This window comes from Varanus komodoensis, unplaced genomic scaffold (genome assembly GCF_004798865.1).
Source record: "Varanus komodoensis strain SLA01 unplaced genomic scaffold, ASM479886v1 scaffold25, whole genome shotgun sequence".
Taxonomy (NCBI): Eukaryota; Metazoa; Chordata; class Lepidosauria; order Squamata; family Varanidae; genus Varanus; species Varanus komodoensis.
Window position 1 is genome coordinate 7822092 of NW_025335661.1, and position 72089 is coordinate 7894180.

Below are 72089 nucleotides of genomic sequence, written 5' to 3' on the forward strand. Positions count from 1 at the left end.
AGTTTTCCAACTGTATCTGTCTGCTCTTCATCCACTATTAAGTGCCCTAAATTACAGACACACAGAGAAAGGATTCAAAAATAAGATGTACTTAGAGGATTTTCAATACACTTCACAATAAAATCCCTGTGATTCTGGAAGATGTAAATTATATCTTCACAGAACATCCTATAATTTATGTAATACATACAGCTATTTCAGAATGTGCTAGTCATTTTGATGAATACATTTTTAATCCTACTAGAAATGTGACATCTCTGTCTATTACACACACACACACACATACACACACACAACCTTTCCTCAGTCTCACAAATGCCATCCAATAGCAAATGTCATCTGAGCACCTATATATCTATTTTCAAAGCCAGCTTTGGATAATTGGTGAGAATATATCTTCAGTCACAGATAGATGAATGAAGCATCAAATTAAAGTACAGAACATGTAGATTTGAAGAAAAATGGTATCAATTTGCCCCCAAATCAGATAACTTGGACAAAAAAAATGACTGCAGATAGCTCACATAGCTACCTGGTTTCAGCTGATGGATATGATACCCAGCTTTACCTCTCGTTTTCCACTAATCCAGGTGAGGCAGTGGCTGTACTGAACCGGTGCTTGGCCGAGGTAAGGGAATGGATGAGGGCAAATAAACTGAAACTCAACCCAGACAAGACGGAGGTCCTGTTGGTTGGCGGATCGGGTTTCGGAGAGGGTGGATTTGACCTGGTCCTGAATGGTGCAACACTCCCTCTTAGGGATAAGGTCCACAGCCTAGGAGTACTCCTCGACCCAGAGCTTTCTTTGGAAGCTCAGGTGACAGCGGTGGCGAGGAACACCTTCCTTCAGCTTCGGCTGATTAATCAGCTGCGCCCCTACCTGGAGTACGACTGCCTGGCGACGGTGACACACACGCTGGTGACTTCCCGCCTAGACTTCTGTAACGCACTTTATGTGGGGCTTCCCCTGAAGACAGTCCGAACACTTCAATTGGTGCAAAATAGAGCTGCCAGGTTGCTGACGGGGACGGGGCGTTATGCTCACATGACTCCAGTCCTCCGTCAGCTTCACTGGCTTCCCATTGAAGCCCGGGCCCAATTCAAGGTGTTGGTTATGACCTATAAAGCCCTAAACGGCTTGGGTCCTGGCTACCTGAACGAGCGCTTACGTCCGTATATGCCCGACCGCCCTTTGAGATCTGCGGGAGAGTCCCTTCTCCGGGAACCCTCCATGAAAGAAATTAGGAGAGTAAGTACTCGGAGGAGGGCTTCTCTGCGGTGGCACCCAACCTATGGAATTCACTCCCCAAAGAGGTCCGCCTGGCACCGTCGTTACTGGTTTTTCGGCGCCAGGTAAAGACCTTTTTATTTAAACATCATTTGAATTGTTAAAACATATGATCTGGCCAGGGCAACTTCTTCTTCCTTCTCTTTCTCCTCCTATATTTTTATTTACTTAAGTTATACTGATAATTTTAATCTTATATTTGTAAACCAATGTATTTTTTGTATTTTGTAATTAATGGTAATTTATTATGTGCCATTGTATTTCATTGTATTTTATCGTGTTGTAAGCCGCCCTGAGGTTTCGGCAAGGGGCGGCATAGAAATGTTAATAATAATAATAATAATAATAATAATAATAATAATAATAATATGAGACTTCTCTGGCACGACCACCACTGTATTAATTCATACCTGCCTTTCTTCCATGTAGAAGGAATCCAAGATGGCTTACAATGTTCTTTTCCTCACTGGTTTTTCCTCACAACAACAACCCTATGAGGTAGCTTAGGCCAACAGTCGGTGACTGCCCAAAGCTTCATGGCTGAGTGAAAGCTAGAACTCAGATCTCCGGAGTCCCAGGACAACACTCTAACAGTTAGGTCACATCAAGTACCTACTGCTGTATTTGCAACAGATTTATGATCATTTTATCTGCTCAGACACTAAAAAGATATGACAGTGTAACCAGCTTAATAAGTCAATAAGGCTACAATCCTATGTTTCCTGGGAGAATGCCCCTCTTTGGAAACTCCCCTCTCAGGTCAAGGAACTCCATCCCTCCTGCAAATTCCAGTTCTGTTGATCTATATCAACAAACCAGTTGAAGTAGTTTCTATCTCTATATAGCCTTGGAGTCTTAATCAGTATGAAGTCTTAATTCAATATGAAGTCATCCTCCAAATACTTTATGGTAGGAATAACTTGTTGTTATTGTCTCTGGCTATGGTGAACCTATGAATGAATGACCTCCAAAATATCCTTTCCTTGACAGCCCTGTTGGCTCTTATAACTCAGGAACGTAGCTTCCTTTATTGAGTCAATCCATCCCATATTTGGTCTTTCTTGTCTTCCTTCAACTCTCTGAACTTCCTTCAATGTTCCCCTAACATGATTGTCTTCTCCAGGGAGTCTTGGCTTTTCCTGATGGGTCTAAGTATGACAGCTTCAATTATGTCATCTTTGCTTCCAAGAAATATTCTTTCTTGATTTGGCCTAGAACCAACTTGTTTGTCTTTCTGTTGATTAACTTCTTCCAGCACCACATTTCAAATCCATCAATTTCCCTCCTGTCAGTTTTCTTCACTCTTCAGTTTTCACATCCATACATAGTAATCAGGAATACAATGCTGTGAATGTTCTTGGCCTTGATCTTCTGTGGAAAGTTCTTACTCTTGATTCTCTTTTCTAGTTCCTTCATTGTTGCCCTTCTGAATCTCAGTCTTCTTCCAGTTTCTTGCTGCAACCTTCCTTTGAATCGATGACTTATCCAAAGTATGCAAAATCTTTCATAATGTATATATTATTGCTGAGAACACAACTTCCTGTCCCAACTACTCTGAGGATTACAACTATGTGCAGAAGGAACAGAGAATCTGGGTGGGGGACCAGTGTGGGGAGTAGATGACATCAGCATTTCTGTTAATGCTGCTTCCCTACAAGCCCTGCTCCACCACACCTGGCTCCTTCCCCATGAATAAGCCATGTTTAGTTTGGCCATTAGCATTATACCACTTTCCTGATGGAGGCTTGACACATAGAGCAATTAAGCAGGCCAGCAGAAATGCAAAACGTACCAGTTTCATCTCCTGGCTGTGAGGTGAGAGAGTGAGTCTCTGGTCTGCAATCACAGCTCAGGTGGGAAGAAGGAAGGCTTCTTCAGTCCTCTGATAGAAGACTTGATCTTACGACAAGAGGGTGCAGCAGGGATGGGAAAGTCTGTTTGACAACACTTCTGCAAGAAACCTTCATATGTAAAGATAACAGCCTAGACATAGGTCTCCTCAGCTTTCCCCCAAATAAAAAATTGTTTAGTCTGTCAGTATCAGAAAATATTGACCTGATAAATCTGAACTGCTTTGAAAGCAGTCACAATAAATGTTACATTTCAGAACTGGATTTTGTTTCTGTGCAGGTAAGCAGACATGTGCTAGTTTAAAATCACAGTGCTACTGGATTTGGGCGAACAAGCATACATTTGACAGCAGTTTCTTGCCAAAATGCTTATTGTGGATCAGGAAGTCATGTAAGCTGACTCAACATATTTGAAATTTTACAAGCCCACTGACAGGAAAGAGGGGTATGCAAGGAATACACAGACTGATGGCCTTCACACTCTGAAAAAGTGTGAAGTTTAAAATAGTGCAGTAGTTGTGAACATATGCAGTGTGTTTTGGCCTTGTGCATGTGTGTGCATGTGTACGCATCCATGCATGCATATATGATTGGGCATGCAAGAGGGATGGAGGGAGAACGTGTGAGTGAGCAATAGGAAGCCTTCTCCCTTGGCTCATCCTCAATTCATTGACCAAAAAGCAATGCACAGCCAAAAATCAGGACGCACACTCTCTCATTCTTGTTCTTGCTCTCATTGGCCCAGGGGGTCATGTTGCAGATCTGAGTATATTGAGAGCAACAGGTGTGGGACAGAGCCCTGAATTAAATCGAGTTAACACTTTCCACTACCTCCTGGTTTCCAAGTTTCTTAGCTGAACTTTGCAAATTAAACATTGAAGAACTGACACAGGATCTTAATGGAAGTTGACAGATTATGTGGTTTCTTCCCCTTGGTGTACGGCTTTGTTTTCCATATAGGAAAATGAGAATGGCCTCATCTATATATATTTTTTCAGAGTTCTGTCCTTTTCTTTCCTTTCAAAGAACATGGTGTTGATCTCTTGTGATAAATGCTGGTAGTACTTAATACACCACATCACTTTTGCTACTCAAAAAGCTGGTATATTAGAATGAGAAGATGTGTCAGGAATTGCATTGCACTGTACAGAATCCATGCAAATGCTGTTCCCTTGGAAAAATGTTAAATAAGTGGGACCTGCAACAAAATTTTGCAGTGCAGGAAGTGGGGGTAAGGGAAGAGTACATGAAATGGTACTCCTCATGGAAGTGGAACAGAAGTACATGAAACAGTAGCTTCGTCCACCAAACTGAAACAGCCTTCCCCAACCTAGTTTCCTCCAGCTGTGCTGGGCTATAATGTCCAGCATTCTCAAGCCAGCATATATAGGATAATTATCCTTCTTACCGAACAATGTTATCTCTTGCCCTACCACTGAAAGAAGATTGATTAGATTGCCCATTAGCTTATGCTGCTGTTGTATAAAATATTCTTGCATTTTAAATGTTTATATGCTAACATATAGAAATTGATTTCAGAATGGTTATCATTGAAAGCTAAATCATCTGCCTATATCTAACTCTAGGACTGAGGCAGAGCATTTTTTTGTCCTGATGGCAAGCCATGTGATTTTCAGCTTTTCCACATGAGCAGTCTGGCGTTTGGTCTGCTGTGAGTCTGCCTCAGAACCCTGCTTTATTTACAAGTTTTCCATTCTCCTCATTAGTGCTGGGGATCTTTCTGATAAAAAACAGAGAATTTGTAGTATTTGGATAGCATTTATTCTCATATATGCAGTAGGATTCACAGCAAAATTCCACGCATGCTACTGAGAAGTCCCATTAAATTCATTGGCACATACTCCAATTAAGCTCTTATTTATTAAAATGTGTCTAGAACAGTTTTTAGAGTAAGAGTCTTTACAAAGGAGCTCAATTTTATGGTGGGTAAATGGCAGCTAGCTAAGCAGGTGTTCTTGCTTTTTTTCTTTTTCTTTTCTGTATATCAAGCGGTGGTAAAGGCACTGTAGCAGGTCATGTCTTTCTTTCCTCCTATTTTCCTTCTCCTTTGTTAGCTGCCTTGCATTTTCTGGATGGAATGAATGTTTTAAATTACTAAATAAACTCAAGGCAACACTCTGAATCTTACAAGCAATGCTTTCATAGCTGAAGATTACCTTTCAATTCTGAGCTTCAGAGTCACCCTATAACCCCAAAGCAAGTTCCAGTTCTTCAGTCGCCAGGTCAGGAAACTCCCAGCGGGAACTGCACAGGCAGCATAACTTTTTATAAGAAGCTGATAACAGCACTTTGCAGCACTGGCTTCTCCTGACTTGTGTTTCTGAGCAGTGGAATAAACTGCAAGTCTGAAGACATTTGAGATACAACTGAGAGGTACTTTTGTATAACACTATTTTTTGGGTGATATTGCACATAAGTGGTGCCAATGCCAACCTCAGAAATCCATATACTACCTGGATATGGAGCTGGTGCCGTGCTGCAAGGGAAAAAACCAAACAGAACAAAGGAATATGAGTGTAGGAGCATAGGAAAGCAGCAAGTTCTTGTTCTCTATATTTGAAAGCCAGTTTGCAGCATGACTGGAGTCCTGTCCACGCACAACGCATGGACATATGGATAGAGAGAATGGGGTATAAGCTTCCAAGGCCAGGGCTAAGCATGAAGTCCATCCCCTCCTTATCCATGCAATTCTGGTGTGCATAGGCAATGACTGAATAGTGCTTTAGTGGGATTGGGCTCGTTTTTAACAATTACAGGCCCATGGTGCATCATGGCTCCTCCTCATAACCTGATCTTTTTTCAGTGCACTTGAACTGGAGCAACCTTTTGACTTTTGCAGACCACACTGCAAGTCCTAGATGGTATGTGGGCAAGATCCAACCTTTGCTTTTTGCAACCGCTCACTGGTGGTCAGAACGAGTATTGGAGTGAACTTCTCCGGCATCACATGCTCCTTTTTTTGTAGGGTTTAGCATACCTTGAGACCTCATCTCTCACTTCCTGTCATGTCAGAGCACTGCCAGGAGCTGTAGATATGGCCTTACTGAGGCAGCCAATCGGTCTTGCTTTGCCCTGCCTGATCAAGCAGCCCAAGTTACAAGCCAGGGTTAAATGTCAGCAATGCAAACGATAATTAATCTTATCTGTCATTGCAGCTGTTTCACATAATTTTCACTTAATAGCAGCAAATATCATATATCATGCTAAGTTAAAAGAGCAGCAAAGCAGAGCAGGATTTTGATAGATAGTTAGATGATAAAAAGCCTAACTTTATATATTTACAATGGGAACCAGTGCATCCTTAATTTGAAAATGAGCCTTTTTAAGCTTTTGCTTCCTCTACTGAAGATTTAATGTCATTTACTGAAGTTCCATATACCAGAGGGACACAGATGGAATTGCAAACATTAAATGTATGTGACAGGGAGGGAATGACACAGTGCAGAACTTAATGAGAAAGGGAGAAAGACCCCAAATAGTCTGGTCTCTCTCCAGTTTGCATATGCAGAGAGATGGGAGATCAGCTCATTATATGACCATCTATGCCCATGCTGTCTGTGCAATAAATGTTGGAGTTCTTGGGTGGGATCCAATGCATGAGTAAATGTCTGCTTGTGCAAGAGGAGCTTTTCCTCCTTTCCTTCATACAACCCTCTGGAGTGGATTTTGATGGCATGAAGTAGGCTGCAGTGGAAAGAGGAATCACCCGCTTCCACTCACAGGTACAGATCTGTCCATGGAAGTACTTCAGTGGGTTCTGCCTCTTCATTTCTTTTTCCAACATGGAACTGACTCCTATGCAAAAGATACGTAACATTTGGAGAATTTCCTTCTGCCCCACACACCTGTTGCTCTGATGGTGTCTCTTGATTCTGTGAAAAAGTAAATATCCCTTCCAAATAAAATGCTAATAGAAAAAAGAACCTCTCAAAAAATAGGAACATTCAAACCAATCTATTTTTGAAAGGAGAACTGATCCTGTTACATTAAGCTTGTGTACACATATGCAAGAGTTCGGCATAAATGCAGCATAAATGGTGAAAGGGCCTGCATGCTTACAAGCCATACTTGTGTCAGTGCTGCAGGTGTAGCCAGGGCACTGGACTGCACATATAAAGTCCAGAAGGTGGATTCTCATACTCCCCTTCAGTGGAGAATACTCTGTATTCCATGCTGAATGCTCACAGGGGACATGATGAGCAATCACAATCCCTTTCTGTGTGCATTCAGTGTGACATGTGTCCATGCTATTTTAATTTATAGTATTTGGACTAAAAGGATGGTATTTGGACAATTCTCTGTCCAAACAGAAGTTTCACTTAAAATTAAAACCCTCAGTGGAAAGAGAAAAAAGATACTGTAATGCAACTGAAAAATCTCCTACTGTGAATTTTTGTTACAAGCTGGAAATGTAAAAATTAACCCTGTTCAGTTATATAAAGTTCAAATAAAGTTCATATTAACATAGATTTAAGCAAATAATGGAAACCTTAGCTTTAATATTTATCAAAAACTGAAGCCATTTCATGCCAAATAGTCCAGTCGGAATAAAAATGGATATATATAATGCGACTTGTTTAGAACCGCTCAGCCACTTTAAGTTACTTCAGACATGGCATAATATATGTATGTATTGTCTATAGCACCCAACTACTGACTGAGCCATAGACTCATCTATGCTAGCTTCCAACTTCCTCTTCTTTTCTCTAGCCTTCCCTACATTGTGAGACTGCCTTTCTCTTAAGTGACAGACACGGTATCCCAAACATATTTTTTATATTCAACATTGTAGTGCCTATTTTATGGCAGCTGTGTGATCAGCAGCACAATCTGATCTGCATTCATGTGAAGCAGCTCACTGCAGAGTTTAGGCCAATTCTTCTGTGCCCACAGAAAAGCTGCAGAAGGAACGGCTGTGATGAAAGTTGCCACATAAGAACAGCACGAGCTGCTAAGAAACTATTAGGACAGTATTGCTACATGGATTCATGACTTCATGTATGTCACGCTTCTTATTATGGACAGCTGCTCATACCAAGGCATCATTTATTAAACTCAGATGAGATGGGACACTTTTATACAATGTTTGCACAGCCATACTCATGTAGCACAGCTAAGACTCACAAGCTGTATGGTGCCAGTGCACAGGCTAGCCTGATTCCCCACCCTCAGCATGGAGAACTGGATCATACATGGGTATACAATTTACATAGTGCATGTGGAAGTTTCAAAGAAATCAGAGCACATCATACCTTCTTAGATTTCTTCCACACATTCCTAGCAAGCATTACTCATATACATCTGGTATGTGCTGTAAACTTAGAATTTTAGTTCTCCCAAAGCAGAAACAAGAGGAAGCTCTCATGTGGCTCCCCTCTGCTTCACAGTACCAGTTTTAATATCCTAGTCACAGGTTCCAGGGGTGGGAAAAGGTGAATTTGCCAGTTTTTTAATCACCTTCAATTTTTGCAAAGCTCATTGTTTTGTTCCCCAAATTTGAACTTTGCAAATCACCATAAATTCCAGTTTACAATGTTTTAATAAAAATAAGTAAACTTTTAAAGGGAATTTTTGCCTATCTGTTGCAGGGAGGTAAAGCTATTCCTGCATGGATGAGACCATGGTGCACCAGTCTGCCTTATCAGCATTAAAGATAAGCCTTTCAGAAAAACAGGGAGGCAGCCCTAACTCAGCCACACAAACAAGGTTGGATACACAGGGATATAAACCCTAACTTCTAAGAGCAAGCACTCCATGGTCTGGGCCTGGATGAAAGGATTTGTCTGTATTGATTTCTCCCACACTCACATTTTTTAACACTCACTCAGGTTCTTTTCATCTCAAACTTGAAGAAAAATGAAATTCAGATTTTTGAAAGGAATGACATTCTCACGTTTCCTTATTTACTTATTTAGAATATTTATATGCTGTCCTGTAGCGAAGGCCTCAGGAGGGCTTACATAGGATACCAAACTGATGCAGAATAAGAGATGATGTCATTGAGGTTGCTTCTTCCACTTGTAAGACAAGATCTGAGAATTACGTAGTTCCTACACCATAGCACAGGTTTATTTACAAAACCATTGAAATTCCCTGTTCTACAACCACTGAACACTGTAGAGCACTAAAAATCATTCCAGAAGAACTCTGCTGTCTTTGTAATTTTTTTAAAAATAGCCCAATTGCCATGAACTTTAAAAAAAGCATTTTGTTAAGAGTGGATGTTCAAACATAAACCCTACCATGTCCTTATAGCTTGCAAAAGAATATGAGTTGGACTATGAAGCTAAGATTTCCAAACTTTACTTGAAATATTGCCATATATCCTCAGGACTTCATGTTTATAGTCTATAGATGCCTTTAAAGACTGAGGGCCTTATTTAACAGATATGCCTTTTCCCCAGTAATATTAATGTCTAAGGAAGAGATTCATTCAATATCCATAATTTTGAATTAGTAAGAGCAGTTTGATAGTTTGTTCTGTTATCATTACCAAGGGTAATAGAGAAATTAAAATCTGTCCATCAACATATTATTAAACTGTACAATTTAGATCTGGTTAGAAATTACCCCCTGCAGTTTTAGTAACCCAAGACTTATAGCCCTTGAACATGATATTCCAAAATCAACAAAATCAAATCACTTTCTCATGTGCCATAAACAATAAAACTGTTTGTGGGAGCTCAGAAATCTCTTAATCTTTTTGCTTCCATGACTTCGTATGGATCATAAACAGGGGTCTCAAACTCGCAGCCCACAGGCCAATTGCCAGGATGGGCAGGGCACGGGGGAGGGGCCCTGGGGCCTTCAAAGCTCCGGCTGCGCCCAGGCCGGCTGCGGGATGAGCGGCCCACCACCATCACGGTGGTGGAATACTTGATGCGGCCCAGCCTCACCCAGGCTCTACTTCCAGCAGCCCCCAGGTAAGTTGAGTTTGAGATCCTTGATCATAAATATAGGAAACAGAGTACTACATCTTTTTTCTCGTCCCCTCCTCTATAAACTGAATTTAGGAATCAAGCTGGCATTTAGATTTCAAATAAAGAATTCTGCCAGAAATGTAAAATGATATGTTAGTGCTCACAGGAGACATCACATTACATCATACTGGGACTACTTGAAAATTGGTGCAGGGTTTGAGCTTCAGTGTGACCATTTTTATTTTATTTTATTTTATTTTTTTTGTGAGCCGCCCCGAGGCTTTGTTGTGATGGCGGCGGCATAGAAATGTTTTAAATAAATAAATGAATAAATGTAAAATTACATATCACTTTAATTTTCTAATGTCTTAAAACTGAATGTAGACATTTCACATAACTGAACATATGCTGCAAATGTAATTCTACTATTTCAGTGTAGAAGGAAGTTATTATGTTACAAAAAAGGAAAGCAATGGGCTGCCAAATGGATATGTTAAAAATCAAAAGCCTTTGATTGCTTGGTCAGTGACACAACTATGGATATACTGTAGAAATCCTACTGATGTCATCCTGGAACATCTTCAAACATTCCTAGTTAGGAAGAAACTATTTCCCTTCATAATGCTACAGTGTCAAGTTCCAGCTATTTTGCTCTTTATAATATCCCTATTCAGAATTCTATAGCATGCATACAGCAAATTTCTAAATCCTACCTCCAAAATCCCTATACAAATCAGTTCCACTTATTTATTTGTTTATTTAAAATACCAATGTGCTGTTTTTTAGTCTGAAAGCTTCCCAAGGTGCTATACAGCAAAGCTTACAACCATGAAATAAAATAAATTCATAAAAATGATGAAAATGAAACTGCAAATCTAAAAGTCCATAGCACCATATACACAATGGCAGAAATAGTTGTGAAGTATAGACATATCTGTACGTTTCTGTTTCTCTCAGTTTCTCATTTTCCCAGTATTAAATTCAGTTCATCCCAAATGGCATATTTTTCTTTAAAAAGCAGATGAGAATTCATATACATTTTTGTGTACATTTCTTCTAATGAATGCTATTTTGTACACAAACTTGTCCAATATACACATTCTTGCAAGCAATTTTCCAAATTCCTGAATATTTCCTAAATTTGTTCATATTAAAATTGTTGGCATTATTTTTACCAATGTATGTATTTTTTTATATATTTTTATCTGCAATACCATTTTTGCATGCATTTTCTGACTGGAGAATGCTACTGAAAATTTTGGAGGAGTATGAATTTCTATAGATACCCATTTTCACTGCATGTGTTCCCTGCATGTGTTTCAAAAGTGCAACATTAGTTAAGCTCACTTTAAAAGGCAAACCAAATTGATTTTCCCCCCATTCCTACCTAATTCAATAATAGGTCCAGGTAAACATCTGAAGTGGGATTCTAAGCACATTCAGCTGAACCCACTTAGGGTTTCTCTACATGAGGCATTTATAAAAGTTTGCAGGGGCTTTTAGCTCTTTCTCCTGTTTTATAATCTGAATGGGGGAAATGTCTCACTTTTATTTATTTTATTTATTTAGAAAATTTATTTATTTATTTTTCCCATCACTTTGAACTCACCACCAAGTTCTGGTAAGTGTTGGTCATAGCAGCATGTTCCACTGTCCCATGGGAGGGGGAGGTGCTAGGGGCGTGGCTGCAATGTCAGCAGTGATGAGACAGTGGGAGTGGCCCTTGACACCGCCCCTTTTTGCACTTCCTGCCCTGTGCCACTGCTGATCCATGTGCTCACACCAGGCTGTGACAGCGCTTTATTTTTCCTCTCCTCCCTGTTTCTTTCTGCATGGCAATGGGCAGGGGGTGTCCTTGGCTGCAACCAAACATTTCAGTCCACTGGACATTTGTGGTAAGAACCAGGAGAGAGACTGGTGGAAGGAAACAAAGGCATTCAAGTGGCTTCAGTTTGAGAATTCGGAGACATGCATTCCTGTCTCCTCCACTTGCAAAGGGCCACTCTTCTCTTGGAAAAATAAATTTGTGGTATCCTTTCAAGCCTTCCTGATTGCCTTCTTTGCCTTCTTGCTCATGAAACAACTAGCTGAATTGCATGCTTACTTGGAAATAGACCAGATTATCTTCAATAGCCTTACAAGTAAACAGCATGGACTTGAGCAGAATTAATGGGGGTGGCTCTGCTGGAAGGAGGGCCATACTCGCTTTTGTGCAGAGGGAATGTTAGCAACAGCCAGTGATACATTCAAACAACCCCCTCCTCAGTCAGGTGAGGTGAATCTGGATAGGAATTTGCAGCTGATGAATGACACACTAGTGAAATAGCGCCACAGTGATCTTACATAACACACACACACACATGGGAAAGAACAGGGGAAGCAGTGAGGGAAGCTCTTCAGCTTTCCCAGATATCTGATGGGCAGCTTGCCTCCATGGAGGAATGCCGAGAAGCCGTGTAAACCATGTACAACATGTGTGCATGTTGGAAATTGCCACCATCCTCAGCTCAGCCATGGCTGCTGGGCTCCAGGAGGCAAGGGGCACCACAATTGTGCACTGTGACTTTCCTGCCAGTGTAATGCTTTGCTTCCACAAGAATGTTTTTGGCAAGTGCCCCCCATAGGTGAAAGTCCTTAGAGAACTTCATGGTGTCATGCTGAGAGGAAAAAAGCAGGGGTAGAGCAGTCTCTGCATGGTATAGATGAACAGCACAGCAGGGCAGAGTTAGAATAAAATGACTGTGTAGAGAAGCCCCTAGAAACATGCCTGTGATTGCAGACCATAATAAGAAAGGGTCCTGGTTGTGTTCAGCTCACTGCACTTAGAATCTCCTGGTCATTTTGGTCTGAGGCTTCCTCCTGTGGGACGATAAGGATGTTGGAAATCGGGTTAAGACATGCAGCCCTAGTTTCCATTCTGAACACCTGAAGGGGGCTAATGTTAAATTGCAATCTGTGCTCAAATGGGAATGTGATTTATGCTGCATATTTTATTAAAGAAACCACTACCCACACTTTGTTCTATTTTGTATGAATGTTGTTGCTATCATGAAATGTCAAAGAGTCATTATATTATTAATATTGGGAATAAATTTGAGAACTGTCACTTTCGTGTGTTCTTTGTGCAAAACCAGCTGTTGAACTTGGCTTCCTTTGTGGAGTGGTTTTGTTTTTGTTTGAAATAAAAAAAATAGCTATCAAAAGTGCAGCCAAAAAAAAGGAACGCATTCAGTCCTAAAAATGTGCATGCCTTCCTTAAATTTGTCATGGACCATTTGTTGGAGTGAAAGCAATACATATAATGTTAAGGGACTATATCCTACATCTCTAGCTATAAAAGCGCCAGCACCAGTGTCCAACATCAGAAATCCTTTTAACCACAGGACATCTCAGAGGTGTGTTTGTTTTGAGAACTTCAGTTAGTTACTTGAAACATTCCAAAGTATTCTTCAGCCTGTCAAAGGCAAGAGTTATGCTGCACAGATATTCTTTTGCAAGCATGATACTGTACATCAAAATAGTACAAAGGAAATACTATAGCACTTACCCAGCTCACTTATTTCCAGGGCTAATATTTTCAGCAGATGTTCAGAGAACTGTTCATTCTTTTTCCACATTTTCTTTTTCTTTATGAAGGGTGATATTGATGAATGTTATGATTTTACTTGCAAGAGAGTTCAGCCATTTGGACTTTGAAATAGATACTGGATGCATAGGTTTGCATGAAAAACCAAAAACACTCAGTTTAGCAGCAGATATGTTAACAGGCACCCATCTGTGTCATTGCTATCTGGATCAAGAACTTCAACTGACTTAAAATGGATTTGAACAATACTTTTGTCACATTTCTGGATAGGAGCTTCTATGAGTAGGGCAATGTGAGCTAGGTGTCCCCAGATCTTGGTGAATTTATAATCTCAGTCATGGGAAATCTGCTTTTCTATTAGAAGTCTGCATGCAGTGGTCACAGAATGGGGCAACACAGGAAGAATGATTGCATGTCGTAGAAGTAAAATGATAGAGTTCTGTGACAGTTATAGAGGGACAACATTGTGACAGCTGTTTTGATACCTTAGAAGGATAAGAATGAAGTGGTCCAGAGCAACCCTGCCCCCAAATTGAGGGAATTTGAGGTAATTTTGCATCAGATGAATTAAAAAACACCAAAAATGTAATTTGAACACATTTTTTCTTAGAGAAGTTTGAGAAAGGGTTTTGGTTTTTTTTCATTGTCCTTTTTGTAGAAGCTACACTGGGGTATTCAGGATCAAGGCATTTGTGTTGAAGCAAAGCATCCACAAAATCTCCTGGTTGTTGTTCTTTTATTTGCTTTGCTTTTTGAACTCTTATTGCTTATTTTTCTAGATAAGTATATACAGTGCACAGAAAAATCACCCACACCCAGAAAAAAATTGCCGAAGAAATTATTCTAGTACCACACTAGTCACACTTTTTACAATATATGCGGAACTGAATAACGTAACACATACCAAAATAAGTTGACTGATGGCCTCAACTTATGATATATCATTGATTCAAATGTGCCGACAGCTCATAACTGTATCATTGTACAGCAGATTTTGATCAATCCAAAACCTCTGTGGCTTCCCTGCCTGTTTTATACAATTTCAAGAAGCAAAGGAAGATCAAATGAAGATGTGTTTTGAACACACACGAAGGGTAAAGATGGTACCTCATGATAAAGGGTGATTCAGAAAAGCAGGCAGAGGCTGTTTCCATGAACAGAACCCTTCTGACCTCAGAAAGCAGAGCCTGGATCCAACCTAGTATCTCAAAATATCTCTCAGCCATTTTTTTAATTTTTCTTCAGCTTATCCCATGTTTCTCAGCACATACAGCTGGATCCAGAGTAAGTTAGTCATGCTGCAGTCCCAATGAAATCAGTAGGCCAAATTATTCATGACTAACTTGAAGTTCTATTGATACCAATCAGACTAAGGTGTGACTCACCATCTCTGCATCTAGCTCTTCATACAAAACCTCATAATGTTCAGACAATTAATCTTTTTACACATAATATGACTCATAAACAGAATGGTAATTTTATAAGTCCCAGACTTACATCATGGGAAAATAACTGCAAAGGGCCACCCCTTGTTTCCTTTCTTTCCTTCCATGTTAGACTGATAGGAGATCATTGTGGACCTAGAACAGTCTGTCTTCTAGGCATACATTTGAGGTGACCCTTAGAGGAAAAAAAGGTACTAGAGCCTGTACTAGAGCCACCCAAGGATGTTGGAGTCAACAGTAAACCTGGGGGTTTGCATCACCCAGCCTAGGATGGCATGTTCATAGGAATTCCATGAATGGGAGCTCTGTTTTTAATAGCTGGCAAGGCCATGAGAAGTCAGTGGATATATGTTCCTGTAATGGAGAAATCATCTTTATGGCTTACCTATTCACAAAGAAAATGGGTAGGCTGAGGAATGTTATTTACCTGCTGGAGGCCTTTGGGGCTGAGTTTATAAAGGGTGTGCAGCCTGGCCTTACGAATGTTTACTCAAGCCAGTTCTACTCTAGTTACATTTGATACCAGGCTGCAATATTCTACCTACCTACCTGGGAGTAAGCCCCACTGATTTCAATGGAACATATTTCTGAGTAATCATTATAGGAGTGCAACATAAGAAAGACAAAGAAGTATTTGTGAAGCATGCGCACACATACAAAAGCAGTTTATGAGAAGCACAATAAGACTGAAAAAGAATCCAGTCTTTGGCTTTTCACAGAAAGCAAATGAAGAGTTAACACATATCAACATTTAGTAAATGAATTCTGAAGTAATCATTCTCCCACTTTTCTTTCCTGTCGCTCACTTCCTCCAGTAGGATATCTTCAGAACATGATATTTCTCAAGGGTTTTACTTTGTTTACTGATTTGTGATCTGAGGGTTTTTTTTATACACATGCATGGCAATGATAACATGTCTGGAATGTAAAGAGCATGATAACAACATGTCAGATAAACAAAGAAACCAAATACCATCATTAAAAGGTCAAAAAGGCCAATGGAAAGCAAAGTAATTTAATTACTGGCTGCCTGTGTAGTTAAAAAACTGTTCTGACATATTGGTAGTCCATTGTAGGCATAAATTCCAAAGGAGTTGCTAGTCATACAAACACCCACACACACATGGGTACAGAGCAGGTTAGTTTATTTACTAGCTGATTTAATGGAGCTATATATTGCTGTCCATATTTTTAAAAATCTGTAAGAAATTTACAAGAAAATGTAAAAAAAGCTATGTATTAAAATATAATTAGAATATGTAACATCACCCAGTACATAAGTACAGACAAACAGACTCAGCAGAACACTTACTCAGGGAAAACTTTGATAAAGAAATGGGTCTTTAGCTGGCGCCTAAAACATGCTACATTTGGTGCCTCCTGCATATCAGGTGAAGAGGTCATTCCAAGGCGGGTATCGCCGCAGAAAAAGCCTGCTTGCTGGTTCTGTGAGATGGCAGTCTCTTGGTCCTGGCACATCCAGCAAGACTTCTGCTGATGAGCAAAAGGATCACACAGGTCCTGGAGTAGGAGATTTGCCTGGTAACCTGGCCCCAAGCTGTTCAGGCTGTCTACACCAACAGCAAGACCTCATACTCGGCTCAGTTTCAAATAGGTTGCCAGTGCAGTTGCTTCAACACAGCTGTAATTTGTACATAGCCAACAGAGGTGTAATTTGTACACAGTGTCCTGCATGCTGAGTTCTGCACCAGACCAAGCCACTCATAAAACTCATTAGAGAATCTAATCTGAGATTGCCAGTCAATGGACTACATTATGCAAGAAAGGGTGTAATTGACATGCCAAACTGCATTAGCCATAGGTATTCATCACCAGCAAAGCTACATGGGGTTCTAATGACACTGCTGAATCCAGGAACAACCTGAAACAATATATCTGTTCTTTTTGATGGAGTGCAATGCTGTCTAGAATAGGCAAGCTCTCCAGTTTCCGTACTGTGAGCCACTGAACATCGTGTGTGCATGTTCTGACTAACTTCAGGGCCATGCATGAGTGGCTAACAGTTTTGGCTGGAATGACAGTTCAGAATCTGAGGGTGAGATGATCATTGAAATGGACCCATTTCCAGCTGTAGTCCAAGTTGCTGGGTACCTGCCTGTGTCTGCTGTGGGAGAGCTTAGTTCAAGGGCAACTGATGGGGCCAGTCAACCCTCCCGTGGTAATGAGGAAAAGCAACAACATCCTGAAGGGGGAAATTAAGAGATGGGAAATCTATCAGAAGGGGAACTCCAGCCTCCTGATGAGGTGGACCTGGTAGTCCATCGCAACAATCATAGGGTGGCCCAGTTGGGTCTCTTAGAGAAGTGTGCAGGCATACCCAATTCCGCAGCGCTCCTCCCCCCCTAGGATAGACACAGAAGGATTCATAAGGAATGCTTTGGGTGAAGAATGGAAATAGATCTTGAGAGACTGAAAAGTTCTACTGTTTTCTGAACTAATGTACCATTTCTGATGTCAGATGCTCATTTCTTACCTTGCATAAAGATCAAATAAATATTGCTTATTCCATCTTTCCAGGATTTCTGAGGTCTTGTGGGATAAAAAGAATTTCCATAAGAACTTGTTCTTCCTAGCTGTTTTCATTCTGTGACTGGCCTACTCTTGTCCCAGTATAATGTCAGAAATTACCTTTCAGCACAGTACACTGTGTTGAGCAAACATTTTTGAAAGTTACTCCTCTAAAGTCATCTCATTCATTTTTCTGCCCTGCTGTTGCTGCATACATGTTGACAGATGGAATGGTGTGTTTTGGGTCACAGGGTTTTCCACCAAGCAGAACAAGTCAATCTACATTCTCATCAAGAAAGACCTTGTGATTGTATTTTGAGTTTACTTTATTGTATTTGTTAGTATAATCATTTTAAAACAATGCTAATGTGGTCCCACTGGAAGCAAACACTCCAGTTTGTTTGTTTCATCCAAAGTGACGAACCTGTAGTGGCTTGTTTTCATTAATACAAGGTATCTCTAGCTGAACAGATTAAAGAATTCAGGTTCAGTTCACTGATTTCAACAAGTTATATATGGACCCGGTTTGTATTACAAAACAACCCACCATGAAGAGTTTTTATAACCCGCGGCTAGTTGTTGGGTTGTTCAGGGTAGCTTGTTTTCAGAGTTGCATGTGTTGCCTGAACTCATCAGGGTGATTTCATCAAGAATTGTTGGCAATCGCTACAGAGTTGGCTGCCAAGAGTGGAAAAAACCCGCTACCATATCTCCCTCATCCCTTCTCAGTGCCTTCTGCCCCATGGTCCTAAAACTGAGGAGATAAAAGGGGGATATATCATCCTGCTACGTACACCAGAAAAATTTTGGACTGCCATCCAGTTTCACACATCCCAAAATAGAACAGTGCCTGTAGGACCCCTGGTCCCAAGTGGGGCTGGCACTAATGTTTGACAAAGGGAGGAGGTTGCTTTGAGCAGCATAGTCTGGGAAGAAGCAGCACGGAACTGGAGGATACAGCCTGTACACAGCCTGTGCTGCATCCCCAAACCTTCTGCCTTTGGGCGCAGTGGAGGATGCTATTCCAACACTAAGATTAAGGAAAGATTCAACCACTAGTCAGTTTTTGTGTAGTAGATAGGAGAATTGCTAACTTACTCTCTGCCTAAGGCAACAAAATGTATAGGGTGGGTCATGTTCTAAGGAGCACATTTCTAATTGCTCTGTTTTTCTGCATGCTCTTCAGAGAGGGGAAAACACACACAACTCTTGGAAGAGCATGCGCATGAGGCCACAGGACTATGTGAATTAGCCCCAGACACTACCACAAAAGTATGCCACCTTCCCTTTCCCCAGATGGATGTCCAATGAATGTTTGTAAGAATGAGTTTGTGTGGAAAGCTCACATTCAAGGAGGTACCCAGCCTGATCAGGGTGCTTCCTAGAGTATAAAATTGCCTGGAAAATAGGAAGCAGAAGGAAAGAACCAGAGAGAGCTTCTGGCACATGCTCCCTGGCCTTGCGATGGCCAGATCTGCACCGGCAGTGTGTCATAGCAGCTTGCTCAAGCTGGTAGCACATATGCTTTGCAACAAAGGGCCCCATGTTGTACCCTAAGCATCTTCAGGGGAAAAACGCTCCACTGAAAATCTGGAAAGCCGCTATTAGTCATTGCAGACCTGGGTAGGCAGCCTTTATGGGCCATAGGCACATTTGGAAGCTCGAGAAGTTGCCCTTCACATGGTGCAAAATGGCTGCGTGATGTGGCAAAGGACAAGTTACCTCCCCAAAAGACTTCATTATAAGGCAGAGAAGGGACATCATCTCCAATACATTGAAAAACTCTTCTGAATCTACTGCTTACAGCACCAACAGAGGCCTTCTTCTCAGCAACCCCAGTCCCAGTTCAGTGAATATGTTAAATAAATTAGTGGAGCACACCTTAGTTGTACCCACCTGTCAGGTGCTGTTGTACTGCCTTCGTTGCATCTATCAGTCTGTTTGCTTAGGGCATTTGTTTGAATTGTGTAGTCCACACAATGCACTGAAAAGGCAGGTTGTGAATCTGTGAGTTCAGCCCTAGCATTTTAATTGTTATGCTGCTTCTTCCCCCATAGCCAAGACCCAGGGGTTCTTTAGTACTGAGGGTTGATGGTGACCATATGATACAATCCCATCCCAAAATTTTGTGGATTAATGAGGATAGCACACTTGTTTCATACGACAGGCCAGAGCCATGCCTTCTCCTTCTACTCCATTTCACACTACTTAAGTCCATCTGTGGTATTCATTTGCCTACAATAGCCTGCCCTGGATGTTTTGTTTCAATCCCAAATGGTGCTTGTGCTTCCATTCAATGAAATGTTTTTAAAAGAAAGGAGATGCATAATTGCCCTGCTTGGCTGAATGAGCCAGCAATCTTCACAATGACTGTCTGCACTAGACAGTGCTTTAATATTCCTATTTGTATGTTCATAAATATGTGCTGAAAGGGTAGCATCCCTTGCAATTCACACTAACACTTGAGAAAGGTGCCCCTGGGAAGTTGAAAAAAACAGGGACAAATGTGGAGGCCAAAAAGTAAGTAAGGAGTGACTACAATAAACAAGGACAAGTGGAGTGTTTAGATGAGAAGGGAAGAAGGTGCCATCATTATATAAATGGAACCCAGTGCTGCACAGAAGGGAATTGTAGTGAAGCAAGTTCCAGAAGGATGAAAGCTGAAATGGCATTATATTTATACCAGAACCTGAGGCAGAATGAAAAGCATGCACAGGAAAGCATGAGACAAAGGGATCTGCAGCCCTACAGTTCTGTGGTTTTGTGTATACAAAGAGACTGTTGCTGATTTGGACAGCTGGAAACCCTGAAAGTGGAAGCCTAGAAGTAACTTGGCAAAAGCCCAAAATACCATTGCGGTGATGTCAGCATAGCCCAGAGATGCTGGGAGTGCTTTAAAAGCAAAACCTGATGATAGCAAGAACATGAAAGCCCCAAGATGAGAGGAGGTGCTGCTGATTCTAGTTGCCACCTCTCTGTTCTTGTAATTTGTCGACAGTGTTCTTTTTAATGTACTTCTCAGCCAAATGGAGTGATGAACTATGTGAACCCAGCCCATTTGAGTGTGTGCTTTGATATACCGGTGTGTGTGGGTGTGCGTGGAGAGGACAGAGTTCTGCTAGAACACGAGCAGACACAATGCTCTGACAGGCACCCACTCCCTAGTTCACCCACTCACCATCACATCACTCTCCTCCACCCACATCCATCCTTGTTCTGCTTCCTACGCCACTCAGTTGTTTTGTTTTGTTTTTTCATAAAGCTGATCCAAACTTCTGCAAGAGGCCTAGTTGCCACATTTTACTTTTCTAGCCAAACTAAATTTGAATTGTGGCAGACTTTCTTTTGTGGGCCAAGAATGAATTTGAAAAACAATTTGCTTTCTGTTCGGGACACACCCGTCCTTACTTTAACAGATGATTATGTGCAGATATCTAGACTGATAGCTTTATAGATATGCACACCCCTTGGAAACTCCTTGGCAAAACAGGTTCACCTTTGTTTGCTTGTACCTGTTTTGAGGGTTAACAAATCATCCATAAGATAGCTGCTTCTGTGGAAATGCAACAAGGATAGTATTGGGAGACTTGGGTTTAATACCTGCTCAGCCATGAAACTCTCTGGGAGACCATGAGCTAGTTAGTATTTCAGAGTACAATACAGGACAAACATGAATACTACTTTGAATGATCTGAAAAAAGAGTGATATTATTTGTTTCACTTAAGAAATGCTGTATAGATATTGCTAATCAATCAGTCACTCAGTCAACTAATCAATGGGGGCCGGGTCAAATCTGCTATCACGATTACTCTTCCATGTCAACATAAATGCAAATTCCTGCCCTTATGTAGGTGCACACACAGTGCAAGTTGGCTGGTCATGGGGCACTTGTTTGTAAGGGACTCAACCGAAAAGCAGCCCCCCAACTGCCCACATGCGAGGAGCAGCTGCTCAGGTGACAGCTGCCCCTGGCACGAGAGACGGCAGCCCCCAACGACTCACAGTGCCGTTCACATGGTCACAGGATGCTCAGTCCAGAGGGGCTCACCAAGAGAGTAGCCCCCCGACTGCTCTGCATGCAGCATGCTTAGCTGCACCAGCTTCAGCCACCTTTTAGGCAGCTGCTGACATGAAAGAATGTGGCTGGTTGTGCAACTGGAGCTCTGAGAGCATTGGCAGACTTCCTTTCCACTCAGCTCTTTTTGGAAAACTGAGCCAAGCTCAGGAGGAAGCCCATAAATGCTTGGAGGGATGGAGGGATGACCCTTCCCAGAACCATGCAAATCATGATACCAGGATTGAATGATCAGAAAAACCATGGTGAAGAATACACACCTTGGAACAGACCATTGTTGCAGATATTCTATTCACCACTGTCTCTGGATGCTTTGCTTTTTATTCCCTCTTTGCTTCAGCTTGCCCTCTCTGAAGTTGATAATGTTTATCCCTTACTGTCAGTGGGACTGCCTTAGGTTGCTGCAGCTGACCAGAAACATCCTGAAATGGGAGTTTAATTTACAAAACAGTACTTTGGTTCCTGAGAATGTTAAATTTGGAAAGGGTATGTGCCAAAGCCATGTAGCACGGAAATGTAACCTTGAAAGTAAGTCCAGCCCCTTATGGAGACATGGGCGTGACAGGGAGAAAGATTGCTTAAAAATTAAAAGCAAAATTGTCAGTCATCAAGATCTGGCTCAGGGAGAAAATGACTGGAGTCATGCCATGGCAAAACACACACGCGCACGCACACACACACCACCACCAACAACAACAACAAAGTACCTGAGGAAGAACATGCTACTGATGCCCTTCTCATCACTTACAGGTTTGCATTTCACTGCCCTCATTGTGTAATTCTCAAACACCATTGCAAGAACATACATGGATTTCAGAAAGGAAGTTTTCATCTACAAAAATTAAGAAACAATTTTATTTTAGAATTGGGAATGTTTATTTCAGTTATTCGGAATGTTTTCTGATAATGTTCATACTTGCCTTTCCAAGTTGAGTTTGCCGATCAGTACAAAATACCACTCACTCTGCAGCTAAGAAAATCTGAAGAGGGGGCGGGTAGAGAAATATTCAACTTTGCCACTTTGCACCTCATCTTGTTTGCATAAAAATGCTACACAGTAGCTCCTTTCTGTATACATCTTCAAGTTACTCAGCATGGCTGTTTTTAAACTGAACATTCTTTAAGATATGAAGCTGTTTCTTTTTGGCAGAATTGGATTTGTCAGTGTACTGCACCAATTCATCCTCTCAGCATCTGCCAGCTACTGAGAAATTTAAATAGACCAGCTTTTGGCACTCTGGTACTTATATTCATGCTTCAGAAGCAGAAGAATATTATTTTGGAATGCATTTTTGGCAGAGCATCAAAACTGATCTGAACCAGGACTTTTTTCTAAGTGTATTATTTAGGTCCCTGGTATAAGAAAACCCCCTTCTCTATGTGGCCCTCCATGTGAGACGCTTGGCTAAGGCTCAAGGACTGGCACGGAGAAGCAGAGTACCAGCCCATTTAAGATAAAGTTCAGTGCAATGTTGGAGTTGTATCTGATTTGAAATGGAGTCACCCTGATCAGGTGAGAGCAGTTCATGTTTTGAGTTCTTCTCTTCTGCAAACATGCCCCATCCTTAGTTACCACATAGGCAGTTCACCTATCCCCATGAGGATGCCAGGTTCCCACAACAAACAAGGTAAGGCGGGTGTCTAATAAGGAAAGGGTTTGCAATGGTGGCACAGCCTCCCCAGAGGCGCTTGCCTTAGTTCTGTTCTTGTAAGAACATCAGAAAAGCCAAGCTGGATCAGAACAAAGGTCCATCAAATCAAACACGCCATAGTGGGTGCCATCAGGTAAGATTTTTTTTAATTGTCCCAGCCGCTATGATTTCCTGGAAAGGCTACCGAGTTGGGCACTCCAGACACAAGTTGAAGAGTGGGGAACTGGAGATAGACTACTCAACAAAAAGGGAAACTGTTCAAAGAGCCAGGGCTAAAGACAAGATGTATACTGCTTACGTCCTCAGAACCCTCCTTACAGTTGTTGGGCTTCGTATCCAGGACACACTCACCAGAATCCTCAGCATCACTTCTGAGGTTGTCGCTAATGAGTGGCATTGTGACTGTGGATGGTGGATCTATGAAAATTGCTGTTACTGTTGCTCTGTTTTATTGACTCTCAGCATTTGGGCAAGACTTTGGTGCAGAGAAACCTAGTATCCTGCCTATGTTATAGAGCCAGAAGCAAACACCATCACCAGGATAAACACACCTTGCCCGCTGGTGTCCTCCAGATGTTTTGGAGTACAATTCCTACCATCCCTCCCAGCCAAGATGTGGTTCAATCATCTGCATGGTACCATGCTGCGAAGGCTGGGCAAGACCACAAGCAGTGCAGTGTTAGTCCTTAAAAGTTCATTGAAAATAAAAGCAGTGACTTTGCACTATTTCTGGAAGCTAACCAAGTTTTTGGTTAGTTTGGCATCTGAAGACAGAGGGTTCCAAAATGAAGCTTCTACCACCAGAAACACCTTGCCCTTGACTTGAGTACTTGATGCATGGAAAGCACAATTGAATGCTTCCTCAGCTGACTGCAGAAATCTTCCTCCAGTTCACCACAATCTCTATGAACGGGTTTGACAGGGATGTTCAACAGATAACCTCATTTCCACATAAAACATTTCCACATAAAACTAAAGACCTTCTCCCCTTTGTTCCATTGCAGCCCTTTTTATGTGGAGAAGGGGTTCCTTTCCAGCAAGGCCTGTCAAACTAGTTCATAGCTCAGCATCCCGATCTCAGGAATGGCGAGCATGGTGGGAGGAAGGTAATGCTGCTGTACTGGTGGAATGCACTGCACAAGCATGCCTTCAACCACCCTTCCTCCAATATGGCATAGCAGCCCTAGGTCTGCTGAGGGGGAAACCATGCAATAGTCTTTTAAAAAGTTGTTTGAAGGACTTTTCAATAGCCCTGCAGCCCCCTCCAAAGGGCTAATTACAAATATGAATAAAAAGATATCACATGCCCCTCACACAGTACAGTCAAAAAGACTTGGGGCACATGAAAGTGGAGGGACAGAAGAAAGAAATAAGCACACCCAGGCACCAGTTCTTAATTATGTTCTTGCTGTGACCAGCTGGAATGGAAAGGAGGAGACGAGTTGCTGGTCTCTCAGCAGAGCCAGTGAGGCAGTCCTGTTTCTTTTATTACCTTGCTAAGCCTCCTGAAATGGCCCTGCAAAACCCAGTAGATTTCGGCCTTCCAGAAGTCACACCTCTGACTGCAAGAGAGGTCCAAGTCCTGCTAGGATACTTCATATGTTTCTGTCTCCTCTTTTCTCCACTCCAGTGGAATATCCCCAATCCAATTTCCACGTTTGTTCTTGTGACCTCAGAGCTGCAGCCAGTACAGTTCTTTCAATCGCAGCTGTGACAGTGAAGGGAGCTGACCACAAGCTCAGGGATCCAGCTGCATGGAGGGAGCACTTTTCTGACCATGGAACTAAATTTCCAAACAATCATATGTCAGTTTAGAAAGTGCTTAGCAGGTTTGTGCTCAAAGTAGTTTACATACTAAATATTTAAATCTCCTATTAGCATTCTTGTTGTTGGTGTTAGTTGCAAAGTCATGTCCGACCCATCACAACCCATTGGACAACATTCCTCCAGGCCTTCCTGTCCTCCACCATCCCCCAGAGTCCACTTAAGCTCACACCAACTGCTTCAGTGACTCCATCTAGCCACCTCATTCTCTGCCGTTCCCTTCTTCATTTGCCATCTATTGTTCCCAGCATTAGGCTCTTCTCCAGGGAGTCCTTCCTTTTCATTAGGTGGCCAAAGTATTTGAGTTTCATCTTCAGGATCTGGCCTTCTAAACAGCAGTCAGGGTTGATCTCCTCTAGGACTAACCGGTTTGATTGCCTTATGGTCCAGGGCAGGTTCCAAGGCCAAACTTGCTATTGTTATTCCAGTTATCTTTTGGCTTCCTACTTTAGCATTCTAATCCCCCATGATGATAAGGACATCATTTTTTGGTGTTAATTCTAGAAGGTGTTGTAGGCCTTCATAGAACTGGGCAGCTTCAGCCTCTTCAGCACCAGTGGTTGGGGCATAGACTTGGACTACTGTGATGTTGAATGGTTTGCCTTGGATTCGAACTGAGACCATTCTGTCATTTTGGAGATTGTATCCCAGTACTGCTTTTCCTACTCTTTTATTGACTATGAAGGGTACTCCATTTCTTCTGAAGGATTCTTGCCCGCAGTAGTATGCCTGATGGTCATCTGAATTAAATTCACCCATTCCTGTCCATTTTAGTTCACTGATTCCTAAGATGTCGATGTTCAGTCTTGTCATCTCTTGTTTGACCATGTCCAGCTTGCCTTGATTCATGGATCTTACATTCCAGGTTCCTATGGAGTATAGATCTTTGCAGCATTGGACTCTCCTTTCACCACCAGATACAACTGCAACTGAGTGTCCTTTCAGCTTTGACCCAGTCGCTTCATTCTTTCTGGCACTACTAGTACTAGCCCTCCACTCTTCCTCAGTAGCATATTGGACACCTTCCGACCTGAGGGGCTTATTTTTCGGCGTCCTATCTTTTTGCCTTTTGGTACTGTCCATGGGGTTTTCATGGCAAAGATACTGGAGTGGGTTGCCATTTCCTTCTCCAGTGGATCACATTTTGTCAGAGCTCTCTGCTATGACCTGCCCGTCTTGGGTGGCCCTGCATGGCATAGCTCATAGTTTCATTGAGCTACACAAGCCCCTTTGCCATGACAAGACAGTGATCCAGGAAGGGGGCCATTTGCATATTCAATGACTAAACATTAATGGTACAGCAACAATAAATAACGAATAAACAGTGAAAACAATTAAACAATTTAAAACAGCAGTGGGAAGCAACAGAGGGGAGGGCCAGGGCCAGATCTCTTCCCATTTGCACCACAATGCAGGACACTGAATGCCTCAAGTTACAGGAAGAGGGAATCCAGTTTGAGCATCCAGAAAAACTTTCAGTTTGAGCAGTACATCAATGGAACCAATTACTTAGGGAGATCGTAAGCTCTCCCATACTGGAGGTGTTCAAGATGCAGGTGGACAGCCGTGTGTGAGGGATGCTTTAACCTGAGTCCTGCATGGAGCACGCAGTTGGACCTGATGGCCTTATTGCCTCCTCCCAGTTCTACTATTCTATGATTCTGTGAGCAGCAGCAGGATCTCAGCTGCAGGCCTCAGAAGCCTTGGATGAACAGGTACATTTTCAGGAGGTGTTTAAAACCCATTACATTTTTTGCTTTCTGAGGGAGGTCATTCTAGAAGCTAAGTGCCACTACTGAGAAAGTCCACTTTCTAGGTTTTTAAAGAAGTTTTTAAACAATGTTTGAGTATATATAGGGAATGGTGGTTGGCCCTGATTTAAAGCTTTGTATGAAAACAACAGGGCTTTGAACATCCTTGGTAGCTAATAGGACGTGCGTTTTTTGTTTTTCCATATTTGCATCTAAACTTTGCCAAAGGCCATGGTCCCTTCCAGTGAAGTCCGTACTGTCAAATAAGCCCAAAACATCATAATGTTTATATACTACATTCAAACCAGCATCACCATTATATTGATAAATATGAGGGATTTCCCTAAACATTCTAAGTTATATAAACATAGAGAGCTACTTCCACGAAATCCACTTCTCAGATACAGTGTTCCCATAATCTATTTTAAAATGTTTCATGCTGACTTGGTCTTAATGTAATGCTTCCTGGAATGAATGAAACAGGAATTCTGCTGTGGCTACTAACACAACTACAGTTCAGAGCAAAGTTTCATCACTAAAGAGAATGTTGTATGAAAGGGTTTTTTTTTACTGTTTAATCATGTGAATGAACTGCTATTTGTATCAGCTGAAGGGAACAGAAGAGGCAATTGAAAATGAGCTCACTTCAGGAAGTCCACTGCCAGAGGCATGCAAATTTCCAAGAAAACAAAAGGCATATTAGTGTATACACATGTACAAACATGTATCAGGTAGCGTCCAATGGACTGCTCATACATCTGCCAATTTTCTGGCATCTGCACAGGTTCTGTTGCATAAGCAGGATTCACTGTTTGCAACAGAGATTTAACTCTTCCCAGAGGAAGTCCTAAAATGAGCAGAAGTACTCATTTCTGGATTAGAACAGGTTGGTGGAACTCCTTCATGCTCTACCAACCAGCCTCATTCCAGACATTATTATTTTCACTCATTTCTGGTTGCCTCAGAAGCACTGAGGTTGCCACTGCCTTTTGGGTGGTAATTGGCAGGCCAAAGGAGAACTGGCAGCAGGCCTCAATGCCCCAGTGAATGATGCCCCAGATTTCTGAAAAAGAATCTTCGAAGCTGCTTTAGAGTAGTTCTTCTTTAATTCAAATTCCCTTTCCTGGTGTGCAGTTTTTTCCACCTGGGAAATTTCAAAGTGCATCTTGGGAGTTCCAGTTTGGAAGCCATAGGACATCATGGCATCATGAATCATTATATACTGCATCCCCTTCCTGATGTGTCAGCTATCTAAAAGGAGAGAATGGGTGTGTAGAAGCCTACATGACTGCAGCTTCGAATGTGATTGCTTGTGCCGCATCTAATCATCATGTCTTACCTTAAGCAAGAGAGAGTTGATCCAAAGAACAACTGAGTGCACAGAAATGGCATTTCTTAGGTATGGATTAGGAGTGCTGTGAAGCTCACAATCAATCCCAAAGTTATCGGTAATTCACAGCTTGTTACAAAGGTAAGTATTATGAATGGACAATGCAAACAATACAATAATGAATGAAATGATACATAATAAAACCAAGATAAAGTCTGGAGTTAGGAATAAAAACACCACAGCACTTAAAATCAAAGTAAAGCCAATTAATAAAAGTACTAAACCAACCAGAACAGGGAGGCTACCAATAAAAATATTCCAAGCTGCAGATACTGAATTGGTTTATATCCTAAAAAAAAATGCCAAAAATATTGAAAACAAAATATTCAATATATATTCCAGTCCCTGAGAAAGGAGATGCAAAAGTGTAAAGCTACTATAGGACCATTGCACTAATTTCCCATAGAAGCAAAGTGATGCAACAGAGTTTTACCCCATAGGAATGCCTGGTGTTCAATCTGGATTCTGAAAGGGCACTAAAGATCCTATCACAAATATGCACCAGCTACTGGCATTCACCAAAGAATTTCAGAAGATCACTGTATGCTTTATAGACTATCAGCTGTGTGACTCCTAAGAAGCTATGGATGGTTCTAAAAGAAAAGGTTGATCCTCAGTACTTGATTGTCCTGATGCATAACTTGTGTCATGGGCAAGAAGCTAGTTTTGGGGCAGAACATGAAGCAACAGAATGGATTCTCATAGGCAAAGGCACCAGGAAAAGGTGTATTTTATCTCCCTATCTGCTCAATCCTTTAGGTAACCATAACCATTAAATCATTTTAAACAAATCATAAATTAGGAAATGGTCTTGAATCCTCATACATGAAGTGAACGAGCACTTCCTTTGACTCCTACATTTAAACACACACACACTTTCAGTCCCTGTACACAACACAGAAGAGCATAGCTAGAGATCAACCATGGCTTGGGTTAGTGCTGCATTTTATTTTGTCTTCAGATTGCTTGCCAACCAGGAGATCTTGGAGATGAATTGTGCAATACTATGCAGTGCTACAGAGAAATAAGTCCCACTCTGTTCAGTAGCATTTTGCTCCTGGCAAACATGCACATGTCTGCTATAATCCTATACCCATTTACCTGAAAGGAAGCTTCACTGGTTTCAGTGGGGCTTACTTCTGAATAGATCTGCACAGCAATGTGCCATAAGTTCACAAGGGACTGCAATATCTCTGCATTGTTCTCTTTGCGGACAGCCTCATCTGCATACAGCTGCCTAATAAGCATTAGACCCTCAGGTTCCTTGTACTTAATATTTCAGAGGCTTGTTTCATGGGTTTTTTTTAACATAGTCTATTAGAATTCAGTCAATCATTCACTTCAAATGAATCAAAGTGAATGAGTTTTGCTTTGTTTTTTCTATTTGCTTGATGAGGCAGAGGAGAAGTGTGATAGTTCAAGATCCACAATACTTAAAAGTTTAATGTGAGTGATTGCCTTGGTTGCTATGAAGACAAGTTCTTTGGTTTGCTAGCATTTGATATGGCGGTGGGGGCTGGGGATGGCTGACTCATTCTCCAGAAGTGTTTCAACATACTTAAAACTTTAATTATATCTCTTTCAAGAATGCTGTTAGTTAAATCTTAATTGATTTTTTTCACTTAGAATGCCACAACAAGACTTTCATTATGCAGATTGCTTCTTTGTGTTGCTCTTATCCTTCTAATAATACCCCCTCTTCCACCTGCAGGACAAACATTACCAAGTACTTTCCCATAGTTTTACAGTCAACAGAGAAGTAAACTTGCTCTTCAGTGAATGATAGCAAAATATAATATTCTGAAGGTGCTTTTATCAAATCATGCTTGACATGATGGTGGTGGTGATTTCCTGGAAAATAAGGCTATAATTGGTGTCTAGTGGTGTCTGTACCTTACTACTGGTATAAGAAGCAGCATCCCTTGGAGGACCAGGAGCTATTGAACATAGGTGGGAGATCAAGTTTTACTGATGACCTTCCACTAGGTATCTGGTTGGCCTTAGACAGCAGGGCTCTTCCTATGTTTTATTTTTGATGGGCACCAGGCCACTCTGGTGCCCATCAAATCTGCTCTGCTCAGAAATCTGCTCTGGCATTGCCTCAGTGGAGTGGCAGATGCACTCTAAAACATGAGAGAGGTGTTTAAATAATGCAGGGTGTAGAGAAAGTAGAGAGGGAGACATTTTTTTCCTTCTTCCATAACACTTGAACCCTGAATCATCCCATGAAACTAATTGGTGGGAGGCTTAGATCAGATAAAGTACTTCTTTGCACAGCAAATTATTAAACTATGGAACTTGCTGCCACAGCAAGTGATGATGGCTGCCAGTCTGGATGGCTTTAAAATGGATTGAAGAGATTCATGTGGGAGGAAGCTATCAGGGGCTACTAGCCTTGCTAGTTATGTGCTGCCTTCATTAGCAGAGAAAGGCATGCCAGCATGCACCAGCTGCTGAGGAGCTTTGGCAGGTGGAGGTTTTGCACCCATTCTGCTTGAGGGATCCTTTGGGAAGCTGGTTTGCCATCTTGTGCACAGAATGCTGGACTGGATGGACCTTTGGTCTGATCCAGCATGGCTTTCCTTATGTTCTTATGGTAAGCCATGTCCAGCAAAAGGTGAGTCACAACTTGCACAGATCTGGAGGACAAATAAGTCATTGTGGTTTGTTTTCTCTCCGTGATTGTGCACACCTGATAACTGCTTTGGAGACATATGCACTGCCTGCCTTTCCAAAGCCTGAATCCATGGTGAATCCTTGTTCAGGGTCTTGCTTTCAGTCTGGCTGCTTCACCTTGGGAAGTATCAGAAACAGCTGAAGTCTGCAAATTTGGCTCAGGTGATGACCAAAGCCAAAGCAGGGAAAATTTTTCTCTGGAGAAGATCCACCAGCTCAAACGCCTTAGGACTGAATGATCTTCTTGACTGCACAAACTGGAATTTGCTGTTTTGAGGCAAAGCTCTGATATGCTTAGACATGCCAGGGAGAATTAGTTTCTCCTTTCTTTGTTGTGTAAACACAAGTGTATATACTGAGACTGCCATCCCTGTCTCTACAATTTTGCTGTAAACATAAGCAAAATATTTTTTCTGCTATGAACACATACAGTAAGAAGATGAAAGAGTAATCATGCTCCCAAGCCACCTGTTTTTACCAGCCTAAACTTTATCAGTATGGTTCAATTTTCAACACGACCAAGGTGACAAGGTCTAAGAAAGAATACCTCGAAGTGCTTCCTAGAATGCCTCCCTTTCTTCAATAGGCTAATTCAATCCAACTCTTCAACTCACATTTGCAACCAAAATCGAGTAGATGTAAATGCATTTGTTCGCATTATTTCATCCACTGTCCATCACTCTTGCCTCATTTTTTTTCTAAAAAGTTCAGATTTAGACTGCAAGCTCCTTGGACAGGAACCTTTATTTATTTATCTATTTTTAAGCTTTGTAACCCAAGTTTCAGGATATGCTGTCTTTGTAACACTGCTTGCAATAACACAGAAACATGAGTGTGTAAATTACAATTACACACACACACACACACACACACACAGGGGAGAGGGAGACAGAACGGTATGAGCAACCTTTTTCAAGTTGGACCCAATGGCCTTCATGGCCCCTTCCAATTCTACTATTCTGTGATTTTAAATACCAAATATAGGCTGAAATAAAAGGTGTCTTCAAAGAGCATTATTACTGTTATTGTATTATTATCCCTTTTGCCATAAACCTAGCATTGGTTGTTGCAGGGGTAGTTTTGGAGCCCAGGCACAAAACTGACTCAGGCAAAGTAAAAAGTAGATATGAAGGAGCTTTGTTTGAATAACCGTTTCCCTCAGGAGCTTTGAATCAACAATGCTTTCCCTCAGTGGGTTCCAGGTTGTGGCTGTGGTTTGAAGGAAGCACTTGCTCCTCTTTCCAGCAATCATAGGAGACAATCCTATGGTCTTTTGACGCTGCCTGAAGGATCATAAGATTCCTCACCAAATGGATATGAGCACTGAGGCCCTCTGATCCTTCCCCTGGCCTGTGGAAGGAACCATGCTGGCTGCCCCCTCTTACAATCTCAACTGCATTGGAGTGCGGGGGGGGGGGGGGGGGGGGGGATGGGTGTGCTGAGCATGGTGGGGGCTGAGGGTGGGATCACAGAGTTGTGCTGATCTCAGCCAGTGCTCCACATCCTTCTCTCTCCTACCAGTACTACAGTGAGATGACTGAAAATGAGCTGCCTAGATAAAATGAGGTGCAGGGGTGGTGGAGATCACTGCCAAAACATCTTGTGTGTAGGCTTCCAAGGTTGAAGGGTTACAAGCATCTGCCATGAGATTAATCCAACTGCACCCTAAGATGACCAGTAGTCAACTTTCTTTTCTGCCACCAAATGTTTAGATTCCAGTAGCACCCCACAAGGCTATAATTACTCAAATCTGGGATAATGTCCCAGGCATATTTTTTAGAAAGAAAAAATTATAGAAAGAAAACTTTCTATAAAGGCAGATGCCTGAAATGTGTGGGCACTGTTTGCTGCCCCACAGGAAACAATGTCCAGCAAGACCTAGATTGTAGGTCTACTTATGTGTAAATCAGTGTGCAGAATGAGGCATCACCATATGACTTTCCCTAAGGAAGGAGATCCAAAGGTGACAGCACTGATGCAGAACACACATGGCTTCACTGGTTACCAGTTTGCTTCTGGGCAATATTCGAAGTGCTGATCATACTTTTAGGGATATGCCTTGGGACCAGGCTACCCAAAAGGCTGTCTTCTTCCATGTTGTCTTCCATGATATTCAGCAGAGACTCTTCTGTCTGAACCTCTGCCTTCAGAAGATCACTTGGTGACCCAGGGAAGAGTGTCTTTGCCTGCTGAGGGAGGGAGACTTGACTCACTCCCTCTCTGCCATCCTTCCACAGGCAGACAATGGCCACTTTATTCAGGTGCCCCTTTAGTATGTAAGTGGGTCCATTAAGCTGGATGCTGGTTTTTTATTCAGTAATCATTGCATCTCAGACTGCTTTTAAGTGTTTCAATGCATTTGCTGTTGTCTTTATCAAGCTCTTTTAGCATTTGTAAGTCATCCTAAGTATCATTCTGGGAAGCAGGCTGAGTAAATTAAAAATAATAATAAAGCAAAGCAAAGCAAAATGGCAGCCCTTCAGATAACATGGCCCAAACCACTTAGAAGTTTAACACCTAAAACCAGGACCTTGAATTATGCCCAGAACCTGGCAGGCAATCAATGTAAATGATACAGAACAGGAATGTTTTGTTACTGTTGTTCTGTAGGAGCCAGTTCCTAGCATGAACAGAAGTGTGCATCTGTAGTCTTAAATGGCCATGCCTCTGAACCCCAGTTGCAAAAGTGGAAAAGGTTCATTGCCTTCATGCCACGCTTAGGGCTTCCAGTGGCCATCAAGCTGGCCACTGTGCAAAGCAGAATGCTGGCTGGACTAATCAAGAAATGCTCTTGTACATTCTTATGCCATGTGCATGCTGCTAGAGATAGGGGCCTAATCATGCCTGGCTATATTTGGAAGCGAACCCAAGTATCATTATACTCATTCAGCTTTTTAAAAGAATGTTCCAAACCACAGAAAAGTCTTTGACGCATAATGAATCATGCTGATGCTTGTTGTGCTCATACACACCCCAGTTTCAATAACAGAGACAAGATGTCCCCACGTAAGTACCACTTTTTAGATGAATTATAATTAAACTAACAATCGAGGCTTGTTTAAGGAAACACATGTAGATAAAAGTTCAGCCTCTATGTGCAGTAAGAGACTTCAAATAGGCAAAGGTGTTAAATAAAACTATAGCATACTGCAAAACTGAGAGAGGCTATAAAAGGAACAAAGTGTTAGACTGAACAAGCATGCTACTCTTTGGCATCAGTATTAGCAACATTTCTTTTTTGCTATTTTCCATCACCTAAACTTCTAGGTCAGAATATTATTTCCATCAAAGTCTCAATGAATATTTGTTTTTATTATAGGCCTGGAAATACATATTGCTTCAAAGGGCTGCATATTCCAATAATTTATGAATGGATTCCAGTTCTCCACAAAAGCATCCATCATCAGGGGTCCAATTTTCATAACTGGAGTAAGATTTTTCTATTTCATCCAGTTTCAAAACCTTTCTTAGCCATTCTAAGATTGATGGAACCTTGGGGGATTTCTTATACCTAGCCAAGACAATCTCTGCATCAAGAATTACATTTTCAATAAGCGATCTATCATTAGGTTGAACAGTGTTTGCAGTAATTCAATAGAACAACCAATAGATTGTATCTTATCCTATAATCCATCATACATCAAACTTCTTTCCAATAATTCTCAACTGACTTATATGTTCACCAAAGATGTATAAGGCCCATGTTCATTCCAATGAATACTACCATTTTAAATTCAGGAGTGAATGTGAATTCTCATATGTGGGAGACATACACACAAGAGGGAAGTAGTCAAATCCCAACAGAACCAGGAAAGGACAACAAAGATGGTCACAGGTATGGAAAGAAGTACTCTGAGAAAAGATTAAAGGAACTGGCTATGCAGAGTTGAAGCGTGCCATTATAGCACTCTTCAAATACTTCAAACACTGCCATATCGAAGAAAGCAAAGACTCATTCTTTGCTGCACCAGAGAAAAGCAGTGGATAGAATGGCCTCACAGTGGAGAAGATTTGCCTTACATTACAGAATGGTTGAACATCCAGAGGAATTTCGTAATGGTATGGCATCCCAATATAGCATGAAACCTAAATAATTTTCTGAGTGTTCAAATTATATATCGCAATGACTGTCTGGAGGCCACCTTTGTAATATAAGCAGATTGCATGTGACTTTCAGGGACTGAACCATTCCACCACAGAATATACTTCTGAAAAATGAATGTGATTCTATCATACAGGAGCATGCAACTTGCAACCCTCCAGATGTTTTGGTCCTCAACTCCCATCATCCTTCACCATTGAATAAGCTGGCTGGGACTGATGGAAAATCAGTGCATGGTTTTCCATCAGTCTCACAAGTGCATGACTGAATATTGTACTGCTCGGAACAAGCTAGCCAAAACATAAGACTGCAGTTCTTGTTCGTAGATTACAAAAGCAATTGTGAAATGCCAACAAAATATCATACAGTTTTGAAAGATTTGCTTTCTGACATTCACAGTGCAGTCACAGGAGGATATGGGGTCAGTTTGCATGATCACAGAGGAAGAAATATGCCATGGGGGCTTATCTCCCTTGCCAGGTTTGCATGCTGAGGGATTTGCATAATTACCCTTGCTGGCATGACTAACCTCATTGCGAGGACCTGGTGAAGATAGCTTGTTACTGTGGTTAGCAAGCCATCCAGAACCCTACAACAATCCATGAGTTCTGGTTGGCTTGTTAGCCATGGCAACAAGCCACTTTGCTGGGTTCACATGGCACAGAAAGGCATACTAATGAGGATAATTAGTGAGGGTAATATGGAAATATGCCTGGCATGTGACCAACATGTGCTATGAGGAGAACACATGGCTTATTTCCCACTCTGTGATCTTACAAACTCAGTCAGTATGTCAAATCTTAAACTTTCCCATGTGTGCGTGTATGATGTAAAGATTCTTAACTCCTCACTATCTTTTCAGCCTGGGTGCTGCAAAGGATGAACCCTTGCATAGGATTCCAAAGGCAACTGATTTCATTTAACTCTCTGTACCATAAGTAGCTCAACAACATCCATGAATTTGGCTTTAAGCAGGTTGTGGGTATATCAGATGTACTCTGTGAATGATAAATCCAGTATATCAGTGGTCCACTGCTGTGAGAATATTGTCGGACTGCTTCAGACCATGAAATGAGGTAGGTCTTGGGCAAGGCTACATCTGTTGCTGTACTTGAACTAGAAGGACAATATGGAACTGAAGAAGACTCTCAACAGCTATGTTTCCAATAGATAAGCTTTCAACTTTCATACCTCCTCTATCCCAATGTTTTTTCTCCATTTCTAGCTACAAAAAGCTATTCATAACCTCTTCCTCTTCTTTGGACTCCCCTGAGATGGTGGTCAAGGTAATTACTGCTGGAATGTCCCATTTCGTTCCTTCAAAAAGTCAGGCACACACTGAAAGAAGAACCCAGGTAAAGTCACACGCCACACTGCAGCCCTCCAATTCACTCCCATCATCCCATCTAGAATTGTCAGTACAGTTTGCAGAAAGTAGCTTGAAATGGCAGTGTGGGACATTTGAGAGTTTATTTACCTTTCTTCCTCTTCCTTGCCATCCTACAGTTGTCTACTTTCGTTTTTTGCTTTCGAAAGCCAAGAAGTGGCATGTTTTTACAAACCCTTGACATCGATGAAGATTAAATGCCTTATTAAATAATATTTGGTTCCAGACATTTAAGGAAAATAATTTGTTTCTATCTTAACATAGAATATGACTGGTGTTAGTGTGGTTTTTCAGCTATATTTCTGCCAGGGTCATTTCCCTGCCAAATTGTACTTCCAATAACTAGACATAAATTTTATTTTTAATAAATAACCACTAAATGGCTGTATAAACAGGGTAAACTAACAGCATCTATGGTTTATAATGAATATCTGTTGCTGCATGAGTAACAAATAACTCACACAGGCTGATTGAAGGTCTGCACCATCACCACTGACGCTACAGATCTGTAGTTTCTCTGGGTGAGAAAGCCACAACATACCCTTTCCAAAATTTACACCCTTGAAGCATCTCCCATGTTTGTACATTTGTTTGCACATTCAGACTTCTGGTTTTGGAAATATGACAATTTATACAAGAGCAATCGACATTACTGCTTTCTGGCCCAAGGTTTTCCTCTGATATATTATTTTGGCATTTAGTCCTACAAATCTGGAAAACAGGCATTACACTAAATTAAGAGTGCAGTCCTATGCACACTTACTTGAAATAATCCCCATTAAATGCACATTGCATAGGCTTTGGTTGAGCAGATGAAAATGTGTATTGGGACAGCTCAAGAAAGAACCAGCTGAAAGAATGCAAACAGCAACAGCAATGATGTTCTGAAAGTTTTTGTGATTACTGGTAACTTTTCCAAAGAAACTGCCCGTTTCTGGATCCAATATATTCAAGGAGTGGCCTGCGCTGAACAGATAGGTTGTTCTTAATCATGCGTTTCCAAATTAACTTTTATCCCACTTTGTTGCTGTGTTATGAGATACACAGTAACCCAGCAATATGATAATGCCAGATATGCAATTACCTTGAAATGTGATGAGGTGTTTATTTATTACATTCCTTTTTGTCTAGACAACTTCATGAAATCTAATTAAGAAAGAAATTCCAGAGTTTCATAATTGCTCTAATTGTTATTTGTGTGTGTATGGGGGGGGGGGAGAGAGAGCGCATATGTGTGTGCATGTACAAAAATGCCTGCTATGGTACTGAAGGTCACTCATTAAACTTGGAAGTCCTTACCCTTTCTACTTCAAAATGATCAAGTACCATCCCCACACAGACCTCTCCTAACAGCCAAGTCTCAGGGCAATTCTTTCAGCTATTTGCTGAGTGCAACTTATGGAACATACTGGTTGTGTTGATGGCGTGTGATTCCTCTGACTCACCCTTAAGAGAGAGCCACATCTGTGGCTCTTTTATAATGAAGCTCTCAGATCTTGAATTTTGTAGAATTCGGAAAGAAAGCAATGATTTGCCTATGTTTGGGTTGGTGCCTGTCTGATCATAAGAAAGACTCTGGGGTCTGAAAAGTCTGATTGCTGGAAACGGGGGAAAGGCTGGCCTTCATGTGATGCACTGAGACCTGCATCAGACAGCATGGGAGGACACGGCTCTCCACCACTGCCCTGCTGCCTTCAAAGGTGCTCTGGGGAGCCCGGCCAGCCAATTCCCCACCATGGCATTTGGCTGAGGGGCTCTCTGCAGAAGCTACCCTCATCCCCGTTTCCCTCATGTGGCCCTCTCTGCCACCCATCTGGCTTCGCTGCTTCTGGTGCAACTGGAAGAAGCAGTCACGGGGCTTCACCTGGCCAAGCTCTTGAAGACAGGACTTCCTTAAACGTTTTGCTCCCTAAGGTGAAGAACAAGATGTTTCCCTTCCATTGCACATTAGAAAGCTGATTGAATTAGCAGAGCAGTCTATCTTCCACAGTGAAAGTGGGGCCGCATTCTCCCCTGCCCCTGAAGGTGGAAGACTTCCTTTATTTGATTTTTATCCTATTACTTTTTTAAAATCCATGCATTTATTGAATGGAGCTGGTCTTTGAGCATAATAAAGTTTATCCATCTGTTTATCTTTAATCCTGCCTTTTTTCTTCCATCATTCTCCTCATGCTTCTGATCTTATCCCCACAACAACAACCCTGTGAGGTAGGTTGGGCTGAGAGTCTGTGACTGGCCCAAAGTTACCTAGTTGGCTCTATGACTGAGCGGGGACTAGAACCCAGAGTGTCTGAATCCCAGTCCTGCACTTAACTACTGCGCTTCGCTGCACCACTATACCTTAGGAAGCTGCAGGGTCCAGCCAAACTCTCATGGGTCCCACAACAAGGAAAGGGCACAAGGCAGAAGTGATGCTGTTTCCTCTTATCTCAGGCAGCAAAAGACCTTGGGGCAAGGGAGGTAACAATGAAATACTGGTTTAGATGTATGTTAAAGTATTGTTATACATAGTAGGAAACATGCACAAGCAGTTTTCTATTTTTTAAGATCCTAGTCAAAGTGTATCACAGGTTATTTGGTGGCCTAGCTGGCTGTTCTTTCAAGGTCCAATTTGTCTGCTTTGAGTCTGAAACTTAGCAGACGAAACAGGTTTCTTTTGCTCAACAGGAAAATATCTCTTCTCCCTACACACACTGCTATGTCCATCAACTACTGTGAACTCATTAGGATTTCAGCACCATTTACATTTAAAACAGTTCAACAAGATTAATTTCAAGAAAGGGTAATTTTTCTAAATTTAGAAGCACAGTGCAAAGCAGGTGCTAAATTTGAAACACAACCTGCATTTTCAAGAAAAAGTTTAACCTAACATACAAAACAAATTAATACATATAAGGTTCTAAAAAATATTCCTCAAGTGCCCTCAGACTGAAGCCTTGAAAATAGATGGTTGAAGGTAGTTCTGTTTATTTTGAGGAAACTGTTCTAGATCAACCACTTGTTAGACCACAAGTAACCCATTTCTCTGTGTTTGCATTTGTCCTTGATCACCTGTGTATGCAAACACACACCCACACTGGGATACTCAAACGGCATAGACAGATGGAGCACCAACAGTAGGTTTGTACGTTCCTCTTGATATAGTGGGAAAAGGCACTCAAGAATACATAGGCAGTTAGAGCTGGAAGCATATGTTTTATTTTATGAACACAATTTATAGAAGGAAGAATTAATTAGTATACCAACTATAACACTGGACTGGCAGTCAATGCCCTTATGATTCCTAATTGCAGTGGAAGAGCAATGAAAGACAGATACAAGGATGATGATGATGATGATGATGATGACGACGACTGGTACATTGATATTCTGCCTTTTTTCCACCACCAAGGAACCCAAGGTGGCTTACACAGACATCCTCCTCTCCAATTTATCCTCACAACTACCCTGAAAGACAGGTTTAGCTGAGAGTCATTGATTGAGTTTGTATGAGACCATCCCAAGGTGGCTTTTGAGTCATGGTGGGTGGTCATGTCATGCGTGAACCTGGTATAATTTGTCAGGGTGGGTTATTTTGGTCCTTTGGATTTGTTTGGCCCATGGTAGGTTGTCAAGTCATCTGAACAGATGCCCCAAAGTGGCTAATGGGCAAGCGCTGCTGACAACCACCCACAGAGTGCCTAAGAGGCCATATCTGCCTCACGGTAGCAGAGCAGGGCAGGACAGAGAACAGTGCAGCGACCTCACAGTGTGGCCTTACCAATCAGGGCACTGTTGTGCGCACTTCCTGTTCATATTGGTGGCCCAGGACAGAGATGGTTTGGGAGCTAGATGATGCAATCATTTCCCCTTCACTGCCTGCCACACCAGCGAGTTCTTCTGGATCACCATTGCAGCCGGCAGCCAAGATTGTGGCCGATTCATGAGTTGACAGCAGCAATTCCTGCCCCTCTATTCCCCCACTTGGGGAGCTTCAGTGTTCCTGCAGACCCTCTTCCTGCAGGGCCCTCTGAGACTCCCACAAGAGGACCGAGGCAGGAAAGAGGAGGTGAGCAAGGAGGTGAGCAAGGATCATTTCTCAGGCACATTATCACCCCTTGAGTATGCAACCCTCACAGTGACTAGCCCAAAATCACTTTGGGAACTGGGAGCTGTGTTGGGACTGTGTTGGGTCTTCTTCTGGGAACTGCAACAGCTTGAACCACATCGACTCTAAGCAGGTATTAAGTGTGGATCTATCCTGCTGAGTTCAGGGGCCTGAGTTTCTATGAATCATATTTAGGATTGCATAGCCTTACAGCGCAATCCTATGCAGTTTCATTCAGAACTCCCACTGTATTCAGTGCATGCTACTGTCTGGTAAGTATGTACAGGAGCTTGGTATGAGAGACTAACTCACCAGCACTGGTCTAGCAGGACATACTGCTTCCTGGCCAAAGGTGCAGCCAAATATTTTTCCTGCCTGTCTGAAGAGTTTCTATTAAAGATCCCACACACAGAGGCAACATTTTCATGAATAAAAGCAAGAAGCACCTCTAATATCAAAGAGAAAGACAAGGTAGTAGATAAGAGTATAACAACAGGAAAATGAGGTGTTAATCTGGACCAAAGCCAATTTTGTACATTAATGAGGAAGAAAAAGAGTTTGTGAATTCAATCAAGAAATCTCATATTACAACAAGCAATTGCCTATAGGTAACAAAGCTACAGGAGAAGTAATTTGCAGGTGTAATTTCAGTGCCCTTTAAAACTTTGCACAGCACTCTGTTTCCAGGACCATCTAACCTGCCCCTTCCTAAATTTGTTTAAACTTCTGCTATGTTTTTGTTGGCATATTCACCTGCAAACTGATAATTTTGAGTAATCTGTATAGCGGACAGTTTTGGCATGATGCAGAGCTATTCCCGTTGTTCTGAACTATCAAAATACACAACATATTCATTCTGGCGATCCCTTTGCTCTGCAACATCATGGCTTCATCTGCACTAACCTGAGCCCTCCCTCACTGGGAGGACTTGGATATAGTTGGTTTTGATACCATCATCCATGACACCCACATGGCACTTTGGTGCTATGCTCGTGAAAAAGAAGCACCTGTCTCCTTAAGAATTATACTTCTAGGCACTGCTCGTAAGATATTTCTGTTCGAACATGTCAAAGAGTACTGAAAATATAGCCGTGTGTACTGCATACTACCAATAGCAGAAACTGAGGACCAGTTCTGAATGTCAAAAGCAGAGGTAGGCAACATGGTGCCCATGGGCGCCAGTGAGCCCTTATAAATCTTTTGTGGAAACCGATGGAAATGCCCTACCCTTCCTACTTCATATTTTTGTAATTTTTTCCAGTAACAGAACTAATTACTGGCAGCTGGGATAGCTTTAAAGCAAAGTAAGGACCTCCAGCTGCCCCTTTCTTCTTTTCCCATGAATTCCTCTGGGCCACACAGGGGGCTCAGAGACATTCACAAGAAAAAAGATGACAGACCGCTTCCGGCTGACCCTTTCATCTGTGCAGCACCCATTTTCTGGTAGTGCCCAGGACTGTTTCTCAAATTGCCAGATGTGCCCACGATGGGCCTCTGAAGGTTGACTACTCCAGACCTGGAGAAGCAAAGATCGGGAACAGCTCTGAATATACAACATTCCAGAAGACCCTTTGCAGGCCTTTCTTGTTGATGAGAGATAGATGGGCCAGACATGAAAAACATTCAGAATCTCAGTTCTAAATCCTTTATTCAGAAATGTTCTACTGAAATCAAAGATACCCATTCACCTCTGCTTAGGATTTGAATTTATCATGGGGGTTTTAGCACATATGGTAATGGATGAACAGCAGCAAAATCTTAGCTGGAGTCTGGAGAATAGCCATCCTTTCCTTAAGTTCTTTTTTTCTCCCTCCTTTTTTGGCCACAATACTCCCTTTATTCTGTTTACTGTCAATGTAATCTGACTTCGATTGGTTTGGAAAAGTCATCCATCTTAGCTGGCTGTTTGTTGGACAGACTAATCAAGGCAGCATTCAGCATCTCATACCTTCCCTCCCCATACCAAAGAAACACAAAAAATAAAAATAAAAGGCCAAGACATGTGGTAGAGAAAAGAAGATGTTTGAGAAAGAGATATAGGAGATATATCTGGGGGGGAAAATTCTATTAACTGGATTGCTTTGTAGTAAAGTAATTGAGTAAAGCAATCATCTATAATATAATAAACTTAACATGTATTAAATCACTAATGAGTTGGTGCCGTGAGAGGGAAATGAATTCTAGAGCTACAGAACTAGGGACTCAAGGTTAATTCAGTGACAGTGTAACATAAATACTTAGCAGCCTAAAGAGAGGATGCTGGTAAATAAATGCTATAATATATAATGCAGAGAGATGTCATCTAACACACATTTAATATGCGGATGTTCTGTAACTAATTACAGCCATGCAGTCACATTTTCCAAACCAAAGTTATTGTGTTCCCTAAACAGCAACATGTCATCTCCTCCTTGTTCTCCTTTGCTCCTCCTTGCTACAACTCTTCAGTCATATGCACAGGTGTAAGCATTGCTATTGGCACAGAGGCAGAACACTGCATATTTGTAGATCTCATCATGCACAGGCTCCCTTGGGCCTCCTTGAGACATTAGAGATACATAACCATTGTTACACAGAGCCAACTCCTTCACAAGGGAGGTTCATCTCACCCTCTCTCATAGCCTTCCACAACATGGTGAAGAACTTTCAGAAGACCATTTATTCTCAAATGTTGTAATGTATTTATCCTGCTTCTCATTCATCATGGAACTCATGATGGCTACCTAATGTTCCAAGGTGGTCTCCTCTTCAGGCACTGACCAGACCCAGACCTGCTTAGCTTCAGCATGGGAGTTGCCTCAGATGCCTTCAGACCATACCCTGAGGCCAGAGTGTGCTAATTGTCATTGGAGTTCTTATGTCATTTGCATTGATGGGATTTGCCTTGATCAGTTTTGTCTTGATCATTTGCCTTGATCATTTTGCCTTGATCATTTGCCTGATGTTTTTACAGAATTTTAAAATAAATTTCTACTGTTAATTTCAATGTTTTTAATTAATGCACCAAGAGCCAGTTTAGATTAGAATGAGGAAAGAAGGGCATGTTTAAAATAACATAAAATTAAAATGCAACCTGCACAGACCCTCCCCTGTTAAAGCCTTTTTGGAAGAATGAGCAATGTGTCCACTAAATTTTCTTGAACTGCTGGATTTTCTTTTCACTGGATATAGATCCTATTCACATGCAACAAACAATTCACACTTTCTTAACCATGAATTACTGGGGAGCATGTAGGAGAGACCAAGTGAACTCTGCTCTGCTAAATAATCCAATAAAACCTCATCCTTGGGTTGTTCTTTCTGACATGCCTACAAGAATTTCTGGGTTGTTCAGGGAGAAACAACCCAGAGGGTTAGCAAGAAAGTCATCCTACATTTGCAAAGAGACGAATCTGTAGGAATTGCAGCAAGCCAACAAACGAAAACATTGTAAATGAGACTGTCCACTTACTGGATCTGAGAAGACACAGGATAATGTCCAGAATACTCTTGCACCTACTTGTCAGGGGCCAACAAGATATTCAAGGGTCCTGTTGGATAGTGGCATCTATCTGCTTAGAAACCCTCCTTGACTCTGGGGCACAGGTTTCTTTGGTGCTTGAAACAATGTGAGAGAATCACCGTAAAGGTCTCAGAAGTTAAATCCCTACTTTGCGTTTGTCAGGATGGGAAATGGTCAGAAACTGAATGCACTGGGTAGCTCACAAACCACTCACCAAACTGGTATCCTTAATCTAGTGTGGGAGTTTATTGCAGCACGCAACTCAAACCAAGAAGCGCAGACTTCCTACTGAAATATGGGGTTATGCTGAATATGAGGGATAAGACTTGTACCATAACTGAGGAATATAAACAGCAATGTATGCAGGGAAACTGCAGCTGAGGCTATAACCATTTCTTGTAGGGTGGAAGTAGTTATACCACTGCAAATGAGAAGAAACCAAAACAGTTTAGGAACAGATCTTTTATTTGTCCTTCTGGAACACAAACTCCCTTTCTGACAAGCCACAAGCCTTCTTTATTCCCAACAGTGTCTCTAGCCTTCTGGGCCCACCTTCCCACAGGCAGCTCTCCTACTACGGCTGTTTTTAAGATACACAAAGCATAAATCAATTTTGTTGTAATATCTTATTCTTGGAAAGTCATTCTTGAGATATGTGAAGGTGAGGTACTAGAAAGCACACACTGTGAATGCTGTGAAAGGTGGGCTGGAACAATCGAGCGCCAAGAGACTAGGAAGCACAGAGGTTTTGGAAGGTTGAAGCAATTATCACTGGGAAAGTAAATTCTTGAGTCATGCTACAAATTGGCACATCCTACCAAATCTAAGCAGAACTGTCTGTGCCAATTAGTGATACAATCTTTCCTTGCTACTTGCTTAAAATGTTGTATAAAGAAGGCTATGGATCTGCGAGATAATGGTAAATAATGGATCAATGTTAGGGGTGCATGTTTGGAGACATCCATGCCAGATTTGATTCACATTTCCAGTGGCAACTGAGAGAACAGTTGTTATTTCGAAGGGTAATCTTGCCAACTATTCAGAGAAGTATATGCAATAAACAGAATCTATGTAACCCTTTTGAGGGGTGAGCCTTTTCTACAATAATCAGTGAAAGAACAGATTCCTGTGCATTTCTCCACATGATTGTAATATATATGCGATAATATATATCTTTTGTTTTTATTTATGCATATTCCAAAAGCTACACATGAAATAGAAAATTGTGGAAGGGACTGCTGTGAATCTAGTCATTCTATAAAACAAACAAACAAACAAACAATTAGGCAGGATCTTTGAGTGGGATTCAATTTATGGTATGGCAAGTTTTTAAAAGACATGGCAGGAAGAATAACTGACTTCTCTGATTTTAGGAGCTTTTTCTTGTATTACATGGTTGAAGCATTAATTTTAACAGTATAAATATTTCTGCAATCTATACTAGATATGTGGGTTATATAAACCCCTATAATTTATAAATCCTTTATAAATTTATAAAGTTTTACATGTGTTTATATGTTAGGATGGTCACTTAGCCATTGCTGAAAAAGAAGAGAGTATCAGTGAAAAGGGCCAGGGGAGAATAACAAAATGCATAACCTTCCAATATGCAAATTTATAACTATAGATGCAAATTCAGAATTAATATCTCAGCATATTTGGAGAAACATGTCTCCTGTAATTCATTTGTACCACCCACAGGTAGTGAGAGTTAACAAGGTACATCAATGCCAAAATTTATTTCTGAGCAAAATAAGTGTTGCATTGCAATAACAGAACAAGCCACAGAGGATGCTTGTAACCCTCAGAACTCAGATGATGACAGGAACCAATGTACGGCAGAACCAGTGCAAATGCCAAAGTCACCTCCACACTCTTAACATGGCTTAGGAATTAACAAAGTTTTAAGAGGGTTGGTTTTGTCCATCTTAGGGTGATGCCTTGGAGTGCAAGAAGCAGAGACCAAGGTTCCACCTGATACTGCATATGAATCCTGTTTCTTCCCCTCACTGCCCTTCTCCCACCCCTCAAATCCTGTCTTCAAGGTTGTTATTGTGACCCTGGAGCCACAGCCAGCATGGTTCCCTCTGTACCACTGTAATAACACTGACAGGGCTTACTGACAGTTTGGAGTCAGACCTCCATCCTCCAAGCAAATTTCCAAAGTCAGGGGTAGAATTCCAAATTATTTTTTGGCCATCTAGAGATTGACCTCTATAACTGTACCCAAAGTGGCTTAAATGTCATACATGTAAAGGTTTTTTCTTGTATTTATGGCTGTGGAGCCAGAGACAACTGCTGCTTCTTGAGATGTATGAATAATTGTTTGCATGTTTGGGATTGGAGACTGTCCTTCCAAACTGCTAAGAACAGTTGGTAGTTCTTGGATGTTAGTCCAAGGCATAGAAGCACTAAGGGAGCTATTATGCCTCATCATCAATGCCTCCTTCAGAGAGAGGAGTGTTCCCACCTGCCCAAAGGAGGCTATTGTATGGCCCCTCCTCAAGAAACCTAATTTGAACCCCCGGCCCTTAACAACTTTAGACCAGTGTCAAAGATACTATTCCTTTGTAAGGTGATTGAGCGGGCAGTATCTTTCCAACTCCAGGCAATCCTGAGTGATACTGATTTTATGGACCCATTTCAAACTGACTGCCTTCAGAGTGGGATGTGGATTTGGACTGCTTTGGCCACTTTAATGGATGATCTATGACTCAGAATTGACACGGGGTGGGGGGTCTCCTGTTGGTTCTGTTGGAACTATCAGTGGCCTTTAACACTATCAACCATAGCATCCTTCTGGATCATCTGAGTTCCTACCTCTCAGGTCACTTCCAGAGAGTGATGTTTGGAGATTATTGTCCTTCAAGAAGGAGCTGACTTGTGGAGTCCCACAGGGCTTCGTTCTGTCTCCAATGCTGTTTAATATCTATTTTAAGTGGCTGAAAGAGATCATCCAGAGGAGTGGCACTGGATGTTATCAGTATGCTGATGACACCCAGATCTACTTCTCTTTATCATCATCTGTTGCTTCTTCTAGAGACAGTTTCTCCTCTCTGAAGCTGATAATGGGCTGGATAAGGAAAAAAACTAATTGAAGTGGAATCCAGGCAAAATGGAGGTGCTTGCTATTAAGGGTCCAGATCCAAGATTAGAGGTAGTCAACTGGTTCTAGATGGGGTTACACTTCCCCTGAAAGGCAATATTCACAGTTTAGGGATGCTGCTTCACCCAACCCTTCAGATGCCAGCTCAGATAGAAGCCCTGGTCAAGAGTGTCTGCTATAAGCTGCAGCTTGATTCATCAACTGCATTCCTTCCTGGAGCAGAATGACCTGGAAACAGTGCGCACATATTGGTAACTTCTCGCCTCAATTTCTGCAATGTGCTCTACATAGGGCTACCCTGGTGCTTATTCTGAAAGTTGCAACTAGTACAAAATATGGCAGCCAGGAACATCATGGAGAGACCACATTTCACCTATTTTAAAGTCTTTGCACTGGTTGCCAATATATGTCCAGATACAGTACAAGTTGGTAGTTATCTTTAAAGCCCTGTATGGTTTGGGTCCAAAATACCTTCAGGAGTGCCTTTGCCCATGCACTCTGCCTCGCCAGTTAGGGTTCTCTGGGGATAATCTTCTGAAGTCTGCTTCTGTAAGATTAATGTCAGCTACCCAGAGGTGGTTGCTCCTAAGCTATGAAATGGACTGCCAGGAGAGATGCCCCTGATTTCCCAAATTACCACCTTTAGGAGGGAGTCAAAATGTATCTCTTCTAACAGGCCTTCCCGGGTTAGTTCTCATGTCAGTTTTATTTAACATATTGTCTTAGTCAATTTTAATCACTGCTGGTTTAAATTTCTTTTAAACCATCCAGACCCTATGGGGATGGGGTGGTATATATATATAAATATAAATATAAATATATATATGAACAGCTTGACAACACTCACTATATTTTATGCCATATATACTAATATGGTTTTTCAATGAAAAGTATGCATGAGAACAGAAGTATATTGGTCATACTCGGCACAACAAGTATTATTTAATCCTCATGATCTCAGTTGTCAGAAATCTGTCTTGTCATGCCTTCTTGTTGTTGTTAGATTTTCCATGCTGCTATAATATTACAGGAATGGAATGCCAAGATCATGGCACCCTGCTTCCTTCATTTTGAAGGCACTTTGGCCATTTTAAGTCGGAAAGCCATTGCATTAAGTGTCAGACTAAATGAGAAGAAAGTAAAACGTGCATAGCAGATACAGATGTCCTGATCAAGACTGGTACCAGGACATGGGTGAAGGTGCGTTATCTCTTTGTCCTCCACTGTGGATCCAACCCAGATCAAGCCCCTCAGCATCTCGCATTTGCATTGGATGAAAATCTTTCTGCATCCTTTGAACCGTTTAAGCCATAAGGTTTCATTCCCCAGTACCCTGCACTCAACAGGACCAAAATCTGCATCATCCTCCCTCTCCCGCATTCTTCATCTGCTATTTATTTAAAAAAAAAAAAAACTGTTCAAACAGTTGCTAATTCTTCAAATGGTGTTTCCTCCAGTCTGGTCCTTAACTAGCCAGGTGAGGCATGCTTATGGTAGTCACAACAACAAAGGCAATGTCAATCCAATTCTATGCAAGTGCAGACAGAAAAATGTCCTACAATTCCCAACATGCCCCAGCCAGCCATGATTCAAAATAATGGCATGCCTTTCATATTCTGAAAGATGTCTAATTCTTGGCCACCCCATTCCAAGTGTTAAAATGCTGAATTTGCAGGTGTAAATTGCTTATTGAGCAAAACAATCTATACAAACAATAACTCAGATAAATTAATTCTATTATCTTTTATATTACTGCAGGAAGTAGAATGTTTAGTACAATAAAATAAAAGCAACCTTAGAATGTATTTGGTTACTACATGCCACATAAGGCAAATTAAAAATATCCCCAGATGACACAGTTTTCACAAGCCAGGGATAGGAAATACAGCAAATGCAAAGAATTCCACAGTTCTAGAATTTCAGCACTGAGTGTTGATTTTTGGCAACAAGCCAAAACATTACATACTCTACCAACTGGATATAAGAAAAGTGAGTTTCCAAGAAACAAATTTTCAGAAAAACATTTATTTCTAGGCTATAATTGTATGTCCACTTATTTGAAAGCATGTCCCATTGAATTCAGTGGGAATTGCTTCTGAGCAAAGATACTTCGAAAATATATCCTTAGAGAGGATATAGAAAATATATACTTTTAAAAATATATTTCTAATCCTACTGACACAGAAAATCCATTAGGACTAATAATCTCCAATATAGTGTTCATTCATCTTCTGCTTCCTCTTCTTCTTTTTAGTCAGAGTACCATTTTCAAAAGGGTCTGATTGGCATGAGCCACACTAACATAGAATTAGGGATTGTTGTAAATACCCAGAGAGCTTTTGCCATGAGCCAGTATAGAAATAAATAAATAAATTGGTACTGCGATTGTTATATGCTGGCAATTCATCCCCAAATTATGCTGACCTTATGAATGAAAGCCCTTCAAAATGTCCTATCCATGATATCACCGCTTAGCTGTTCTAAATTCAAACCCATGGCTTCCTCTATGGATTCAATCCATCTCTTGTTTGGTCTTCCTTTCGGTCTTCCTCTGCCCTTGATTTTGCCTAACGTGATTGTCTTCTCAGATTAGTCTTGCCTTCCCATGATGTGTCCAAAGTATGGCAATCTCAGTATCATTGTTTTTGCTTCCAGGGCAAGTTTTGGCTTAATTTGATCTTGCATCCATTAAATAAAATATATAGAACATAAAGCTGCAAAACTCCCATTCATAAGAGATGCTCCTGATAGAGCATGCCTTCAAATCTTTCAAATAGTTATTTGCAGAAAAGAGCAGGTAGGCAGCAATAGCAAGAGCGAGGAGGATGAGGGTTAGGGCTAGAGTAGAGTTAGAGTTAGGATGATGGAGCTCATCAGCAGGCCTTCTGGTTGGAAGTGGGCATCAAGGCATCGCTAGGGAAGCCAGCCCTGAGTAAACTACTTGTGGCTGGTAAGCTACTCTGTGTATTGTAGAAGAATGGCTGGAAAGGGTGCTCCATTGAGTGATAAAGATTCTGGTGGGAAAGGAAATGCTTTTGATCTCTTAATCCACTATAATGATGAATGATGGAAATGAAAGTAGAACTAGAGGACTTGTTTTCTTTATTTTCCGCATGTATCCCTCACCTTTCCAATCACTTCAAAAACATTGAAATTTGATTGTTTACTGGGCGTTATTGTGGCATTTATTGAAATGACTCAGCAAGTGTATACTGGTAAAATAGAGAAATGGAGAGAACATTTGCTTATTTGCCAGAGATTGGTAGTTGCTAACCATCTTCCATTGGTTTGGTCGCCTACCACTCTGACATGGTAAAAGTTGATGTGTACCAGGATATTATGCCAATGCAGATTAAATCTGACAATTATGGTATCTGATGCTTTTAGAGATTTAGCACTAAAGGAAAAATTTTGTATTTTGTTGCTAGCCTTACACCCATTTAAGAATTACAGATAAATGGCAACCTGTTTCTACAACACTCTTAGTGATGTATGCTCATATGCATGTGCTCACTTATTCCCAACACCCTGCCACATTTTAAGAAGAAGAAACAGAACTCAGGAATGTATATGAAAAGGCCAGTCTTTGCAGATAGACTGGAGTACACTTAGGGCATGTTAGCTAGATGGGGGGAAATGCCTACAACACCCACACCCATTATTGCCCAGCCAGATAAGTTAATGCCTGTTGCTCAGTCCTATGGGTGGGAGCAAATAAAGCACTACTATTATTGTAGGGAAAAACTGATCTGTCCCCCACTCACAAGGATTCTGGAGGAAAGTCTATACAGTTGGGCAGGGAGGGAGGATACTGCAATATAAAGTCCCCATCTATATACCCTCCCCTTTTATAATGATGGGCATTTGGATAATATTACATGCTAGTAGCACATCTATTCTCAGAATATGTATTCTTCTGTAATCAAGACAGCAGCCTTGTGGGATCCAAGGTTTACAGAAATACAAAAAATAAAAAAGAGGAGGGAACCCTAAGGTGACTCCTTGAAAACAGCCCCATGAGAACGAGTGACTGGAGCCAATCCTGGAAGAAACATGACTGGGTGGCTAGAATCCTGAGCAAGAACACTCAACACAGCAGCATCACATTTCAATTCACACTAACATGTAGGTATACAAATGTCTTTATTTCCCTGGGCTTAATGCATAAGATAGTAGCTATGAGCTTTAGTACATGAAGCATTTATTGTGTAGTCATGATGACTCATGGTATTTTGCAGGTGCTTTGTATGACATTGTCATGCTCCAGAGCCGCTCCTGTGCTTTGCAACCATTTATACAGCTTTTTCAGATGAAGACAAGTGTGGTATTATTTAGAGATGGCATTGTGAAAACGTTCTGTATTTACACAAGTCCACTATGTCACAGCACCACCTTGTTTCTTTGAGAAATTATGCAGAAAAGCAGTGGAAGAAAACCCACACGGGGAGGAGAAAATACCTGTAAAGGAGCCAGTGTTAATCTGGATTAATCTAGAAGCAATGAAGTATTGTATTAAAAGACTCCTATAGAGATGACACAACATGAATGTATGTAAACTTTGTCATTTATTTAATTATTCTGCCCAATCCAAAAGGCACAAAGTCATAATGCTTTAAAGCTACACACAATTACTCTAAAAACAAAACATATGAATGAAATTACTGTATATACAAGTTTACAAATAATTGCATATTCATGTGCTACCTTAACTTTTCACCATGTCATCGGTTTGAAAATGCTTTACAGTAGCTTTTGCAGATGCTCTGAACATATGTTTTTATTTACCTGGGAGAACAAAACATTTCATCTTGAATCTAAACACATGAATAGTTAATCAGAGCTCCTGACATTGTAAAAGAATGTGCAAACATGCAAAGGGGCATTCGAAGAACTGGAACAGGCAGTTGAACTTAGAAAATACAATACAAATTAAAACCTTATTTTTAATGAATGCATTTTTATAACTATTGGAACTTACTGCAAGCTAAACAAGACATTTTGGAGGAACATCAGTGTTGCTGTTATTTATTAACAGCTTTCATTGGCATCAAACAATGAACTTTGTAATTTATAGGACCTTCCTTTGAACCACAGATGTATGACTTATAAACTTCCAGATGTTTTTGCCTATGGTGCCCAGCCAAATTAGGAAGCATGGCCAATGGCCAGGCATGGTGGAAGAGGAAAACCAAAATTCTGGAGATCCACCAAGTTTCCCATACCTGTTTAAAACCTTTATACATTCTGCTAAGTGTTCTAGTAAGAAGCCACATCCGTTAGAAGGCATAATGGATACATGAGGTGCGGAGATGGGAGCATGGGAAAGGGGGCGAATTGCAGCATCTAAGATAAATGTTCTGCTCTTCTGTACCCTCAAAATAAGCTAGTATGAATTCCAGAATGACACTGTGGAGTAAATCCATTCGATAAATCCTGCTTCCCACATTGCATTTCCTACATAAAGACAATCATCATACAAACTGCAAAATGTTCAGAAATTAATGCCTATACAATTGGCCAAATTGTAAATACATTTTAGGTGTTTTCCCCCATAAGCATGATATAGGCATAAATCTTCTTAGCATGGATCCAGAAGTGCAGGAGAATTCATAGTGAAGATCATTTCCCTGATGGTGCATAGAAATCTAAGAGGTGAATTCCCTAGCTGGTTTATTTTAAAATTCTTACGATATGGACAAAGACCCATCAATAAGTTTAAGGGCACAATCTCATGCATAAAGGTAAAGGTTAAGGTTTCCCCTTGATATTAAGTCCAGACGTGCCTGACTCTAGGGGGCAGTGTTCATCTCCGTTTCCTAGCCGAGGGAGCCAGCGTTTGTCTGCAGACAGTCTCCGTGGTCATGTGGCCGGCATGACTAAACACCGAAGTGCACGGAGCGCTGTTACCAGCCCACCGAAGTGGTACCTTTTTATCTACTTGCATTTGCATGCTTTCGAACAGCAAGGTTGGCAGGAGCTGGGACAGAGCAACAGGAACTCACTCTGTTGTGCACATTCGAACCGGCAACCTTTCGATCTACCAGCCCAGCAGCACAGCGGTTTAAACCACTGCGCCACCTGCAGTCCCATCTCATGCATATTTAGACATATTTAGACAGAAATAAGACCTTCAACCATGCTATGCTCCAGTGGGCATGGCTGGCTAGGGCATGTTGGGAAGTACAGGACTTTTTTCTATCTCAGCATACATAGGAATGTCCCCTAAATGTGCCTTTTAGAGATGCTTGCTGATTTAAGATTTTAATAAAACATTTTCACTCAAACTCTGCAGGTCTGAAAAGTATCCTTCTAACTACATGGTGGCTTGATTTACAGTAAAGTTGAGATCTCTGTAAAAAATGATGAAGGATTAGTAAAATGGAAAATCTATATTATTGTTATTTTAATTTATTCTCCAAAATTATCCAACCTGAATGGATATTGAGTTCTTCGAATCCATGCTGTAGCAGTTATTTGATGGTTTGTAAATCTGCCACTGAAGAACACTATCCAGTCAAAGCAAGTTTGGCAAACAACAATATATTTAGTTGATTCTCTATGTAATCTGCAATGCCTGTAACAGGATTATAATCTGTATTATCTGACTTTAACATATTTTTATATAATTGTGGATTTTATTTTTACTGTTTATTAAATTACTTATATTTGTATCTTTCACTGTGTTTTATGAAATATTTTAATTGTATAGTACTGATTTTCAGTGTAAAACTTTCCTGTTTTCTTATTTTCCTTTAATTCTTATTTTCCTTTAATTGGACAAGAATATTATCTCTTAATATCTCTGATCTTGGATGACAAGTTTCCAGTTCAGAATAACCATGTGAATTACAGATTAAACTAATCTCCTTTCCAAAGTTTAGCTTAACTCATAATTGGTACTGCCCATGATCATTGTTCTTAGCCTTCCATATTATCAGTTTCATACCTCTACTCCTTTTGTAAGATGGAATTTGTTATTTCTAATGGTACATTTAGCATTATATCTACATAATAGATGGAGTAGTATCTAGTAATGACAGCTTATTGTCAAGGGAGATGTTTCCCTCATCAGACGTACTGGAAGCAAACCTCTCAGAATTACAACCACACAAAGAGTACACAAAAGTGCTTACTGGGAATGTCATTTTCAATTGCAATTGTGACTAGTTGCCAATTTTACTATTTGACAGGAAAATACATTCAGTAGAATTCAAAGACCAGTGTCATGTTCTCCAGCCTAACACATCTCTGGCTCAGAGAAAGGCTTAGGAAATGGGATTTTAAGCCAGACCATCTTGGTAGACATAGCTTTTATCAGATTCAGAGGGTTCCTCTCTAATGCAAACCTTACTGCCTCCATGCCATAGGATTCAGTAGCTACAGAATCAGACAATGGTACTTTATGAAGTAGACAGCTTTTCAGAGGGAATGGAATTAACATTGGGTCCAGCCCTCATAAGGCCTCTGCATATTGCTGAGACACTAGCTCTTCTTAAGTGTATTTCAGCCATTATAGATCTGTCCAGGGTCCTGCAATTCCTGACCTGCATAGCTAAATTTGAATCTGCCTTGCTCTTCTATTAGGTGTAATTGCTTCAGATTGACTCTCCTGGGAACTTTTGGTTGAGCTAGATAGGATAGCCGATAATGTGTTTTTTTCAAAATATGGTAAACCTATTCTATTGTCTATCCTGTTCTACTTTTTGTACTGTTCATATATCGTTAAAGTAAATTTTAAACTGGTAATAAAATAGTGTAGATCATTTATTTATTTCTACTATATGTTTTTCTAGTCTATCTTAAGAAAAACAATAGCAACCATCACCCTCTTTGCCTTTAAATCCCTCCTAATCCAAATATTCTAAAGTAAATGTGCATAGAGGAACAGCTCTGTTAGATCAGACCGAAGGGTCATCAAACTCAGTATCCAAGAGCAAATGAAATGGAATTGTAGCATAGGTAGTGCAAGTCTTGATCAGAATGTAAATGAACACAGGTGAGAACCAACCATCATGCATACTATGTGGCAGTAGCGATGGAAGAGAACTTTCTTCTTTGCCATTTCATCTTTACTCTGTCCTTGACAAATCATCCCACAGAGCTTTTTTTTTTTTTTTTTTTTTTTGTGGATAATGAAGTAAGTAATGAAATCTAGTCCAGGAATGGGACCAAATAGGCCATCAGAAGATGTCTTTAATGATTTTGCAAAACATTTGGAGGGCAGAAAACATCTTGAGCTGATCTGCTATTGCTGCAAGTCAGACCATCAAATGGTCTTGGGTTCTAGAATAAATTCAGTTGTTGCAGTCTGAGAATGTTCATAGGACACTTACTGGAGTTAAGCTAACCGTGTCCCCTCTAAACTGCTGTCCCTTTTAATTATGCAAAATCTAGCAGGAATGGAATGACTCAGTGAATTAATTCCCTGTTATGGGATGAGAGTGTTGTGTCTGGCACCTTAAAAGAAGACAGTGGTGTGTTACCTTTTGAAGAGGTCCATCCGGATTCTATAAGTTTTAAATCATCACCATTCAGTTTTGTACATCCTGCTCTTTGGCAAAGTGATCCAGAGAATGGTGTTTGACATACTGGAACAAGCAGGTGATTTAAACCCAATTTAGTTTGGCTTCAGTCCTGGACATGACACTAAAAACAAGCCTTAGTCATTCTGGTTGATTATTTCTTTGGAAGGAAGACCACCTTCCCAAAGAAGGTAAACAAGGGTGACCAGGACCATTGTTCTCCTTTGACCTGCTAGTTCTCAGCCTCCCAACTGTTTTTGATACCAGTGACTGCTACATTACATCTGCTCCTATCTATAGTATCACTACCAGAAAATAGTATTGGGAAACTTCTGCTCAGCTCTATGGCAGTTAAGCTGTGGGTTCCATCTTATCTCCTGTGCTATTTAACATCTACTATATGAAACCACTGTGGGGTATTATCCAAGGATCTGGAGTGTAGTGTTGCCAATATGCTGATGTATTCCACTTCTCTCTCCATTCTGTCCAAATCAAAAGAAGCTGGACAAGTGCTGGACTAGGATCTAGAGGCAGACATGGACTGAATAAGGGCCAGTAAATGGAACTTAAACCTTAATATGATGGACACTGTGACTTTTGGGTCTGGGAATTAAGGAAATGATCTGTCCTAGATGGAACAGTGCTGATGAGACAATGAGTGTGTGGCACAACACATCACATTTCAAATCTTTGCACTGGCTTTCATTGAGCTACTATGTCCAATTTGTGTACAAAGCCCTAAATGGCTCAGAAGACAGATGCGTGAAGATACTTGCAATGTAAAACTGAAATGAAATAAATAAGCTGGCATACTACCTCTAAAATAGAATTAAGTAGACAGTTAAGACACTACTGCAACACAGTGTTCACTTTGGGATGATGGTAATAATCCATATGTTGTTGTTGTTATACATCTATTTTATGGTTTTCATCAAGCAGTTGAAAAGGAGGGATCCTTGTGCTTGTTCAAAACCTATGCAAGACAAAATTACAATTAACAGATTTGTATACTGCTTGCCATATATAAAAATATCTTTAAGTGGTCCACAGGAAGATTAAAATATATCACTATCTTATGTATGAATATCATTGCTAAAATATTTGTAGAACATTAAAACTAATACAAAGTTTATTTTGTCTTTGACTCATTGTGGGAAGCACCCAGAGAGCTTCAGTTATGGAGTGGAACAGAAATGCAATGAAATTAATTAATTGATTAATTAATACCACAACAACACATCCACTAAACAAACTGGACATCACACTTACTCAGGAAAGAAACAGGTAAAGAGCTGGTTCTTGAACTGGTGCCTAAAACATACGCCTATTGTGTTGCCAGTATAGCCTTCCTTTCAGGTGTGACATGTTGAACAGGGATGCTTTCCAAAAGACAAGAAATGTGGGAGAAGTAGGAATTTCCTTCTCTCTTACTAGAGGACAAGAGTGGTACCCAAGAAGCACCACACCAGTTATACTCAAAATGCATTACTTCCCTCACGTGGTCAGCTCGGGAATGAGCCAAGTCAACCCACCTTCTTTTATGAGAACCATCTGCCACTGCAGGAAATTGCAAATCAACGGGATGGTCATTGCATGCTTATGAACACAATCGCAGAGCCACTCTGGGACCTGGACTGTTGGTCTGCTATGTCACGCTATGGACAGGTGGAAAGGAGGACACTTTGTACAGTCTTGTGCTTGTCCAACACCCATGTGAGACAAGATTGTAAAACAATTCAATGTTTATGGAGGCAAACAAGCTTAATGTGCACCCAGAGTCTCCTGCCAATATTAGTAGGCTTCTGCACATGATGGCATTACAAAAACATAAAAATAAAAATCGACTGCTTTTGAAAATCATGGACTGCAGAGCAAGGAAATGCCAGCTCATCATACAGAAAGCCGCTCACATTTCAAAATCAAACATTTCTTACAAGCAGAGTGCAATACTTTGTAAATGACACCACTGAAAGCTACTAGCCTGCAAATCTCCCTGCCAGGCCATTTACCAGCACTCATTTATTTATTTTTGTTTTTATTTATTTCATTTATATACCACTCCCTAGCCAGAAAGACTCTCTGGGCAGCTAACAAAGTAAAAATATATAAGCAAAGATAAAAATAACAGCATCACAATAAAACAGTAACATCAGCCAATAAACAACAATAAAAACAACCCTGAGCCAACCTGTAGTCAAACTGGTGCACAGGTACAGCTGCAGCACCTAATAAACCCTATTAAAACTACAACTTTAACTATTAAAATGCCTGAAAAATAAAAAGGTTTTCACTTGGCACTGAAATGAAAAAAGAGTAATCACCAGACAAGCCTTTCTGGGGAGCTTATCTCAAAGATGGGGTGCCACAACTGAGAAGACCATTTATTTATTTATCTATTTATTAAAACATTTTTATGCCGCCCCATTCGCCGAAGCCTCGGGGCGGCTTACAACATTCCCCTCATTGTCACTCCCTTACTTCCTGGGGGTAGGGGACTTCTTGAAGAGAACCACAGAGGGCGATCTTACAGCCCAGGTGGGTAAATACAGGAAAAGACATTCCTTCAGCTAACCTGATCCCAAGCCAGTTAGGACTTTAATGTTAGTACAAGTACTTTGAATTGGGCACAGACTTTGTCTAGCAGCAGTGCAGTCGAAAGAGGACTGGTTTGATGTTCTCTGGTGGGCCAGCCCTCAACAACAGCTGCACTACCATATTTTGATGATTCTAGATCCAGGAGCATCCCCAAACTATGAACCTTGTCCTTTAGGGGGATTGCAACCGCGTCCAGGCGAAGTTGAGTATCTCTCAACTGGACAATCCCCACACCAACAGCACCTCCATCTTGTCTGAATTGAGTCTCAGCTTAGTGGCTCTCATCTAGTCTATAACTCAGCCCAGACACTGATTCAGGATGGCCACTGCCTCGCCTGGACTTGATGAAAAAGAGAGGTAGCGCTGAGCGTCATCTGCACATTGATGACATTTCAGCCCATACCTCTGGATGATCTTCCCCAGCAGTTTGATGTAGATGTTAACTAGAGTGGGGGATAGAATTGAGCACTGTGGAAATTCATGGCAAAGCTGCCATGAGGCAGAGGAGTAATACCCCAGCACTACCTTCTGGAATCAGTCAGTTGAGTAGAAATAGAACCACTACAATGCAGTACTTCCTACCCTTAACCCAACCAGCCCATCCAAAAGGAAAACATGGTCAACATTATCAAAAGCCACTGAGAGGTTGAAGAGAATCTCTCCTCTCTCTCCCAGCAAAGGTCACCCCACAGGGCAACTAAGGCAGTTTCCATTCCAAAACCAGGTCTAAAGCCTGATAGAAATGGATCTAGATAGTGCATTTCATCCAAGAAATAACAACAAGCATTAAATAACTTTAAATCAGCAGAGTAATAATACTATGAAATATGATTTATGCCCATAAAATCAGCAGGAGCATAGAAATTTATCTAGAAAAGCACAGTCTGAAATAATTAAGTTTTCGCTGCTTGCTTAAAGAATGGTAAAGGAAAGATCATACCTAGAAAAGAATTCCATAGTGATGGGACCATCACTGAAAAGGCACTTTCATGCTCCATCACCCAAATAATATCAACTGGGGGCATGGAAAAAATATCTTCAAGATTTAAGCACAGGTAGGCAGCTACAGAACAACCTTCCTCAAGGAAACTAATCCCAACCTTTGGGGGCTTTGTAAGTGAGTACAAATACCTTTAAAGTGGATCTGGAAATACAGTGGCAGCTAGTCCAAGTCATGCAAAACTGCTGATGCATGTGCTGACTGCTTCAACCTCTACCAATACCTGAGTGGAAGGATTTTGGAAGGATTGAACTTTCCAGGTCATTTTCAAAGACAGCCTCTTAGCTATGCCATAGAAACTGATGCTGAAAAGAATGCACGGGTGGCATCTGACTCTAATAAAACTTCACCACATAAATAATAATGTGACTTGGAGGTGTAAAAAGCAGGCATCGCTCTTTTACATGTGGAGGAATTGTCAGCTTTAAATAAAAAGAAAACATTTGAGTCTGGTACAATTTCTGATGTGGTACAACCAACCCCAAGCTTTGGTGCTCCTTTCCACACAAGCACAAGCTTCATTTAAAAAAAAAGGTTTTGCATCTCATGCTGGCAACAACGCAAACCAAGATTGCTGAACATTGGAAATTTCAAGCATATGCCATCCAGAGTTGGCACAGCAGAATCTGGCACTTAGTGCTAGCAGAGACATTGAGCTATCACAGCAAGCTTGTTAAAGGCCTAACAAAGGAAAAGCAGCTTACACTAATATGTATGTATGCACCTGTCTTACATAAGCAATGGGACAAATGATCTATACCATTCAGAAGCGCAAACATCTATTTAAAGAGAATGCTATCCTTTTAAGTGTACTCTAAGTGCTGTCTTCCCGGATTCCCATTTAGAAAATTAATTTCAAACAATAGTTTCTTTTTTTAAAAAAAGTAGAGTTACAGAGTGCATGTAGCTTGCTTTTTCCTATGAAAGTAGGAGAAAAATAAGGAAGACCTGAGTCACTAGGAAGAGGTTTTTTTTACCTGCCCCAGTACAGATGTGCAAAACTGGATATTGGTCCTGAAAGTTTCATTTTGAACATTTGACCTTGAATTCTAGCTGACGGCAGAGTTTGACTGTTAAATTCATGTGAGCCCTGCTTTGAAGTACTAGAGTATTATTATTCACCCCATCTACTAAATTAGAATATGCATCTTGCTAATTGGCTGTCTTGCTTGCTTTATTTGGAAAGTCAAAGTTATCTTTAGCCTTCTCATTCTGCCTAAGGAAGTCAATAAAACATGGTAGCTTGCATTCTCCCTGTTATCCACAAAAAGTCAGAGCTATACCCTTAGCTGTTGCTTTTAATAGAGGACACAGAAGAACATGCAGCCCATTTAGGCTCCCACTCACCAGGGAATAAGCCCCATTGAACTCAGGTTCGCACAGTTCATCCAGTATTTGATCTCTACCTCTATGACCAACTCGCACATGCTCAAAGCAAAGCAACTGATAGTCAGTGCACAGTACCTTCATTAGAAAGGGTTACATTAGCATTGTGAACTCCATAAGAGGGCTCTCAATACACAGGCCTGTGACAGGTTCGGGTTCCTCTTACTCCAGAGGTAGGCAACTTGTTGTCCTCCAGATTGTCTGGCTTACAGAGCCCATCAGACCTCACCATTAGCTAGAGCTAATGGGAGTTGTAAGCCAGAACAAACTGCCTACCCCTGTCTTAACTCAAGGGAAGGCAGGGATGATGGAGAGATGAAGGATGGACTGAATTTGCAGGGATCAGAAGAGCATATGAAGTGGCCTTATACCAGGTATAGCCATCTAGCCCAGCACTGTTGGTTGGCAACAGAGTTTCACACAGAATCCTTTCCTAGACCTACCTGGAAATGCCAGGAATTGAAGCTGGGGCATTCTGCATGTGGACCGTTTATACCACAGGGCCTCAGATTCTCCTACAGTACACAGACAGCATTAGTTCATAGTTAATACAGTGTGTCTGTCTGAATGCACATCCTCCAAGTCTAGCACTTAGCTCAGCATCCCATACCGTCTCCCCATTTAGAGCATACACTGAGCTGAAAATGTTCCAGAAGTTGAGACAAGAGATATAGGTTTCCAAATGCACTGCAGATGATTAAATGTTAGAGAAGGGAAACCATGGTAGAACTATTTTATTAGTCCAAATCCACACCTTAAGAGTTCTGTACAGAAGAATGTTCAGCAATTATCAATTTAGTCTTCCCCTGAAAGTGTCTATGTCAGGAAATTCCCCTATTTTCCTAGCAGCTACATTTCTACACGGGTACACAACTAGGAAAACTGGGGGATCTCCTGGCTTGGATGTTTTCAAGAAAAGGCTAGTTATCTCTTGAAGATGTTTTGTGCATGGAGTATCTTGTGATAAGGGATGGGTGTAGATTAATAGTACTGCTTAACATTGGCATAGCCCTTTCATGGATTCAGAGCATGTCGCATACATCATCTAGTTAAAATCCTTGTAGCTAATCCTATAAGATAAGTATTATTATCCCCTGAACTTCTGACGGAAAGCCTGAGTCTGGGACAACAATCTGCCTAAAGACATGGACTGAACTCATGACAGAGGCAAGATTAGCACAGCTTCTGAGGCTTCTGCTGTCGGCCACTGCACTGCAGGACTGAACAACCCTTTGGTCTGATCCAGCTGGGATCTCCTTATGTTCAAATAAGTCACGCTTAACAACGTAAGAAGAGCCACACTGAATCAGACCAAGGGTCCATCTAGTCCCGCATTCTGCTCATGTGTCTGACCAGTCGTGTCTGGGAGCCCACAAGTGGGAGCATCCTCCCACATATTTTCCACAACAACCGGGGAACTGAAAAACTGAAAGTGGCATACAGCAAACAGGACTAGTAGCCATTGATAGCCTTATTTTCCATGAATTTTCCCTCTTAAACTCATCCAAATTGGTGGCCATCACTTCATCTTCTGGAAATGAGTTCCATAATTTACCTATGAACTGTGTGAAAAGTGCTTCCTTTCATCAGTCCTGAATATCCCATCAGTAAGCTGCATGGTGTGACCTCAGGTTCTAGTATCATGAGAGTGAGAAATATATTCTTATCTACTTCTCCATCCTATGTATAGTTCTGTCATGTGTCCCTCTACTCAGCCTGTTTTTTAAACTAAGCAGTCCCTTGACCTTACACATTTCAACCCCGCTTTTCTACATCTCTCAGGATTTTCATAAAAGGTATAAAAGTCATCAAAGGTTTCTTTCTCCTGCCCTTTCAGTGCAGGGTTCAGTATATAGTAGAGATGCTAATACTTAGCAGTAAATGTATGTCCAGGACCAGGGGGTGATGCTCACTCTGGATCAGTGTGGGATGATGATGATGATGATGAAGAAGAAGTGTGATTTTGAGGAGAAACACTAATTCAACCTGAATTAAACATGCTGCAAGGACAGCGTTTCATGCTGGCCACAAACTGAACAAAACAAACTGCATGCAAAACCCAGGAGACTGAGTTACAGCTCCAGATGTATGATTGCAGCTCAGATCTGTGCACACTTCTCCCTATCAACTGCCACATGTACATGTGTGAAACCAAGAGCGAGCTCAGCCAAAGCGAGCAAGCAGGGCAGCACGCTCCAGACACGGCACATGTGTCGTTTTTGCCAAAACGCATTTTTTCACACTTACATTACTGTTGAAATCTGGCTTGTATATAACTGCAGGTCCTGTGTATGTGTCCCGAAATCCACCAAAATAATCACTTTTCATAAGTAAACATTCTCTCACAAAGTCAGAGTAGACACTCTCTTATTTTAGATCCTGTGGTATAAGCCAAGATTTCACACTATGCTAAAAGCATTACATCATCTACCAAAAGCGCAAAATGTATTTTAAAAATGGTCAGGCCATACACAGAATAGTTGTGGTTTCTGGACTCTGGCCAAGACAAGTTGGAGGCTTCTCTCATTCCCAAATGAAACCAAAGCACAAGCTGAAAAAGATATGTTTAAAATGATCTGTAGTCTACTATATCAAAGCTAAAAGATTGCCTTGACTCACCAAAGCAAACTAAAATCAGGATATATCCTTTATATTCCAGTGGTGGTTAATCTGCCATTATAACATTTCAGACTAAAATACCTCGGGCTATCATTGCATTTTGATGTTTTAACAACACTGGCTGAAGGGCAACTTTAGTGGGTAGAAAGAACAACCATTATTGGGACCGGTGCTAGAATAGAAGAAATGTCTTGCTTTTGTTTTGCTTTAATATGTAAAGTTAAGTTGCTTTTAAAATTAATTACAGAGGGGGAGCTAAACTTTAAAAAGCAGGAAGAGTTACATGCAAGCCTAGCACAAGCAAATAAAAGAGCACCACTGTACTGATAAACCAATCACTGACCTGATTCAAATGACATGACAGTCCTCCATGGATTGCTAGCCATGGTAGGTTGTCATGCCATCCCAAGCTGGCATGCTTTTTGCAGGGTGGCTTACTTGCAGGGTGGCTTATTTTTCATGAACAAACCAGTCTGATAACCTCTTGGCTTGTTCTAAGGATCGTTTGATAAATGGTGGCTTTTTGTGCAGGGTGATTTTTATTAAAGATTGATGGCAAAAATGTGGAGTGACTTGTGATCTTGCCAGTGACTTCTTTCCTACTGGTGCTGAAATGGCAGTTTGAAAGGACTGTTGCTCATTCCTCAGCTTTTTGAAGCCTCCAAAAATCACAATTGGGTTTGCATATTATTTTGACCACTGAAAATTGCACAATTTTGAATTATTTGTCAGTTAATTTGTCAGTTTGCAGGTGCACAAGCATGCACTTGTGGCTATCTGATACGAGATTAGACTACATGATTTCTGCACAGTTGCAGAAACCATCTGCCTAGTTATCAATGGAAAGAGCACAAAAACAAAGAAATAAGTTCACTGAACGAGGGTGAGGCCATTAGCACCTCTATGGCAATGTAATTCTCTCAATGCAAGTGTTGAGCTGACCTGTCTTATTGCCCTCCACCTTTCCCACACTTCCCAAGCCTGCAGACACTCCAGAAATTCAAGATACTGTTACTTTGGGTGACCACATTTCCCCTTTATTTTTCCCAGTTTCTAAGTTAGCACAAATTCCCTTTTCATTTATTTCCCATCCATTAAACTTGCCTGTATCTCTGTGGGATTTTTAGAACTGTCAGGGTGCATAGTAAGTGCTCCCAAGAGGAGCCATGTGAAGTAAGGGGAAGTATTGCCCCTTTCTGGAGTAGCAGGAGACCTGAAGAAGTGTTGAAAAGGCTGGGTACAGAAACTGTATGTTGCTCGTATTTCCAAAACAAATTCCACAGCATCCAAACCAAGCAAGGGCAATTTAGATACAGAAGCAACTGTCCTACATGCATTTCCTGGTTCAACCTTCCCCAGCCTTTTGCCTTCCAGACATTTGGACTGCAACACCCAGAATTCTCAGTCAATGGCCCTGCTGGATGGGGATTTGGGAGTTGCAGTCCAAATGCCTCTGAAGGCCACCAGGTTGCAGATAACTGTATCTGCAATCAGACCTTTGGTTTGCTGCTACAGCCTAACAATGACTTTTCAGGAACTTGTCTTGTTCATGTATGCTTGTAATCAGTTCATATTTCTACGCTATGGTTGCTTTAAACTGTCCTATATGTCATAAGAAATCACCTAGAACCCTCTTGAACATGCTGGGAAGAGGCATAGCTCAGGAGCACCTGCTTTGCACCAGAGGTCCCCAAGTTCAATCCCTAGCATCTTCCATTAAACGAAGCAGACAGCAAATGGTAGGAAATATCTCTGCCAGTGACTTGTGAATGCTGCTGTCAGTCAGAGTAGATGATACAGGGCAAGTGTATATACACACACACACATATTTCAATAAAACAAATACAAAACTATTTAAAGGGGAAAGGGAGAAAAATATAACTAAACAGATCAGAATATGTCAGTTGTACATACAAAGGCAGACCAAATATTCCTATGAGTGTCCATTCACAAATAGCAACAATATACTGCATGCTAAAAGCATTGTTAGGTGCTCAGACTATTGCTTTATAGAAGTTCACCATTCAGCCTTCCAATGTTGCAATATATGTCTTTTATCAGTCAAAAGAGTGCAGAGAATCCATGCCTGCTGACAGTTAACTTCCAGGAAACAAGTAGATAATTAAAGAGGACATGTGCATCAATAAATATTTTTAAAGTATTCCAATGCAAAGTTTATCCATACTATAACCTCTTTCCAAAAAGTGGCAACTTTTGGAAATCCGAAAAACCTACGATTAAAGGAAGTATTAACAATGTCTCCTGCAACAGTTAGCCAGCTTAGAGATATCTTCACTAAGGAGATATTGTGGCATCAAACAGTCACAAAACAAGAGTTTTTGCATAAGATCTGAGATCCCTTGAAGCTTCAGATACAGTTAAGCAACAGACCATTTTCTATTCCATTCCCCTTTAAGACCCTGCCTATCATACTTATTGGCCAAAAAGAGTATTGGTAAATAGTCCTTGTCAAGATGTTTAGATAGCCTGAACCTGATGCAAGGCAGCTTCCCATGCAAATCCAAAAGTCCCCAGCTACTTTTCAGTTTCAAGCTCTACTAGCGAAGTTAACAGTGGCGAAAAGTGAAGCCAGCACAGCAGCAGGAAGTGTTAGTGGGAAAGGCTGGAACTGGATCAGGGGGCTCCCTGAAGACAGAAGAATAGCTGCATCCAACCAGCAGCAAAGCACAATGCAGACAAAAGATACAGGCAGCTTGAATCACACAAGCACACTTCCCAGGAGTGATACTGCTGGAACCTCTGTTTTATTAAATAGGTCAAAGAAGGAGGGTGGGAAGTATATGTTCTCTTTCCTGAACATATACTTGCTCTGCAAAAAAAGAAAAAAATATCCCAAAGGAAACTCTTGTCAGCAAAAGCAAACGGCATCTTAGAAGGGATTGGGAGACTGGCCATTCTGCTCGGAATGCAAATGATCTTACCTCAGCCATAATTCTCACAAGGCAAGTCACTGTCTCACAGCTTAACATACCTCACATGGTTGTTGTGAGAATAAGATGGGATGGGAGGGAAACAGGCAGACAGAGAAACAGTATTTGTTGTCCTGAATTCCTTGGAGAAAAAATGGGTGGTATAAAAATGTTTGAAAAATGAAATAAGTAAACATAGAAACAGAGAAACAGAGCGAGTCAGAAGGGGCCTCCCAGGCTCCGGCACCAGTCGGCTCCACTCACGACATGCCCACCATGTGCATGTCCAGCCTATCCTTGAACACCCGCACCGATGGGGCCTCAACCACCTTCTGTGGAAGCCCATTCCACACCCTCGGGGTCCTAACTGTCAGGAAGTGCTTCCTGGCATCCAAATGGAACCTTGGTTCCCTGCGCTTTGCTCCGTTGGAGCACGTCCTGCCTTCCATTGCAGGGGAGAACAGGTCTCTATCATTTTAAAATAAGATAAGATGATTATGTCCTCCTTACACTCAAGGACAACATTTAAAACTGTGTGATTTTTCTTCATCTTGCTGTTTTCAGCTATAAAAATAACCACAAAAATTACTGTGTGAAATGCATACTGCTTTTTTTAGTTCATTTAATCTCAACATATTCAAAAACAGGTCCTTGAATTTTTGATATGAATTTTTCCATCCCATAGAACAGCACCTAAATATGAAAGCAGATCACCCTGATCAGCACCATTTTGAAAGCTATCATTTGATTGAGGCCCATTTCACAAACTGGCTATTTTGGTCCATGTGAGCTTCCAAGCTGGGACAGCCTTAGATGAAGGACACACACAAGTGCATCCTGAGGTCTGTGCAGGCATTACACCCAGTCAGGGCTTACTGACATGCAGTTACAAAGCTCAGGGCTATACAAACTGACCCCACCACTCCCTGCTACCTCAGCACCTCCCCTGCCCCATATAAAAGAAATTAGGAATACATTGTCATTCCAAAGCAACAGAACAAATAATGTGAAAATCAAGGAGGGGAGAACTGATTCCTTAGCTAATCCTTTAGAATTAATTCCTATATATTCAGAAGTAAAAATGATTGTATTGAATGGGAATGAGTATAGCCAGAGGCACTGTAAATAACTGCCCTGCAAGGCCACATAACCAGTTTCCTGGAATTAAGTTCCATTAAACCAAGTGGGACTTCCATTTGAGGGCACATGCACTGCCATTTGATTGCCAAGGTTCTTTGGTGTGTGAGGGGGACACCAGCAATATCACCTGTATAAGTGCTGGCTTGCTTAATGCATTTTCTGTTTTGATCATTCAAGTTTTCTGTGGTCGTATTGCTATTCCAGGTTAAAAAACAAAGGTAACAGAGGCCAATCCTGAGCCACTTCCCTTTACAAAGTAAAAAAGATGACTGTTATAAATGGTGGACAGTGTTTGTTAGCAAAGTCTCTGACAGTGAATTATATGATGTTTCAGGACAAGGAAAAGGAAAATTCACAGAACTATTACAGATTTTATTGTAAGGGAAACAGGTCCTTTGTTTCCACATCAGTGTAAATGTATATGACCTTTTCATCATATATGCATTTATGTCTGCATCTTTATACACTGACTAAATATGTATCATTGACTAAAATAGGTTTCTGTGCATGTGGGGAATTTTGGAATGCATTTTTCTTTGCATAGTTTTGCAAATATGCACCTGTAGAACAGGCTTTTAGTTTTATGGAACATATCACAACTCATGAATCTATAGATTTCCAATTGCAGATTCCATTGAGACCCACCTTCATGCCCTTGAGTTGCAAACTGAGTGCATTTCTCATGCATTCCTATGAACAAGTCCTGGAGATAAGGCTTTAGCTGCCATCATGAAACTAATATGATTTTTTTGTACTATAAAGCCTTAAAGCAGTTTTGTTGACTTAAAATATAAATACACTAAATAGCACTACCCCACCACCACCAATACATATTTCAAGTAATGCTCAGTGCATTGTGAGATGCCCAATTCTGCTCTGCACTCATTTTGATCCACCAGGCATAAAAGCCTGTGGAGCTATATAAGAGATATGTTGCTTTATTGTAATTGTTCATTTTTGTTTACATTTTCCTCAGCTTGTTTAACTCTCCAGAGAGTTTATTTTGCAAATCCATAACAGCTCACTTCTGATATTTTGCTATCCTGAAACTAAAATAGAGCAAGCAGATCAGTTCTTGCGTTATTCTAGTCCCCCACAATTGTTCCCAAGGGCATTGAAACAGCCCAGGAAAAATATAGACAGAACATGAATATATTACACAGAAGAGAGACATGCATACAGATGCTTTGACCACAATAACTCGACACTACAAGAAGCATTTTTGCACCTTAAGAGACTACCTTATACTTGGTCAGACCATTCCTCTATCTTGCCTAGCAGTATTGACACTGACTGGCAGTGATGCTGCATGGTTTCAGACAGGAGTTTTTGAGTCCTACTTGTATCTGTTTATGTACACTGCCAATGAGTTGCTCCCTTGTATATGCATCACGTATACAAGCCAAATTTTCATTCTGCTTCAATAGCGTGCTCGCTCTCTCTCTCTCTCTCTCTCTCTCTCTCTCTCTCTCTCTCTCTGTGTGTGTGTGTGTGTGTGTCCCATTGCCATTTTAGAGATTTAGCACATCTACTTCATTACAGCACAAGCTCACCATGTGACCATCAACTAGGTGTTAAAATTATGACCCACAATGGAAAAAATAGATTTCTTATTAAAAAAAGGAAGAAAGAAAGAAGAAAGCAATCCAATTTAAGGCAAAAATTGAAAACAGATGGGAAAGCCTATTTCCAAATTTCTAATGGGAGGGGGGAAAGAAAGATAAAAGGGATGGGGGGAAAGCAACATTCAGAAAATGTATGTGTGCAAATCATTGAATAAAAAATACATTTCCAAATATGATTTAAGGGACAAATGTTACAGACACCCAATTAATAACATGCACCTTTATATATTCTATTATTCTAATAGCTTTGACTGGTTATGATTTGGCTAGGAAAACTACTAAGGTATTTCTAATGAATAGCTTAAATCTAAAAGGGTCCTTTCATGCTAATGTCTCTGCCAAAATGGAAAGACGCTTTAGTGCTACCATCCCAAATGCCTTATAAGAAAAAAGTCTACACTGGATGAAGTAGGTGTGGGAAAAATGGATGAAACTCAGTTGCACTGTTTTCTGTAACTGTAGATTTCTCTTGTTATTATATTACTATGGCCATTTTCATTTTTAAAAAATCACTAGATGAGAAGCATTTTGTTTTTAGCAATGAAATATTTCATTTTGAGATTGCTGCCATTCATGTTGTCTTATTTGGCTTTATCATTATCTTCAGGCACTGGTGTTTTGGAAACATAAAACCATGTTCCTTTTCTTCAGGTCATTGTCCTAGGCAAGCACAGAAGCAAGTATAAAGAACAATTCTATACGGTGCTTGTGTCATGCAGTCTAACCCTGGCAATTCCTAGAAACCTTCTCTGCTGTCTGCTCCTGCTGCCATGGGAGGCTTGTGAAATGGGAGGCAACTGGGAGAGCTCCTTAGAACCACTGTAAGCCAGCAACAGATCCATTTGGGGTTGAGCTCAAACCCTTGACAGGTCTAGATCCTGGGAGAAGGACTCCAAAAGTAGCATTCCATTGTGACTTTAAACCTAGTAAAGCTGTATTCTCAACACAATACTCTGTTGCATTTGTTTAAATATATTCACTCAATGGAAAATCTTTTTTGCTCTGTAAGTACTTAAAGTTAAGATCTACTCTCAGCACACATTTGCAAGTTATTTTTCAAGTTACTGTATCTCCAACCAAGTGGGACTGGTTTCACACCTCCACCTTGTCTGTGGTGATGCTTATGTAAGGCTGAGCTGTGCACCTTGAATCCTCTGCTGAACACTCATAGCAGCAGCATCACGAGTCTGGGGGCCTTGAAGCTGCAGGCTGCAGAAACAGAACTGTGGGAAGATGATTCAGAAAATGAATCATTTTATTCAGAGCTTCTATATTGGCTCCCACTTGACCTACTCCTCCAGCAGAGTCCATGTGCTGTTACCCACTCCCTAACAGTAACTCTCGCCTCCTATTTGCTATTAATGCCACACTGTCTATTCTCGTGGCAAGACAGTAGGCTGACATCAAAAATTCAAAGTATAAATTTGTCTCACACTTGTTAAAACTAATTCTGCTGCTGCACCTTTTTTCCCTCCTGTAGAACCCAGCTTTCTTCATCTGCTCAAGTTTTTGTTTTGTAAATGTGGGAGGAAATGCATTCCCATACCTAGCGTACTTTGCTGTGGTGTGGTAGCTAGAACTATGAGACATAAACTAAGTAGAACAAAATTCAAACCCCACACACCCACAAAGCTTACTAGGTGACCGTGGGACAGTCACTGGATGGATTCCCATGTCACACCAACCAGCCTTGGAAATAAGCCACAGTAGCTGGTTATGGTGAGAACCATCCACAGGGAACCCCTTGGTCCAGTAGCCAGCATCCTTGGGGACTTGGCAAGTCAGACCACTTTGTCCACTGAGACCAGGAACCAGTTTGTCTCCCACAGTTGTTTTCTCCATGTTTCCCCATTTTTTCCAGAGATTACAACTTTCATTATGACAATCACTAAGAGCCCCTCTGAAGTGCTCAAGTGGCACATGGCCGGAGGGCGGGGAGGGGAGTCTGAGTGGTTTGCCATCCATTTGAAAAAGGAAAATATGACCCAATGTGCACAGATAATTTCACAGATTTATTTAAAAATAGCTGGGAAGGCACATGCTGGAGGTGCCACCATGTCCATTTCTGTGGATGTGAAAATGAGAGACTCAGGCACCTACTGTTAAAAAGCAAAAGGGACAACCATGGGGGAAATGGTGGCATTTCTCTTTGTCTTGATAGGTGTCAAAAATGAGCTGTCATTTACAACAAATATGCAAGTAATTTTTGCTCTCAGGGATAGGTTGGAGGGATTTATCGCCCTCTGGCACTGGGATCTTTGGGCAGGGAATATTCCCCTGATAGATCCAAGTGCCACCAAATTTCCTCTCCAGTGCAGAGTTGTGATAGCCTCTCCCAAAATTCTGGTTTCTTTTATAACATGTTTTTGACAGGACTCTCGCATCGTATTTTCATAGTGCCATATGCACATACTGACCTAAACTCTCGCACTGCCTTCTCGTTTGCTGGACTTCTTGGGAGAAGGGTTTTTATGAAATGAATTCATGCAAATTCAGCTGCCACCTCAAGGTGTAGCTGCTCAAGGCATTAGCTGAGTCCATTTCATCTGTTGCTTGCCTTCCTGATTAGGACAGAGAGCAGCAGGAGAAACCAAGTGCCTGAGGAGAGGTTCAGCCCTTGCCTTCCCAACTGGGGAAGAGGAGCAACACAAAGCTGCCAAGCAGGACAGCCACCACCTCAAGGAGTTGCTGTCCACTTTACCCACTGCTCAACTTCATGACTGAGAAGGTCAACAACACTCATCTAATGAGTGTGTGTGGTAGTGGCAGCAGCCCATGTGAGCAGTGTAAAACCTATCCATGCTGGGTTTTGTCCTTCCCACTGCTAGCACATGCTCTTATCCGGTTTAGCCTTCAGGCCAAAACAGAGTCCCCACCTGTTTCAGGGTAATTACTGGTTTTACAGTGATGTATCCCACCCTGAGAGTTTTAAAGGCTATAATATACAAGCACAAAGCACATATAACACCATTTCTCACTTTTGTTGTTTGTGTTTGCAGATCATGCTTAGGGTTTTCTTTATCATGGAACATGATAATCAAAATCAATCGCAGCATTAACAGTTATATGAAAATCATGCC